The sequence below is a fragment of the Canis lupus genome, chromosome 1, assembly GCF_003254725.2.
Source record: "Canis lupus dingo isolate Sandy chromosome 1, ASM325472v2, whole genome shotgun sequence".
In the NCBI taxonomy this organism is placed as follows: domain Eukaryota; kingdom Metazoa; phylum Chordata; class Mammalia; order Carnivora; family Canidae; genus Canis; species Canis lupus.
In genome coordinates this window covers 70,190,760-70,262,848 of record NC_064243.1, presented here as the reverse complement: position 1 = coordinate 70,262,848, position 72,089 = coordinate 70,190,760, and the positions used below count along the sequence as shown (strand labels likewise).

Genomic DNA, 72,089 nt, shown 5'->3' with positions numbered 1-72,089 from the left:
TTAGTTCCTTAATCTTCAAGTAGGACTATTCTCAGATTGATTCTGAGATTTCTGCTTATTCAGAGAGAAACTTTTAAGAGATTATTTTTTAAAAGATTTTATTTATTTATTCATGATAGACACACTTAGAGAGAGGCAGAGACACGGCAGAGGGAGAAGCAGGCTCCATGCAAGGGGACTGATGCGGGACTCAATCCTGGGCCAAAGGCAGGCACCAAACTGCTAAGCCACCCAGGGATCCCTAAAAGATGATTTTATGAGAGAATACTATTTCCTGGTTGGAAATATAGCACTTTAACACAGGTCACAGGACTTTAAAAGATGTGAATATAACTTCTCTAATAATTATAAGCATATATTTTGTTCAGAATCCATTTTTACAATTCTGTATTTTTATTGTGTCAATGAACAGTGAGGTGTTACTAAGGTGAAACTCACAGTTTAGATCTGGAGTGCTAAATGATAACTTACGCTGGGACTGTTAGAACACAGAAAACAGTCTGCCAGTAAGTAAGGCTCTCAATCTATACATTGCCATTTCCTATACTGAGGAGAAACACTCTTGGTACACTCTACGTGTATGCTAGTTCATCATTAGTTTTAATAAAGTTTAGGTTGCTTTTCTCAAAAACAGCAGTAAAGGCATCATGTCAACTCTATGACTTGACAGTTCCCAACCCATCCCCTCCTCTCCATCTCTACTTCCTGCCGTTATTTCTTTCCAGCCTATTACTACCCCCCACTACTCGCTCTGATCTGGCAAGTTCCAACTACTCATCCACAGTGGACACATAACTATAACTTCTCCACCTCAAATGCCTGATGGTGCCCCCACTGCCTCCAGAACAAATCCAAGCTCCTTGACAGGTCACCCCAGACTCGGCCTGAATTAGCCACAACCTGTCCCTTGGCTCACACCAATTCCCAAACTGGCTCCTAAATTCTGGCCTGACGTAGGGACCCCCACTTCTCCAAGAGTCACAGTTTTTCATCCCTATCTGCCTTTGCATGTGCTACTTTCCGCCAGCAACACCCTTCCCCAGTCTCACTTCACCCAGCTAACTCCTTTAAGAGAGGGCTTAGATGACACCTCCTCTGAGAAGTCTTCCCAGATTCTTCTCTCCCCTCATATTTCTGGCATCGGTATTCCCAGTACATGTTCTCTATTACAAGCCCTTAAATTGTAATCAGCTGTTTGCCTCTGTCTCCCAGAAGAGAGTATGAGTTTCAGGATGGTAGGGTCTGTTTATCACTGTCCTCCTGGGAGCATCCACAAGGTGGAGATTAAGGACAAAAGCTCAACAATATTTGCTGAGGAAGAATTTGAGTCTGAGTTCTCTCAACTGGCATTTCAGAAGCCATTCTTTCTACCTAATACACACAGAAATAGTTCACCTAAGACTGATGAAGCTCTCTTAATTACAAAGAACTGCGTTAAAGGCAGGGATGTGGACCTTGTGAAGACAAAATCTCATACTTCGACTAACTCTACTATCTGGCCACCTTAAGTGCATTAATAGGGCATATGACACAGTACAAGTTGCTATTCAAGTTCAACGAGGGAAACAGCTTCGGCTTGGAGGTGGGCTTCAAATGAAAACTAAGATTTCATCAGTTACAAAACATGCAGCTTTAAAAGCCATGGTGTTAAGAAAATATAACAACTCAAGCAACATTACTTTTCATTTAATGGCAGAAGTAAAATGTAGTCGTTGTTAAAAATACAAAAGCCAGTTTTCTAACTTCCATATTTTGGGGTAAGCATGGCAGTATCTTTTAAAACCTTTCTCATGACACATACACACATATGTACTCTCCATCTTTATGAAAATGTTTTTTATTTCCACAAAAATTGAATCATACTGAAAACACTGTTCTCTAACTTGCTTTCCTCACTCATTTAGTACTTCACAAACAGCTGTCTATGTCATTATACCCAGGAAACGAATCTTTGAGACTCCGGTGTATCGGGCCCACTTACTAGAATCATAAAAAGCAGCCTGATTTGTGAATTTACCATTTGTTTTCCTATGCACAAGTGTGAAAATGCACCATCAATGTTTTCTGATGAGATGTTTCATGTCTTACCTGAAGAGGCAATTCCTTCACCTCTTTTCATTCCCAATTTTTTATAGATTTCTCTCTCAGGATCAACATAGATTTCATGAGAATACCCAGTCAGTTTGCAGAAAGGCTAAAAAAAGATGTTTGGAATTTGTATAAATAAAAGTGAGAGAAAAGTAATGATAACCTATCTTTATTTTAGCAATGCAATCTACAGTTAGCGGTTCAAATAAAATAATTTTTATGTCTGAAACAGATTTGTTAGTTTCTCAATTTCTGATATATTTACCTCAATATGATGGTAGGATGACTGTCCAATTACTATAAGGGTGATATCTGCTTCCTTTAGGAGAAAAAAGGGGCAGGTACATATTACCAGAAATTATATATATTTTATAAAACCTCCCCTTATCCAACTCTTCTGTTCCATTCGAATGCCACCTATAGGCTTCTAGAAGAATGGAATAAACAGCAAAATTGTGTGAGTCAAAGCAAAGCAATGTCTGCCAAAATGTTCATTCAGTCGATCTCTTAAGAACTTCAAGATATTATAGTCAACATCTCCAAAAAAAAATCTCAATGCTCCACCCAAAGGCATACACTAAAAAAGAATAAAAATTATTGAAGTAGGCTTAATCAGACAGGTTTTATTTTTTCACATCCCAATTAGTAAGGCCTGATGACAACAGATCTTAGTTTTACCAAGGTTGTCCAATTCTTTCACTCAAAAGCTCATCTGGGGCTCATCTGTGCCTGAGAAATAACATATATATGTGGTTGTCACAGGAATGTGGAAGGCACATCCTAACAAATACAAATGTTAACCTTTAAGATATTTTAGTATTTTCCTAAACAACTATTCCGAGTGGGTTTTTTTTTTTTTTTAAGGTTTTATTTATTTGAGAGAGTGAGCTAGAGAGAGAGAGAGAGACCCAGAGCGAACTAGCTGGGAAACAGGCTTCCCCACTGAGCAAGGAGCCCGATTTGCCTGGACCCCAGGACCCTGGGATCATGACCTGGGCGGAGGGTGGACTCAACCCACTGAGCCACCCAGGCGCCCCTATTTGGAGTGCTCTTATTTAAAAATAAATAAAGGGAATAAAATATCAATAATTTCTAGCATTTGCGCTTTTGGTTATCATTCAACATTGCAAATAGGTTACTAACATCAAAATTATTATGGTTGGTATGTTAAGAAGCAGGTAGTAGCGAATAAAGGAGGAGAGAAAAGACCTCGACGGTCTCCCTCTCTTTCCTGAAGGTGTTGGAGAGATGTGTGGGAAGGCTGAGGGCCCGCGGCGGGGAGGGGTCGTACCCTGCACCTCACCCCACCGCGCTTCTTGTAAGATGACTTTGAAGCAGGGCGCGCTGCGGCTCTCAGGAAACTTACCTGTAAGACACTCTTGGGGATTTTGGCCAGATCTTCTACGTATTCCTTGCAAATGTAACACAGGAAATGCTGAAATCCCAACACGGCACAAAGGACAAGTTAGCGACCGATGCCCTCGGGCTCCAGAAAAGCCCGAGCCCTCGATTCGGCGTGACGCTAACGAACGCCCCTCCCGGCTGGCAGAAACGGTGTGGAGGGCGCCCGGAGGGCCTTAGACCCGGGGCGCACCCCCCCCCCGCCCCCGGGCTCCTCTGCGGCGCGAGGCCTCGGCTGCGCTCGGCTTGCAGGCCTCCGGGAGCCCGCGAGCGCAGCCGCAGATCGCCTGGGAGCCCCAGGACTCCGCAGGGGTGGCCCGGCCCCGGCTCCCGCAGGCCCCGACGGCCCCCGCCCCCGCCCCCCGCCCCCCGCCCCGGCTGGAGGCAGCCTCGGCCCGGCCCTGCGCTCACCCGCACGAACACCACCACGGCCCGACGCTCCCGGAACAGCGCGCCGAACGGCACCCGCCTCCCGGAGGCGTCCAGCACCGGTAGCTCGGCCACCGCGGCGGACAGGGGCTGCCCGCGCTCGGGGCCGCTCGGGGCCGCGGCTGGGACGGCGCGGCCGCTGACCTGCTGCGTGACCGGGCCGGGGGCGGGGGCGGGGGCGGGGGCGGGCTCGGCCATGGCGCCCTGCACCTGACCCGCCGGGTTCGCGCCACCGGGCCCGGGCGGATACGGCCGCGAGGAGAGTCGGGCGGCGGCCGAGCTGGGCGCACCGGGCGTGGCGGGAGGACCGGGAAGGCGCACGGCCAGGGGCGGGGCGGGGCGGGACGCCGAGGGCGGAGCTGGGGTCCAGGCAGGCGCGGGGCAAACTTCGGGGCGGTGCCGGCCGTGCAGGCGGTGCGGGGGCTGCGCGGGGGCCCCCGCCGCCCGAAGGTTAGGCTCCGGGGGTCGAGATGCGCAGGCAAGAGCGGTTTTTTTTTTTTTTTTTTGAGATTTTATTTATTTATTCATAGGGACACAGAGAGAGGCAGAGACACAGGCAGAGGGAGAAGCAGGCTCCATGCAGGGAGCCCGACGTGGGACTCGATCCAGGGTCTCCAGGATCACGCCCCGGGCTGCAGGCGGCGCTAAACCGCTGCGCCACCGAGCTGCCCGGCAAGTGAGGTTTAAACCTCCTGCGCGTTTTCTGACTCCGTCTCCGGTCTCCGAGGCGAGAAAATGTTGTTGAGGAAGGAAGCAGGCTCCTCCTTCCGTAACTGCCTGGCTGGAGTGTTCTTAGCTCTCCTGCAGAAGCACTTACCAACTTAAAGAATTTTCTACTCAGAACAGCCAAATCAATGAACCAACAGATTTGTTCTATTTTACTTCTATTCCGTTTTTAACCCATCCCCTACTTAGTTCTTCTAGTGTTTTGTTTTTGTTTTAAGGTATCATTAATATATCATGTAGTGAACACATCTTAGGTGTAGAATTAAATTTTATTTCTTTTTATTTTATTTTTAAAGGATTTTTGCGGGAGAGCTTCTGGGTGGCATAATGGGTTAAACACAGTGGGACTCTTCGTTTTCGCTCATGTCTTGATCTCAGGGTCCTGAGATTGAGCCCCACCTCAGCTCCCCCTGAGCCCAGCGTCTGCTTAGGCCTGTCTCTCTGCCCCTGCCCCCCGGGAGCGTGTGCGCTTTCTCGCTCTTTCAAATAAATAAAAATTTAAGTAAAGAAACACTTATTTAGGGCAGCCCTGATGGCTCAGCGGTTGAGCGCCTGCCTTCGGCCCAGGGCGTGATCCTGGAGATCCGGGATCGAGTCCCACGTCGGGCTCCCTGCATGGAGCTTGCTTCTCCCTCTACCTGTGTCTCTGCCTCTGTGTGTGTGTGTGTGTGTGTGTGTCTCATGAATAAATAAATAAAATCTTTTTAAAACAAGAAACACTTATTTGGGGGCACCTGGATGGCTCAGAGGGTTAAGTGTGTGCCTTCTGTTAAGGTCATGATCTCAGGGTCCTGGGACGGAGCCCCATTTAGGGCTCTCTGCTCACTGGAGACTGCTTCTTCCTCTCACTCTCCCTCAGTGCTCTCCCTCTCTCTCTCTCTCAAATAAATAAAATCTTAAAAAAAAAAAAAAAAAAACACTTTTTGTTTAGAAGTAGACTTCACTCCCAAGCAGGGCTTGAACTCACCAACCACAGAGGAAGACCTGAGATGAGATCAAGAGTCAGAGGCTCTGGCAGCCCTGGTGGCTCAGTGGTTTAGTGCCGCCTTTGGCCCAGGGCCTGACGTCCGGCTCCCTGCATGGACCCTGCATGTGTCTCTGCCTCTCTCTCTGTAGCTCTCATGAATAAATAAATAAAATTAAAAAAAAAAAGTCAGAGGCTTAATTGGTTGAACCACCCAGGTGCTCCAAGTTAAATTTATTTTTAAAATAAATCTTTAGAGACGCCTGAGTGGTTCAGTGGTTGAGTGTCTGCCTTCGCTTCAGGGCATGATCTCGGAGTCCCACATCAGGCTTGCTGCGTTGTGCCTGCTTCTCCCTCTGCCTGTGTCTCTGCCTCTCTCTCCCTGTGTCTCTCATGAATAAATAAGTAAAATCTTTTTTTAATGATAAATTTATTATTTTCTTTATTGGTGTTCAATTTGCCAACATACAGAATAACACCCAGTGCTCATCCCATCAAGTGCCCCCCTCATGCCCGTCACCCAGTCACCCCCACGCCCCCGCCCTCCTCCCTTTCAGCCACCCCTAGTTCGATTCCCAGAGTTAGGAGTCTTCATCTTCTGTCTCCCTTTCTGATATTTCCTACCCATTTCTCCTCCCTTTCCTTCTATTCCCTTTCACTATTATTTATATTCCCCAAATGAATGAGACCATATAATGTTTGTCCTTCTCCGACTGACTTACTTCACTCAGCATAATACCCTCCAGTTCCATCCACGTTGAAGCAAATGGTGGGTATTTGTCATTTCTAATGGCTGAGTAATATTCCATTGTATACATAGACCACATCTTCTTTATCCATTCATCTTTCGATGGACACCGAGGCTCCTTCCACAGTTTGGCTATTGTGGACATTGCTGCTAGAAACATCGGGGTGCAGGCGTCCCAGCATTTCATTGCATCTGCATCTTTGGGGTAAATCCCCACCAGTGCAATTGCTGGGTCGTAGGGCAGGTCTATTTTTAACTCTTTGAGGAACCTCCACACAGTTTTCCAGAGTGGCTGCGCCATTTCACATTCCCACCAACAGTGCAGGAGGGTTCCCCTTTCTCCACATCCTCTCCAACATTTGTGGTTTCCTGCCTTGTTAATTTTCCCCATTCTCACTGGTGTGAGGTGGTATCTCATTGTGGTTTTGATTTGTATTTCCCTGATGGCAAGTGATGCAGAGCATTTTCTCATGTGCATGTTGGCCATGTCTATGTCTTCCTCTGTGAGATTTCTGTTCATGTCTTTTGCCCATTTCATGATTGAATAGTTTGTTTCTTTGCTGTTGAGTTTCATAAGTTCTTTATAGATCTTGGAAACTAGCCCTTTATCTGATACGTCATTTGCAAATATCTTCTCCCATTCTGTAGGTTGTCTTTTCGTTTTGTTGACTGTATCCTTTGCTGTGCAAAAGCTTCTTATCTTGATGAAATCCCAATAGTTCATTTTTGCTTTTTTGCTTTCGCCTTCGTGGATGTATCTTGCAAGAAGTTACTGTGACCGAGTTCAAAAAGGGTGTTGCCTGTGTTCTCCTCTAGGATTTTGATAGAATCTTGTCTCACATTTAGATCTTTCATCCATTTTGAGTTTATCTTTGTGTATGGTGCAAGAGAGTGGTCTAGTTTCATTCTTCTGCATGTGGATGTCCAATTTTCCCAGCACCATTTATTGAAGAGACTGTCTTTCTTCCAGTGGATAGTCTTTCCTCCTTTGTCAAATATTAGTTGACCATAAAGTTGAGGGTCCACTTCTGGATTCTCTATTCTGTTCCATTGATCTATGTGTCTGTTTTTGTGCCAGTACCACACTGTCTTGATGACCACAGCTTTGTAGCACAACCTGAAATCTGGCATTGTGATGCCCCCAGCTATGGTTTTCTTTTTTAAAATTCCCCTGGCTATTCGGGGTCTTTTCTGATTCCACACAAATCTTAAAATAATTTGTTGTAACTCTCTGAAGAAAGTCCATGGTATTTTGATAGGGATTGCATAAACGTGTAAATTGCCCTGGGTAACATTGACATTTCACAATATTAATTCTTCCAATCCATGAGCAGGGAATATTTTTCCATCTATTTGTGTCTTCCTCAATTTCTTTCAGAAGTGTTCTGTAGTTTTTAGGGTATAGATCCTTGACCTCTTTGGTTAGGTTTATGCCTAGGTATCTTATGCTTTTGGGTGCAATTATAAATGGGATTGACTCCTTAATTTCTTTCTTCAGTCTCATTGTTAGTGTATAGAAATGCCATTGATTTCTGGGCATTGATTTTGTATCCTGCCACACTACCAAATTGCTGTATGAGTTCTGGCAATCTTGGGGTGGAGTCTTTTGGGTTTTCTATGTAGAGTATTATGTCATCGGCAAAGAGGGAGAGTTTGACTTCTTCTTTGCCAATTTGAATGCCTTTTATGTCTTTTTGTTGTCTGACTGCTGAGGCTAGGACTTCGAGTATTATGTTGAATAGCAGTGGTGAGAGTGGACATCCCTGTCTTGTTCCTGATCTTAGGGGAAAGGCTCCCAGTGCTTCCCCATTGAGAATGATACTTGCTGTGGGCTTTTCGTAGATGGCTTTTAAGATGTTGAGGAATGTTCCCTATATCCCTACACTCTGAAGAGTTTTGATCAGGAATGGATGCTGTATTTTGTCAAATGCTTTCTCTGCATCTATTGAGAGGATCATATGGTTCTTGGTTTTTCTCTTGCTGATGTGATGAATCACATTGATTGTTTTATGAGTGTTGAACCAGCCTTTTGTCTCAGGAATAAATCCCACTTGGTCATGGTGAATAATCTTCTTAATATACTGTTGTATACTATTGGCTAGTATCTTGTTGAGAATTTTTGCATCCATGTTCATCAGGGATATTGGTCTATAATTCTCCTTTTTGGTGGGATCTTTGTCTGGTTTTAGAATTAAGGTGATGCTGGCCTCATAGAACGAGTTTGGAAGTACTCCATCTCTTTCTATCTTTCCAAACAGCTTTAGTAGAATAGGTATGGTTTCTTCGTTAAACGTTTGATAGAATTCCCCCAGGGAAGCCATCGGCCCTGGACTTTTGTGTCTTGGGAGGTTTTTGATGACGGCTTCAATTTCCTCCCTGGTTATTGGCCTGTTCAGGTTTTCTATTTCTTCCTGTTCCAGTTTTGGTAGTTTGTGGTTTTCCAGAAATGTGTCCATTTCTTCTAGATTGCCTAATTTATTGGCATATAGCTGCTCATAATCAGTTTTTAAAATCGTTTGTATTTCCTTGGTGTTGGTAGTGATCTCTCCTTTCTCATTCATGATTTTAGTAATTTGAGTCTTTTCTCTCTTCTTTTTAATAAGGCTGGCTAATGGCTTATCTATCTTACTAATTCTTTCAAAGAACCAACTTCTGGTTTTGTTGATCTGTTCCACAGTTCTTCTGGTCTCGATTTTGTTGAGTTCTGCTCGAATCTTTATTAACTCTCTTCTTCTGCTGGGTATAGGGTCTATCTGCTGTTTTTTTCTCTAGCTCCTTTAGGAGTAAGGTTAGCTTTTGTATTTGAGTTCTCTCCAGTTTTTGGATGGATGCTTGTACTGTGATGCATTTCCCCCTCAGGACTGCTTTTGCTGTATCCCAAAGATTTTGAATGGTTGTATCTTCATTCTCATTAGTTTCTATGAATCTTTTTAATTCTTCTCTAATTTCCTGGTTGACCCTTTCATCTTTTAGCAAGATGGTCCTTAACCTCCTTGTGTTTGAAGTCCTTCCAAACTTCTTGTGATTTAGTCCTAATTTCAAAACATTATGGTTTGAAAATATGCAGGGGATGATCCCAATCTTTTGGTATCAGTTCAGACCTGATTTGTGACCCAGAATGAGGTCTATTCTGGAGAAAGTTCCACCATGTGCACTTGAGAAGAATGTGCACTCAGTTGCGTTTGGATGTAAAGTTCTGTGAATATCTATGAAATCCATTTGGTCCAGTGTATCATTTAAAGCTCTTGTTTCAGGCAACCCTGGTGGCACAGCGGTTTGGCGTCGCCTGCAGCCTGGGGTGTGATCCTGGGGTCCTGGGATCGAGTCCCATGTCAGGCTCCCTGCATGGAGCCTGCTTCTCCCTCTGCCTGTGTCTCTGCCTCTCAGTTTCTCTCTCTCTGCATAAAATAAATAAATCTTTAAAAAATAATTAAAAAAAAATAAAGCTCTTGTTTCTTTGGAGATGTTGTGCTTAGAATACCTGTCGATTGTAGAAAGCGCTACATTCAAGTCACCAAGTAGAAGTGTATTATTATCTAAGTATGTCTTAACTTTGGTTATTAATTGATTGGTATACTTGGCAGCTCCCACATTCGGGGCATATATATTGAGGATTGTTAAGTGCTGTTGTTGGATAGATCCTTTAAGTATCATATAGTGTCCCTCTTCATCTCTCACTATAGTCTTCGCGATAAACTTTAGTTTTACTGATATAAGGATGGCTACCCCTGCTTTCTTTTGAGGACCATTTGAATGGTAAATGGTTCTCCAACCTTTTATTTTCAGGCTGTAGGTGTCCTTATATCTAAAGTGAGTCTCTTGTAGACAGAAAATAGATTAGTCCTGCTTTTTTATCCAGTCTGAAACCCTGCGCCTTTTGATGGGGTCATTAAGCACATTCACGTTCAGAGTTACTATTGAAAGATAGGAGTTTAGTGTCATCAGGATACCTATTCAGTCCCTGTTTTTGTGGATTGTTCCCTTGGACTTCCTCTTTGTATTACAGAATCCCCCTGAGTATTTCTTGCAGAGCTGGATTCATGGTCACATATTCTTTCAGTTTCTGCCTATCTTGGAAGCTCTTTATTCGTCCTTCTATTCTGAATGAGATCCTTGCTGGATAAAGTATTCTTGGTTGCATGTTCTTCTCATTTAGGACCCTGAATATATCCTGCCAGCCCTTTCTGGCTTGCCAGGTCTCTGTGGACAGGTCTGCTGTTAATCTTTCTCCCCATATAAGTTAGAGATTTCTTGTCTCTTGTTGCTTTAAGGATCTTCTCTTTATCTTTGGAATTTGCAAGCTTCACTATTAAATGTTGAGGTGTTGAGCGGTTTTTCTTGATTTTATGGGGGGATCTCTCTATCTCCTGGATCTGAGTGCCTGTTTCCCTTCCCAGATTAGGAAAGTTTTCAGCTATGATTTGTTCAAATACATATTCTGGACCTCTGTCCCTTTTGGCGCCCTCAGGAACCCCAATCAAACGTAGATTTTTCCTTCTGAGGCTGTCATTTATTTCCCTTAATCTATCCTCATGATCTTTTGTTTGTCTCTTTTTTCCTCAGTTTCCCCTCTTTGCCATCAATTTATCTTCTATGTCACTCACTCGTTCTTTTTTTTTTTTTTTTTCACTCACTCGTTCTTCTACCTTTTTAACCCTTTTCGTTAGGACCTCTAGTTTGGATTGCATCTCATTTAATTGAGTTTTAATTTCTGCCTGATTAGATCTAAATTCTGCAGTCATGAAGTCTCTTGAGTCCTTTATGCTTTTTTCTAGAGCCACTAGTAGCTTTATAATTGTGCTACTGAATTGGCTTTCTAACATTGAATTGTATTCCAAATTTTGTAACTCTGTGGGAGAGGACTGTTTCTGATTCTTTCTTTTGAGGTGAGTTTTTCCTTCTAGTCATTTTGCTCAGTGCAGAGTGGCCAAAAACAAGTTGTATCAGGAAAAGGAGAAAAAGAGAGTAGAGAAAGAAGAAAAGAGAAAAAAAAAGAAGGAAAAAAAAAGAAGAAAAGGAAAAAAATGGGGCGGGAAGCAAACAGAAAACAAAAAACAAGGGGGTATCCTCTGATTCTGTATACTGTAAATCCCTCCACTTTCCCTGGAACTTTTCAGTGCTGCTTGGTCAATAATTTGTTTTTCCCCTGTCCATCTAGCTGGTCTTCTGGGAGAGGGGCCCGCTGTGCTGATTCTCAGGTGTCAGCAGTTGGGGTCGCTGCTCAGCCTCCTGCCTGGTGCAGTGCTCAGTGAAAGTTGTTTATCCTGTTTATCCGGTGAGGCCACTGTGAGGCTCGGTGGGGGTTGTTTACCCCGTGAGGCCCCAGGAGGAACAACTACAGTGCCGGCGGCCAGCTCTGGAGCCCTGGACTCAGCTCCCGCAGTAACCACGGATCTCTCCGTCTGCAGGGCCTGGAGGCTCCGGGGCGGGGCCGCTGATCTGCTCAGCTCGGGGCTGGAGCGTCCTTGCTGTCCTGGGCCCTCCCGGCCTCTGCCTGTCCCGGGGGGAGGCCGGATCCTGGGCTGTGTCCCCGGCGCCCAGTGCCACACAGCCCCCTCCGCACGGAGACTCTTCCTCTTCCTCTGCAGGAGCCGCTGCCGCCGAGCTGCTCCCGTCCCGCAGCCCCCTCTGCGGAGCCGCCGCCCGAGCCCCTCCGAGCTGCTCCAGGTCCCGCCGTGCGCGCTGCAGCCCTCAGGGAGCTCGGCGCACTCTCCCGGGGCGCAGGTGTCTGTTAGTGTCCCCGGGAGCCCGAGGGCATCCCCGCCCTCCTGGGTCCTGCTCCAACTCCCTGCGAGCCCCTTTCCGCCCGGGAAGGTTGGTGCAGCTCCTGCTTCTCCGGGACGGGGCTCTCCTGTCCTGGGGACACTCGCCCCGGCCTCAGCCCGGCTCCTCGCGGGGCCCCTCCCCCTTGGAGGCCTTTTGTTTCTTTCTTTCTTTTTCCCCGTCTTCCTACCTTGATAGAAGCGGGAACTCTTCTCACTGTAGCATTCCAGCCGTTCTCTCTTTAAATCTCAGGCTGAATTCGTAGATTTTCAGGATGATTTGAAGGTTATCTAGGTAATTTGGTGGGGACAGGTGACTTGGGGACCCTACTCTTCTGCCATCTTGCCCCGCCTCAGATTCTATACTTTAGCTGAATCTTGAACATCGAGTAATAGGAGCTATAGACAAAGAACAAAGTGAGTCTCGCTGTTCCTTTTGTGGCCGGTATTCCATCTTCTAGAACTTATTTCCGTGTCTTTCCTGGAGCGTCTCCGTGTGCCTCTCTTGGCCCTTCCCCCAGCCCTCTATCATGTTAATAAACCTGTGCTCCCAGTGGAACCTCCCTGCTAGCACTTCAATTGTGCAGATGCCTATACCCGGTGGAAGTTTTGAGACCCGGTGCCCATAGCTGCAAATACCTTTCTACTTGGTGTCAAATTTTGTATTTTGAAATGTAATCCATTTTTTAAAGCTTAATGCAAAACAAGCCAGCAGACTATTGAACTTAAACCAGTCTGCCTTGTTGGCTCCTTAGTGAACAGTGGCTTTGTGTAAATATGTTTGACCTAAAGTCCTACTTTTCCTAAAATTATATTGTGTTCATACCTATGGCATCTTTCCCGGGCCCAGAATTTCACAGGAAGTCGTGTGTAGACAATTCATTGATATGAGAGTTACCTTGATAGTTCTTTACCAACAATTTGACACCCATGCCTATTCTAGGTTTGGGTTGCCATTGTCACATTTAAAATGGGGATTGCTCAGTTTGCTTTTTAAGGAAGGGACCTTGTCAGATTCTTGTCTCTCATGCTGCTGACACTCAGCTGGGATCCCACCATGCCCATGCAGACCTGAGGCCGCCTGCCTTGCCCTGAACACGCCTGAGCTGTGGCAGCCTGCAGAGCATGTCTTTGGGAACTGCAGCATGCTGCTTGATCTCCCACCTGTCCTCAGGTTGCTGGCTTGACTGGCAGCACTTGTTATCAACTGGAAGTGCTGGCTCTGGTTTTTTCCTCCTTATTTACAACTCTGGTATAGCGTTAGTTGGTATGGATATGATCCAAATGCAGCAGCCTGCTCAAATTGGAAGGCTGCCTCCACACCACCTGGGTCTTGAGCATTTGCTTTTGGTCTCGTAGTAAAGACATTTACAGTTGAAAAAATAAATAAAAATAAGTTATTCCAGTGACCTTTCCAGTTTAGAATATGGAGGTAAAGTTTCCTTAACAGTATGTCAAGTACCAATATCTTCAAATGTTGATATGCTATTGCATTGTTGAGTTCTATTGATTCACATTTTAATATCTTATACAGTACATACTCAAATTTTCAATCTTGCACAGCACATTAACAAAGTTACTAGGAAAACTGGATTACCACAACCAAGATGTTACGAAGTGCACAAAACTCTGACAGGGAGAGCCAAGATCAAGGAATGCTTTTCTCTAGGAAACAATTCTACCAACAACAATATGGGAATAAGAGTAACTTAAAATATGGAAGACATATTAAATGCATGACTGACTCCAAATTGCCATGTACTGTGCTTTGTATTATAGTATATAAAAACTACCCCATCTATGGAATGTTAAGCTAACACCCAAGACAATGAAAGCTTCCCCAAATCAATTTCCCACTATTTTCTAGTTTTACGAAAAAATAAACAACCAGAAATGATTTCACCTCTTTAAAAAAAGCATTTACACTTTAAAAAATGGGATGAGGGGATCCCTGGGTTGCTCAGCGGTTTAGCGCCTGCCTTTGGCCCAGGGTGCGATCCTGGAGTCCCGGAATCGAGTCCTACGTCGGGCTCCCGGCATGGAGCCTGCTTCTCCCTCCTCCTGTGTCTCTGCCTCTCTCTCTATGTCTATCATAAATAAATAAATAAATCTTAAAAAAATGGGATGAAGTCAGATTCCCTTCTTCTAAACACACTTCTACTAAAAAACTTGCATTTACAAGATAGTTGATAAAAATATTCCTCTGGATTATACAAGAAAAGAGACAGGGACTGCTGAAAGACCAGGTATAGGATATTAATCAGACCAGGCTTCTTTCTGTTCACCAGGAGCTGGACTCCTTGTTTTTAGTTTCTCCATTTTCTGCCAGGTAAATCTTCTTTGTACTTTTTGTTGTCTGAAGTTTTATCTTTTCCTGCTACCTTTTTGGCATCATTTCCACTCTTATATAGGAGCAGGTTTGGCCAACAAGCACGCTGATCTCTTGGGCTGTTCCTTAGCTGCCCCTCTGCCAGGCTGCCCTTCCTCTTGAGGATGGTGGCAAATATGTGCCCACTGGTGCAGACCAGGTGCATGAGGATACCCAGAGACTCTGTGATGTGGGGTGCATAGCTGCTGCTCCTCCTACCCCTGGAGCTCCCCTCAGAATAATTCTTAGTAATCTTGTCTTGGGCTATTACTTTGCAGTGTTTTGTCAAATCATATTCTAATATTTTAAATAAAATTGTATTAAATCTATATTTACCTAATGAGTACTGTTACATTTCCTAGTTGAACTAAACAAATCAGCTACATAAAACCTAAAGTGTCTGTATGAGGCTCTTAACCTCAGTCTTTTTTTTTCCCTTTTTTTTCATATTTTCTTTTTTATTTGAGAGAGAGCGAAAGCACAAGCAGGGAGAGGAGCAGGTTCCCCACTGAGCAGGGAGCCTGATGTGGGGCTTGATCTTAGGGTCCTAGGATCCAGTTCTAAGCCTAAGGCAGACTTTGACCTACTGATCCAGTGAGGCACCCCAGTCTTTTTTTTTTTTTTTTTTTTTTAAAGATTGTGTCTTGAACCTAGTTATGGGTTTCAAACTCACAACCTGGGGATCAAGAGTTGCAGGCTGTCCTGACTGAGCCAGTCAGGTGCCTCAACCTCAGTCTCAACTATCAATTATCACTGCTTTAAACAGCTTTCCTGTCTCTAACAAAACAAAGCAAAACAATTAAAAAAGAAAAAAAGTTAATCACAATTCAACTACCTCATATAAGATTTTTTTAAAAACCCCAAACTAAACTAAATTAAATTGAGTTTGAGCCAAGCTGCTCCACTCCTCCAAGATATTCAGTGATTTTTTTTGTGGTATCTTATAAGGCTTACAAAGAAGTCTCATTTTGTACCTACAGTTTTGTTAGAATCATTCACATTGAAAACTAAACTCTATTGCCTGCAACTCACTAGCAACCAAACATTCTTCTCTAGTGTAATTTCACTGTACATAATACAGGCTCCAGAAAGGAGAAATATTCTCAAAGATATTGTATAGACAAATGCCGTCAAAGAAAATGTTCCAACGTTTCTTTCAAAACACAGAATTAGTGGGGAGTGCCTGCTGTAGTGCTGAGAGCTAGCCTCAGCTATCAAGAGTCATGCTGGGGAAGCAAAAGTCCAATTCAGATAAAGAAGAGAGAGAGAAAAAAAAAAAAGAAGAAGAAGGGCAGCCCCAGTGGCTCAGCGGTTTAGCGCCGCCTTCAGCCCAGGGTGTGATCCTGGAGACCCGGGATCGAATCTCATGTGGGGCTCCCTGCATGGAGCCTGCTTCTTCCTCTGCCTGTCTCTCTGCCTCTCTCTCTCTCTCTCTCATGAATAAATAAATAAAATCTTTAAAAAAATAAAAAAGAAGAGAGACCTCTCTGAGGACCCAAGGCATTTAGTTGATGTCCAGAAATGTCACACCTTAGCAATATGGACCACACTGAGAAAAGGCCATGCTGTCGGGATGAAAACACATAAGCCTGTCTTAATCAAGAATAAAACCAAACCTGAAGAGATCAAAAGGATTTATCAGTCATTTAACAGGAGGCCAGAACAACATATTTTAAAGGATGACAACATAATCCAGACTCCTTGTGATATATCACACAAAATGTCCAGCATAGGATAAAAAATTATGTGGTATGTAAAAGAGGAACAGTATAACCCATAATTAAGAAAAAAAAACAGCCAAAAGAATCAAGATGTTGGAATTAGCAGATAAGGGGCAGTGAAAGTATTTATAAACATGTCCAAGGATATATGGAAAAGCCTATAATGAGTAAAAAGATGCAAGCTGTACACAGAGAAGTGGAAAGAATTAAAGAACAAAGTGGAAATCCAAGAAATGAAAAGTACAATACCTGAAATGAAAACTTCACAGGATGGTCTTTTTAAAAAATATTTATTTATTTATTCATGAGAGACACAGAGAGAGAGAGAGAGAGAGAGAGAGTGAGGGAGGGAGGCAGAGACACAGGCAGAGGGAGAAGCAGGCTCCATGCAGGGAGCCTGATGTGGGACTCGATCCCGGGACTCCAGGACCACTCCCTGAGCCAAAGGCAGGTGCTAAACCACTGAGCCATCCAGGGATCCCCTGGGATGGTCTTTTTCTTCTTTTTCTTTTTTGTTTTTTGTTTTTAAACACAACATATACTGCATTATTAGTTTCATGGGTACAATTTAGTTATTTGTCAGTTACATATAACACCCAGTGCTCATCATATCACATGCCCTCCTTAATGCCATATCCCCCAGGTACCCCATACCCCCTTCTCACCTCCCCTCCAGCCACCCTCAGTTTGCTCCCTATAGTTAAGAGTCTCTGGTTTACCTCCCTCTCTGATTTTGTCTTATTTTATTTTTCCCTCCCTTCTCCTATGATCCTCTATTTTGTTTCTTAAATTCCACTTATGAGTGAGATCATATGATAATTGTCTTTCTCTGACTTACTACACTTAGCATAATACCCTCCAGTTCCATCCATGTTGTTGCAAATGATAAAATTTCCTTATTTTTGAAAGCTGGATAATATTCTATTGTATATAAATATGCCACTACTTTGTTATCTATTCATCTGTCAATGGACATCTGAGCTCTTTCCATATTTTGCCTATTGTGCTATAAACATTAGAGTGCAGGTGTCCCTTCAAATCACTATGTTTGTATCCTTTGCGGTAAATGCCCAGTAGTGCAATTGCTGGGTTATAGGGTAGCTCTATTTTTAACTCTTCAAGGAAACTCCACATTGTTTTCCAGAATGGCTGTACCAGAGTGGCTTTTCCAGAGATTGAATTCCCATCAATAGTGCAAAAGGGTTCCCCTTTTTCTGAATTCTCACTAACATTTGTTGTTTCCAGAGTTGTTAATGTTTGCCATTCTCACTGGTGTGAGGTGGTATCTCACTGTGGTTTTGATTTGTATTTCCCTGATGGCAAGTGATGTGGAGCATTTTCTCATGTGCTTGTTGGCCATATGCAGGTCTCCTTTGGAGAAATGTTTGTTCATGTCTTCTGCCCATTTCTTGACTGGATTATTTGTTTTCTGGGTGTTGAGTTTGAGAAGTTCTTTATAGATTTATCGATTTTGGCTACAGATACTAGTCCCTTATCTGATGTGTCATTTGCAAATATCTTCTCCCACTCTGTAGGTTGTCTTTTAGTTTTGCTGATAGTTTCCTTTGCTGTGCAGAAGCTTTTTATCTTGATGAAATCCCAGTGGCTCTTTTTTGCTCTTGTTTTCCTTGCCTCTGGAGACATGTCTAGCAACAAGTTGCTGTGGCCAAGGTCACAGAGGTTGTTGCCTGTATTCTCCTCCAGGATTTTGATGGATTCCTGTCTCACATTTAGGTCTCCAATCCATTTTGAGTGTATCTTTGTGTCTGGTGTAAGAGAATGGTTTAGTTTCATTCTTTTGCACGTGACTGTCCAATTTGCCCAACATCATTTGTTGAATAGACTGTCCTTTTCCCAGTGCATATTTTTTCCTGCTCTGTCGAATATTAGTTGACCATAGAGTTGAGGGCCCATTTCTGGGTTCTCTACTCTGCTCCATTGACCTATGTGTCTGTTTTTGTGCCAGTACCACACTGTCTGATGATTATAGCTCTGTGATACTGCTTGAAATCTGGCATTGTGATGCCCTCAGCTTTGGTTTTCCTTTTCAACATTCCTTTGGCTATTCAGGGTCTTCTCTGGTTCCATATAAATTTTAGGATTATTTGTAATAGCTCTGTGAAAAATGTTGATGGTATTTTATAAAGTAGTTTTTTAAATTTTTATTTATTTATGATAGTCACACAAAGAGAGAGAGAGAGAGGCAGAGACACAGGCAGAGAGAGAAACAGGCTCCATGCACCGGGAGCCCAATGTGGGATTCAATCCCAGGTCTCCAGGATTGCGCCCTGGGCCAAAGGCAGGCGCCAAACTGCTGCACCACCCAGGAATCCCTGTTGATGGTATTTTAAAAAAGATCTTATTTATTTGAGAGAGAGTGTGTGAGAGAGAGCATGAGCCAGGGGGAGGGGCAGAGGGAGAAGGAGAAGCAGACTCTCTGGGGCTGGATTCCAGGAACATGGGATCATGACCTGAGGTGAAGACAGTTGTTTGAGCCACTCAGATGAACCTGTTGATGGTATTTTGCTGGAAGTACATTGAATGTTAAGATTGCTCTAGGTAGCACAGACATTTTAACAATAATTGTTCTTCCAATCCATGAACATAGAGTATTTTCCCGTTTCTTTGAATCTTCCTCATTTTCTTTCATAAATGTTCTACAGTTTTCAGAGTATAGATCCTTTACCTGTTTGGTTAACTTTACTCCTAGGTATCGTATGGTTTTTGATGCAATTGTAAATGAGATCATTCCTTAATTTCTCTTTCTTCTGTCTCAGTGTATAGAAATGCCACTGATTTCTGCATTTATTTTATATCCTGCCACTTTGCTGACTTGCTTTATGAGTTCTAGCAATTTTTGGGTAATCTCTTGGGTTTTCAACATAGAGTATCATGTTATCTGTGATGAGTGAGAGTTTCACTTCTTCTGTGCAGATTTGGATGTCTTTTATTTCCTTTTCTTGTCTGATGGCTGAGGCTAGGGCTTCCAGTACTATGTTGAATAACAGTGGTGATAATGGACATCCCTGCTTTGTTCCTGACCTTCAGGGAAAATTTCTTGGTTTTCTCCTGTTGAGGATATTTGCTGTGGGTTTTTCATATATGGCTTTTATGATACTGAGGTATGATCCTTATGTCCCGACACTGTGGAGAGTTTTAATCAAAAAAGGATGCTGTGTTTTTTCAAATGCTTTTTCTGTATCTATTGAGAAGATAATATGGTTCTTGTCTTTTCTTTTATTAATGTGGTGTATCACATTGATTGAATACAGATGTTGAACCACCATTGCAGCCCAGGAATAAATCCCACTTGATCATGGTAAATAATCCTCTTAATGTGTTGTTCGATCTTACTGACTAGTATCTTGGTGAGAATTTTTGCATCTGTGTTCACCAGGTACATTAGTCTATAATTCTTTTTGATTGGGTCTTTGTCTGGCTTTGTTTTTTATTTTTCGTTTTGGAATTTTATTTTATTATTTTTTCTTTTTTTTAAATAATAAATTTATTTTTTATTGGTATTCAATTTGCCAACATACAGAATTCAATTTGCCAACATACAGAATTGTCTGGCTTTGAAATCAAGGTAATGCTGGTCTCATAGTGAGTTTGGAAGTTTTCCTCCCATTTCTATTTCTTGAAACAGATTCAGAAGGTAGGTATTAATTCTTAAATGTTTAGTAGAATTCCATTGGGAGGCCAGCTGTTCCTGGACTCTTGTTTTTGGGAGATTTTTTATTGCTGCAATTTCTTTGCTGGTTATGGGTCTTTTCAAGGCTTCTATTTCTTCAATTTATGTCTCTGGGAATGCATCCATTTCTTCCAGATTGCCTAATTTGTTGGCATATAGTTGCCTATAATATATGTTCTGATAATTGTTTATATTTCCTTGGTGGTGGTTATGATTTCTCCTCTTTCATTCATGATTTATTTATTTAGGTCCTCTCTGCTTTTAGAGAAGTCCAACTAGGGTTTTATTGATCTTATTAATTCTTTCAAAGAACCAGGTCCTAGTTTCATAGATCTGTTCTACTGTTCTTTTGGTTTCTATTATTTCTCTTCTCCTGCTGGGTTTAGGCTTTATTTGCTGTTCTTTTTCCAGCTCCTTTACATGTGAAATTAGCTTGTGCATTTGAGACTTTTCTTGTTTCTTGAGAAAGGCCTGTATTACTATATACTTTGCTCTGAGGACCACCTTGGCTGCATCCCAAAAGGTGCTGAAGTACCTGTTTTCATTTTCATTTGTTTTCATGTATTTTTAAATTCTTCTTTAATTTCCTGGCTGATCCATTCATTCTTTAGTAGGATGCTCTTAACCTCTACATATTTGTATTCCTTTCAAATTTTCTCTTCTGAGTGATAACAAGTTTTAAAGCACTGTGGTCTGAAGATATGCAAGGAATAATCCCAATTTTTTGGTACTAGTTGAGACCTGATTTGTGACCCAATAAGTGATCTACTCTGGAGAATATTCCATGTGCACTTGAGAAGAATGTATATTCTGTTGCTTTGGGATGAAATGCTCTAAATATATCTAAGTCCTTCTGGCCCAGTGTGTCATACAAAGCCCTAGTTTCCTTGATCTTCTGCTTACACAATCTATCCATTGCTGTGAGTGGGGTGTTAAACTACCCTGATATTATTGTATTACTATCAATGTGTTTCTTTAATTTTGATATTAATTGGTTTATATATTTGGCTGCACCCAATTTAGGGGCATAAGTATTTATAATTGTTCGATCTTCTTTTGGATAGACCCTTTTATTATGATGCAACATTTTTCTTCATCTCTTACTTCAGTCTTGGGTTTAAAATCTAGTTTGATATAAGGATGGTTACTACTTCAGCTTTGTTTTAATGTTTATTAGTATGATAAATGGTTCTCCACTCCCTCACTTTCAATCTGGAGGTGTCTTTAGGTCTAAAATGAGTCTTTTGTACACAGCATATTAATGGATCTTATTCTTTTTATCCAATCTCTTGCCCTACATCTTTTGATTGGAGCATTTTGTCCATTTATCTTCAGAGTAATTATTGAAAGATATGAATTTAGTGCATTGTATTACCTGTAAAGTCACCCTTCTTGGAAATTGCCTCTGTTCCTCTCTGGTCTTTGTTACTTTTCACCTCTCTCTTCACTTGAAGCATCTTCTTTAGTATTTGCCGGGCTGGTTTAGTGTTCATGAATTCCTTTAGTTTTTGTTTGTTTTGGAAACTCTTTTGTTTCCTTCTCCTTCTCTCCTTCTATTCTGAATGGCAGCCTTGCTGGATAAAATATTCTTGGCTACAAATTTTTCCCATTTAGCACATTGACTATATTGTGCCAGTCATTTCTGGCCTGCCAGGTCTCTGTGGTCAGGTCTGTTGCCAGTCTTGTTTCTACTCTTCTAGCTGCTTTTAGAATTTTCTCTTTCTCAAAAAAAAAAAAAAAAAAGAAGAAGAAGAATTTTCTCTTTCTCCCTGAAATTTGCACACTTCACTATTATATGTTGAAATGTTGATCTATTTTTACTCATTTTTAGGGAGGTTCTCTATACCACCTAGACTTGAATAGCCTGCTTCCTTCTCCAGGTTAGGGAAGTTCTCAGCTATAATTTGTTCAAATAAACCTTCTACCCTCCCCTTTCATCTTCTGAAACCTCCATAATCCATATTTTATTTTGCTTTTGTAATCACTGATTTCTCAAAGTCTCCCTTTATGACCTGGTAGTCTTTCTCTCTTCTTTTTAGCTTCCTTATTTTCCAACATTTTGTCTTCTGTATTACTGAATCTCTCTTCTGCCTCATTTATCCATGTTGTTAGAGCCTCTATTTTCACTACATCTCAATAATAGCATTTTAAATTTCAGCCGGATTAGATTTTAGTTCTTTAATTTCTCCAGTAAAGGATTCTCTAGTGTTTCAAGCCCAGCTAGTTTATAATCATTGTTTTAAAATCTAGTTCAGGGACCCCCGGTGGCTCAGCGGTTTAGTGCCTGCCTTCCACCCGGGGTGATCCTGGGGTCCCAGGATCAAGTCCCACATGGGGTCCCTGCACGGAGCCTGCTTCTCCCTCTGCCTGTGTCTCTGCCTCTCTCTCTCTCTCTCTCTCTGTGTCTCTCATGAATGAATAAATAAAATCTTTTAAAAAATAAAATCAAATCTAGTTCAGACATCTTGGAGATAGGAAAGATGGCGGAAGAGTAGAGTCCCCAAGTCACCTGTCCCCACCAAATTACCTAGATAACTTTCAAATCATCCTGAAAACCTATGAATTCAGCTTGAGATTTAAAGAGAGAACAGCTGGAATGCTACAGTGAGAAGAGTTTGCACTTCTATCAAGGTCGAAGATGGGAAAAATAAATAAATAAAAGAAATCCAAGGGGGAGGGGCCGCGTGAGGAGCCAGGCTAAGGCCACCTGGGGAGTGCCCCCAGGACAGGAAAGCCCCAGCCAGGAGAAGCAGGAGCTTCACCAATCTTCCCGGAGGGAAAGGCACTCGCAGGGAGTTGGAGCAGGATCCCAGGAGGGGAGGGGATGCCCTTAGGCTCCCAGGGACAGTAACAGAGCACCTGTGCCCCGGGGAGAGCGAGCCACACCTCGCGGCCAAGCTCCCTAAAGGGCTGCAGCCCGTACCTGGCTCCCCGCGGAAGCTGCAACACCCTGGAGCACGATTCAAGCAGCATAGGCCCCAGAGCCCAGGGCGCCGGGGGACACAGCCCAGGATCTGGCGCTCCCCCCGGGACAGGCAGAGGTCAGGAGGGCACAGAACAGCGAGGATGCTCCTGCCGCCTGGCGGCCCCGCCCCAGAGCATCCAGGCCCCTGGGACTGAGAGCTTTGGCGGTTACTGTGAGAGATGACTCCAGGGCTAAGAGCTGGTCTCCACACTGTTGTTATTCCTCCTGGGGCCTCACAGGATAAACAACCCCCACTGAGCCTCACAGTGGCCTCACAGGATAAACAACTCCCAGTGAGCCATGCACCAGGCAGGGGGCTGAGCAGCTCCCCCAGGTGCTCACACCTGAGAATCAGCACAGCAGGCCCCTCCCCCAGAAGACCAGCTAGACGGACAGGGGAAAAGCAAGTTATTGACCAAGCAGCACTGGAAAGTTCCAGGGGAAGTCGAGGGATTTACAGTATATAGAATCAGAGGATATTGCCCCTGGTTTTTTGTTTTCTGTTTGCTTCCCCCACCTTTTTTTTTTTCTTCTTTTCTTTTTTCTCCTTTTCCCAATACAACTTGTTTTTGGCCACTCTGCACTGAGCAAAATGACTAGAAGGAAAAACTCACCTCAAAAGAAAGAATCAGAAACAGAGTTACAAAATTTGATTACAATTCAATGTCAGAAAGCCAATTCAGAAGCACAATTATAAAGCTACTAGTGGCTCTAGAAAAAAGCATAAAGGATTCAAGAGACTTCATGACTGCAGAATTTAGATCTAATCAGGCAGAAATTAAAAATCAATTGAATGAGATGCAATCCAAATTAGAGGTTCTAACGACGAGGGTTAATGAGGTGGAAGAACGAGCGAGTGACATAGAAGACAAGTTGATGGCAAAGAGGGAAACTGAGGAAAAAATAGACAAACAATTAAAAGATCATGAGGATAGATTAAGGGAAATAAATGACAGCCTCAGAAGGAAAAATATACGTTTAATTGGGGTTCCTGAGGGCGCCAAAAGGGACAGAGGTCCAGAATATGTATTTGAACAAATCATAGCTGAAAACTTTCCTAATCTGGGAAGGGAAACAGGCATTCAGATCCAGGAGATAGAGAGATCCCCCTCCAAAAAATCAAGAAAATAAATTTCAAAAAAAAAAAAATAAATTTTATTTTGGGTGACAAATATTTGAAGAACAATACTGTATAATTCTGAATATTAAGAACATTTAGGCAACTTTTGAAAATATCCTAAACACAAGAGTCTTTAAGTAGAGGTCACAGCAATAATTGTCAACTATTAATAATATATGATGAACAATCCTAAAAGATCATTTGCAGTATCAAGGGAAAATATGTTCAGATTTCATTTTGACAGTTCCACCTTCACCAAGTATTTCTGAGTGCCCAATATTTAGAGGGTATGTTTCAGTTGCTTGGGATATACTATAAACAAAACATTAAAATTCTTGCCTTAAATGAAGGCTTTTAAAAATTAGCAGAAAGACCCTCACTAGGCAAGGATAGAAAATGGACTCTTCCAGGGTCTCTAGATGTGGCATCCACCTGTTGGAATAAAAGCTGGAAAGGTGATCAGCCAGGCAGGGAGAAGGAAGCCTTTGTGGCTGTAGCATAGACTATGGTCTCCAGTTGATAATGTATTACACAGAGAGGTGTTCTTGGGCCTAACCCAGCAACGGGACAGCAGATAAAGCCTAAGTGCCCAATAATGGGACTGTCACCTGGACTTCCAATGAATGACTCAGACTACTTATGTGAATTCATTTCATCCTATTGGGTAGATGATTTTGAACTTAATAGCAAATCCAATCATAATTCTAAAAGTATATATATATAAAGGAGTATGAAGGGGATGATTTGAAATATTTTGAGAAACTGAGAAAAAGTTCTAAGATGAATGACTTTCTTTATATTCCACCTAATTATAAAAACAGAGCAAACAGTAATCTCTTGATTATTTTCAGGGAACACAGCACTAATTAGTTATTATCCTCTGTTTTTGCAGATGCATCTTGGCAAAGGTGTTGGCAGCTCTAGTGTGTGATGTTCTATTTCCAAAGTTCTAGGTGTTCTTCGTTTCCTGATTGAAACACTTCAGTGAAAAATTCAGTATCAGGCTAGAAAGTTGTAATATTTCAGTTCATATGAGGTATATGCCAGCCCTGATCCCAAAAGGATATGTTGCTAACAGAATGTAGGGATTGGGTCATGAGCAGTCTTGTGCAATGTCTTTAAGAATGACAATTTAGTATGTGATCATATTTAAAATCAGTAGGAAAGGCGTGAATTATCAAATGGTATGTGGAATTGGGTATTAATACACAAGAAAAAGACTGTAGATTCTTAGGGCAATTGACATCAAAGGGAGCACTGGATACAGAGGATTTTACTTTGTATGCAGTTAGGATGGTGAATATTTTGCACTGTCAGTATGATGATGGATCCAGGTAGCAATGCTGGCCATTAGTGTAGTGAAGTCTTGCTCAGTAGCTTGATTCCAGTGTTATCACAGAATAGTCACTCACCAAGGGCATCTAGTTTGACAACTCAGATGTGCTCAGCAGCTGACTTTCCTCCCACAGTTGACAGCACCAAAGAGGGGTGCTTTTGTCAGCAGTTTTACTACTGGTGTGTCAAAAACCTAGGCAGTATAAGGACCAGAGTCAGTAAAAATGCCCAAAGTTTCAAATGGAGTATTTGCCAGTGTTGAGAACATCCTTAAGTCCTGCACAAGGAGAGCAGCCACATCAATTTCTAGGTCTGCATCATGGCACTGAAGTTGAGTAGTCAGTGTCCAGTGATGCCCACTAGCCTGTCAGTTAACCAGGCCCAGTTCAAGTAACTTCCATGAATGAAGGGCCCTACCAAGCCAGCAGCTTTGCTTCAGGCAGCAGAATGGATGGTAAGTTTCCTTTGCTACAATTCGACATACAGCTGAGATACTGTTGGGACCAGTACAGCTGTATTCTTAAATATACCATGTGCATTTTACACAAGGCTTGTATCCTCTGTATCTTTTTAGCCAGTTAAGATAACACACTCTAAAATTGGAATATCAAGTCAGAAGCTCCTCTGAGTCAGGTGTCTAGTGTATAGAGTCCAAGAGTAAGCTAACAGTTGCTTTACAAAAGAAATATACTTGTTAGGGTATCAAGTCAAACTACCCTTTCCCCCACCTCCAGGCCATCTCCTTTTGCCAGAAATTCCAATCAACAGAATGACCAGTCACAGAGACTGAAGCCCAAAGTGGTCATTAAGGGCTGTGGGAACTCAAAGGTATTTTCTTTACACACAACTCTTCCTGGCTGGGAGAATCCCTTCTGACTTACGGGAAGGGTAAATATGACATATACCACACTCCTACTACACTTTCATATTTAGATGTAACCACAGTACACAGCACTGGCCTAAAGGCCTCATTTATTCACAGGGCCACATTAATTTCACCCCCTCCTACTGTAACCCTTGCCCTAACAGCATTTTCTAAATCTAGATACTTCTTACTTCCACGTAAAGTGGTAAAATTTTGACTTGGGCACTTGTATCCCATAAAACCATAAAAGTTTGAGCCTCTCTTCTCCCTTAAAGTTCCCCCAAATATTTGGGTGGGTGCCAATGAATATATGTCCCCTTTGGAGTCAGGAAAATTTATTTCCCTTGAAACAGCTGATATTGGGGCATAGAGAGGTACAACAAAGCGTGAAGGGAGAGCAGCTTCAAAGCATTAAACAAGTATTTACTTTAGTTGCATAAGCTGTGCTCACATTTCAACCAAAAATTTTTTCAACTTTTTAGGTTCACTGAAAGCCTTTTAACAGGTGGCATCTATTTCATTACACTGAAGGGAGCTTTTTTTTTAAATGAATTCTCTGATGATCTTAGAGAGACTCCTCACAACACCAACCCTTTAATAAGTGTTGTACCCATTGACTGATGTAAGCTTGGCTTACACAGTAACTTTCTACCTCCCCAACAGAGGGATGGCTAAATTATGTTCAAAAGGAAACAGACATGAATATGTGAGAGCTCAACAGAATACAAGCTTACTGCTTGATCACAAAATGTTCAAAAAGTAAAGATATGAACGAGAATTTTGTTGTACATTTCAGGCACCCTGGCTTTTACCTTGTAAAAGCTGTGCCATGTTACAACATGATACTTCAGGTTGTCCTGGGTCATCTCCACTCTATTCTGACAGCATCCTAGTAGTTCATCAGCGAGGTCTTTTGTCATGACTGGATGTGGCATAAAACATGAAAATCCACAGTCCCAAAGCCCTACTTGGAGCAAAAGGAGACCTGGAAATTTTGTGTGAGTTATTTAAAGGACATGGCTTCATTCAAAAGGGCTTTCCATAGTATCCTAAAAGAATTATCAGTCTATGTGTATTCTCTGATATCCTTTCAGGATTGCTTTTTGGATAAAATTCTTCCTACGTTCATATTTATATAGTTTCTCTCCTGTGTGGGTTTCCTGGAGTCAAATGGCTTGGTCCTTCAACCATACGGATTTTCCATAGTTATTCTATCAATGGGGTTTTCCACCCCCCTGAATTCTCTGGCAAACATTTAGAGTTGACTTCTTATATAATTTTCCAAATTCATTACCTTCATAAGATTTCTCCCCATTGTGAATTCTCTGATGTATTCTGAGGTTTGATTTCTGGCCAAAAGTTTTTGCACATTTATTACACTGAAAAGGTTTCTCCCCTGTATGAATTCTCTGATGATCACTAAGGATCGCCTTCCGGACGAATTTTTTGCCACATTCATTACACTTAAATGGTTTCTCCCCAGTATGAATCCTTTGATGCACTCTAAGGGTTGATGTCCGGGCAAAAGTCTTCCCACATTCATTACATTTAAATGGTTTCTCTCCTGTGTGTGTTTTCTGATGTTGAATAAGATGGTCTTTTCGCCAGAAGGATTTTTCACATTCGTTACATTGATATGTTTTCTCACCGCTGTGAGTTCTCTGATGTATTCTAAGGTTTGACTTCTGACCAAAAGTTTTCCCACATTCTTTACACTGAAAAGATTTCTCTCCTGTGTGAATTCTATGATGATCTCTGAGGGTTGACTTTTGAACAAAAGTTTTCCCACATTCGCTACATTTATAGGGTTTCTCTCCTGTATGAATTCTCTGATGTCCCCTGAGGGTTGACTTCTGGACAAATGTTTTCCCACATTCATTACATTTATAGGGTTTCTCTGCTGTGTGAATTCTCCGATGTGTACTGAGGTGTGACTTCTGGGAGAAAGTTTTTCCACATTCATTACATTCAAATGGTTTCTCTCCTGTGTGAGTTCTCTGATGTTGAATGAGATGTCCTTTTTGAAAGAAGGATTTACCACATTCTTTACATTTATAGGGTTTTATCTCAGAGTGAGTTCTCTGGTGTACTTTGTGAGCTGATATCTGGTAGGATTTCCTGCTTTTATGATACTCAGAGGATTTATCCTCAGTTTGTGTTCTGTCATTACACACCAATGGGTTCTCTTCCGTGATAATTCTCTGAAATTGAGTGAGGTGTGACTTCCTGTTGAAATTATTTCCACTTGCATTACATTCATTTTGTTTCACAGCCATGTTAAACTTACTATATTCCTTAAGAGCTGACTTCTCACAGATGGATTTCCCATATTGGTTAAAAGGAGAGTATTTCTCCTCTATCCCAGTTCTTTTACAGTCAAAGATAGTTGTTTTTTTGTTTTCCCTACATTCATCATCTTTATAGGATTTTTCTCTTGTATGAATACTCTTATGTGTAACACAAGTAGCCTCATCATAGAAGGCTTTTCCAATTGCATTATATTTAAAAGCTTGCTCCAACGTTTGACACTTTTGATTCTCAGGAAGATTTTCCTTATAACTAAGAGCTTTCCCATTTTTATTATATTCATGAAATTCCTCTCCAGTATGAGTTCTCTCAAACTTAATTTTGAAAGACAAATTTTCACATACACTATAGCAATTTGTTTTTTTGGTTAGGTAAGTTCTACTATTAATGACAAATTGGGAAATTTTTTGCAAATTTACTCCCCATGAGTCATATTTATGGGACATTTTTGTTGAAACAGGAGCTATGTGCAGATTAAATTGTTTTCCCCAAACTTCCTCTTCCTCTCCAGTCAATGGTTTATTATTGATGAATATTATTTCCTGCAAGTGTTTATCTTTGATTTTCTTGTTCCTCTTCATCAGGTCATCATCTCTGTAATCTTCTAAAACAGAGATAAATTGAAAACATCTTAAGAATCTTACATTTATTATGGGTGGGACCTATAGACAAATAACCTATATTGTATTTTGTTTTTTCGTTTTCCAAGATGAAATAATTTATGTGTGTGTGTGTCCTCACCCTTCTTTAAAAAACGTATTGGTATAGTGAAAATGAGAGCGGAAGCTGGTAATAAATACCTATCTGTTTTGGATTGTGATAAGTTGCCCTTCCAACTGAGGTGGAGAAAGAATAGAAATTAGACTTTATAGGAGTGGTTATTTTGAGCAACAGGAAAACCAGATAATGGGATGAACACAACAAAACTATATAAACTTAAGTTCAGCAACAAAATAATTAGGAGATAATGAACACTGATAGATTAGGACCAACAGGGGAAGAGTTTGCTTTGAGGAAATATATTATAGTCCTATGCTACCTAGGATATACTGATAGACTACTCAAGAGTCTACTACTTCCAATTTGATATCTCTTATTTCTATTCAATCCTTCAACATCAAATCAAAATTGATTTCAACTTTCCTCATGATTAAATGAAGCAGCTCAGGATCTAATCCATCTCATAGTAATAAGTCATGGAAGTACAAACAAATATAAAACTGACAAAAGGAAAATCCTTCTTGCAACTAAATTAGATTTGCTGCTCAATTCTGCTTTGGTACCTTTATTTTATCAAAATTCAATGATAAGTGAACCTGATCATCTCATCCTAAATTTCCACACTTTAATTTGATATGAGGAGTTCATGTATTTTATGTATGCATGTATATATGTAGGCTCTATGCCCAGTGTGGGGTTTGAACTCAAGACCTTGAAATCAAGAGTTGCATGCTCTACCAATTGAGCCATTGAAGTGCTCCAAGGGATATGATTTTAAATGGGATATCATGGAAGGCTTTACTGCAAAAACGGCACTTAAGAAAGTCAAAATAATTTATGCATTATAGATGGCTGTCCTTTGAGAGTTTTAGGAGTTGTAAATACCATCTATTATTTTTGGTTCATCTCTTCACTTTCTTAAGTATGAAACATAATTTATATCTGCATAAAACTTATATGTGCAACTTAACAGTACAGAGTTAACACTAGTGTAATATGAAACAATGTCAAACTGAAACCAATACTACACTGTATGTTAACTTGAGTTTAAAAAAAACATGCCCAGAAACACAACACAAAAATGGCTCTGCAAAAATCCCTATTTATCTCTGCCTAGTTACAATTCTTCATGCTTAAGAGTTGACTATGCTTCTAATATTTATGTAATTGTTTCTTTGATTTTTTTTGAGGTTTTACCATCAATGTATGAATTCCCAAAAACGTAATTGAGTTTTGCATTTCTGACATCTACACAAATATAACCATACATGCATATTTACATTGTTTGGTTTCTTTTAAGATTATGTACCTAATTTTCCCTGAAGGAATATAACTCTTCATCTACTGCTGATGAACTCAATTTTTAACAAAAACAATCAATATTTCCATAAATATTGTTTTATTCATCCTAGGGAATACAATCATGCCTTTTGGGAGGGCATATAGTTAGGAAAAGAATTCTTTGCTCACAGGTTATATAAAACTTTAACCTGACTTGGTAACACAGGGGTTTTACCAGTTTACATTTTCCATCAGAAAGATTCTTTAATATTTCATATCCCCATCAGGATTTGGCTTTGCCATAATGTTAATCTCATCTCATACTGTGTTTATCCTTTTGCTTTGTATTTTATTTTGAACTCCATGAAAGCTAATGAGAGCTTGAACATATTTTCCAAGATTTAATGGCCATTTAAAAGTTCCTGTTCAGTCTTCTGCCTATTTTTCAATTGGGTTGCCACCTTTTCCTGTATTGACTTGTGGAAGTTTTAACATTTTCAGGATACTAATCCTTTCAAGGATACTTGTACTATATACATATTCTGGTACTCTGTGCTTGTCTTCTCATCCTTTTTTTTTTTCTTCTCATTTTTTTAATAGTATCTCTTATAAACAAAGTTCTCAATTTTTATGTAGTCAGGTTTATTAATCATTTTCTTTTGATTGGTGCTTTTTTGGTCTTTGAGCCTAAAAGAAAAAGTCTTGAAATACAAAGGTGTTTATTGCTAAACTGACCTTCTGGAGTTTTAAATACCCCAAGAGAATTCTGTCTGCTAGTGCTTAGTAACTCACCTAGGTGGCTCTGGTTTGAGAATTCTTCCTCCAACAACCAAGGCTCCTCTCCTTGCTCCAACTTGAAGATTACTGCTGGTTTAAAAATGCAGTTCCCTGTAGACAGAGAACAATGGAGTACTTAGGACAGATGATGAGCTTTTGGTTTCTTTTTTTTTCTTTTTTTTTTTCTTTTTTTTTTTTTTTTTGAGCTTTTGGTTTCTTAATTGTAAAAAGATACAGCTTCAGAAGTAGCACCCTGAAGATCCTGATTTAAAATCATCATGTGGAGTTGACAACTCCTCTTATTTCTCAAGAGGCTTAGTTAATTTTATACTCCTGAATGAAATGCCTCAATGACATTAAAATCTAAATAAAGTATTCATATATATTAGTGCATAAAAAGGAAATGCCTTCAATATGGTGTGATGAGGGTAAGTTATATTTATATGCTCACCCACTGAGACTAGGTTGTTGTAGTTCTCCAGCATCACATCTCTATATAGGGTCCTTTGAATAGGACCCATTTGCTGCCACTCCTCTTGGGTGAATTCCACAGTCACATCCTTGAATGATATTGATGCCTGTAACAGTACACTTCTGTTCAATCTGAAGGGTTCAAAATTAGGTGACATACTCATAAAAACAATTCTTAACTTTACTGTAAAGAATTTAAAACAAATGAATAGGGCACCTGGGTGGCTCATTGATTGAGCATTTGCCTTTGGCTCAGTTCATGATCCTGGGGACCTGGGATCAAGTTCCACATTGGGCTCCCCACAGGGAGTCTGCTTCTCCCTCTGCCTATGTCTCTGCTTCTGTGTGTCTCTCATGAATAAATAAATAAAATCTTTAAAAAAATGAATATAAAGAATGCTTATTTTGAATCTAACTTTAACTTACATTTTGGAGGTATTCAATGAGTAAAAATGTTTATAACTTAATTTCTATATATTTATGAGTTCTCTGCACATACTATAAGTATATTGAACTTTGTTTTAAAAAAACTTTTTAAGCAAAAAATGATAAATTTCCTACTATTTTTATCCAACACCCTAATATCTACCCTGGGCATATTCTAGGGTAAGAGTCAACAGATTATGACCTGTGGCCAAATCTAGCTTGCCACCTCTTTAATAAATAAAGTTTTCTTGCAACATAGCCACCCACCCACCCCAATCATTCTGTACTGTTCATGGTAGTTTTTGTGCTGTAACCACAGAGTCTAGTAATTCTATTGGAGATCTTATGACTATCAAAACTATCTGACCCATTACAGACAAGATTTGCCAACTTTTGGACTATCCAATCAATTAAAGGAAAGACTAAAAACAACAGAGAAAACACAATTAACAGAGAGGGATACATGTAGATCAAAAAAATATACATAATTATCAGCCAAAAGAAAGTTGGTGTGGTTATGTTACTATGAAAACAATAAGAGTAAGAAATTATCATTAAACATGGTAACTGGGCAGCCTGGGTGGCTCAGCGGTTTAGTGCCGCCTTCAGCCCAGGGTGTGATCCTGGAGACCCGGGATTGAGTCCCACGTCAGGCTCCTTGCATGAAGCCTGCTTCTCCCTCTGCCTGTGTCTCTGCCTCTCTCTCTCTCTCTGTGTCTCTCATGAATAAAATCTTTTAAAAAAATAAAATGGTAACTATTTATGATCCTTTTAACAGAAGATGTAAGAAACATAAATTGTTATGCATTTGAAAATTTAGCTTCTAAATACAGTCAATTCTCATTATTTGCAGGTGCTGTATCTGTAAATTCACTTCACTAAAATATACTACTAACCTCAATACTCATGACTTTGTAATATTTATGGACACTTGGAGAAAGGTAAAAAATTTGAGTGTCTAACACATTTTCCCAGCTGGAGCTGAACAGGATAATGCTTTGTCAAATGTCTGTTTTGCAATCTATTTATCATATTCTTTGCATTTTTGTGCTTTTGCTTGGTGTTTTCATTTTTAAAATGCTCCTCCACCCATGTAATGCAGATATGCTGTCTAGTATTCCTGAGTGCAAGAAGGTTGTGATATGCCTTAGAGAGATCAAGGGTGTTAGATAAATTTTGAGAATTAATTATGCTGCTCTTAGACTATAGCTAAGCTAAACATACAACCTTGTTTGTATGTTGAATGGTTGACCAAAATGTGACTAGAAACACAGGAACTTAACCTTGTCTTTACTCTAGAAGCAATGATTCAGTATTTGCTAATTTAGTGATCACAGCAATTTTATAGAAAACCCCTGAGAATAGTGAGAATCAACTATATATAAACAAAGTTGATAGAAATGAGAGATGGATCCATAATTAATTATAAATAATTTTAACACAACTCACAGGGCAAGCTGACTGAAAACACCAATAGAGATTTAGAAAGGGGTCAGCAGCAGCCAAGAGGGAAAATCTGGTCTGCTCATTTTTGTTTTGTTTTGTTTTGTTTTGTAAGTAAGATTTTATTGGAACACAGTCACATTCATTTGTTTATATATTATCTATGACTGCTACAGCACTACAACCATAGAGTTCAATATTTCCAAAAAGACTGTATCTCCCATAAAGCTTACTATCTGACATTTACAGATGAAGTTTGCTGATCACTGGTACAGAAGGTTTAAATGATATAAATAACAATTTGAGTAACTGAAACATATAGGATAACCTAATTATAACAAATCATTTTCTGGTGCATTTTGCGTATTGGAAATAAAAACAGTAAGTCTCATCAAATTAGAAAAGACTACAATCATACAGTGTAGCTTTGGGTTTTAGCTCAGATGTAGAGAGCTGAAAAGAGCAATACTATCATCCTTACAATAAAAGCAAAGATAGGCAGATTGAAAAATGAAGGTTTTTTTTTTTTTTTTTTTAATTCATCAGAGAAATGAAATGGCTTAACAATTTGAATCAGGAGAGAGACAGGTATCTGCAGGGAGAATCAGGACCTGCTTGTTTGTTTACTGGACCATATGCTACCAAACTTCATATAAGATGAAAGGAAGATAAAGCTAGAAAAATGTTAACAACCTGCTAAAGGCCACATGTGCACAAATGTTAGAGTATGAAGTCCCTGAGGGGGTGGTGTGTGTCACAGACATAGTGTGATTTCTAGCTTTTAGTGAAAATTTCTCCAGGAACCTAGTCTGTTCACAGAGATGACTGGGGGAGAAATTCAAGGAAGTCCTTTCCTGCCCCATGTGCTACGTGCTAGTGTAGGGAAATAATAGTCACTGCTTAAATCCACTCATATATATATAGATATATTGCTTATTTAGGGAAAGGCCAATAAAACAAGTAACTGTGGAAGGAGTCTCGGTGTCCATCGAAAGATGAATGGATAAAGAAGATCTGGTCTATGTATACAATGGAATATTACTCAGCCATTAGAAATGACAAATACCCACTATTTGCTTCAATGTGGATGGAACTGGAGGGTATTATGCTGAGTGAAATGAGTCAATCGGAGAAGGACAAACATTATATGTTCTCATTCATTTGGGGAATATAAATAATAGTGAAAGGGAATAGAAGGGAAGGGAGATGAAATGGGTAGGAAATATCAGAAAGGGAGACAGAACATGAGAGACTCCTAACTCTGGGAAACGAACTAGGGGTGGTAGAAGGGGAGGAGGGCGGGGGGTGGGGGTGAATGGGTGATGGGCACTGAGGGGGGCACTTGGCGGGATGTTATTCTGTATGTTGTTATTCTGTATGTTGGCAATTGTTATTCTGTATGTTGGCAAATTGAACACCAATAAAAAATAAATTTATTATTAAAAAACAACAACAACAAATAACTTAATGTATTGATTGTGTCCCGTTGCACATAGTTTTCAAATGTTGCCCAGACCCATCTACTTTATCTCTCCTAAGTAATAAAGTATCTAAATGGTGAGATGTAAATTCTTAGTGCCTAAAACTGAGGTTAAATTAGAAGATAAGCCTCAGAGAACTGTCATTATTTGACTTGTCTTGTAGCTCCCTGGAACATCCCACTCATATAGCTGTCTTCATTTCACATAACTCAAAGCTTGCCCACTGCAAACAGCATTTTCTCTGGGGAGCATGACATTAGTTAAGAATGAAAAAAACTCATGAGATATTGTTTACCATCATAGCTATCTCAGGCAGTTTGTAACAATTAAAGGAAACAACAGTCTAATTAAAAAGCTTAAAAGGAAAAGCTGAAGCATGATATATACAGAAGGGGCTTTGAAAAGCTCAGATATCTCTCTGGGAATCTACAGGGTGGCACATATGCCCTGGGCTATGAGAAAGTACTAAACTTGCTTCTCATTAACCTTGAGGCTCTGTGAAAAGTGAAGGTGAATACAAAATAGTTAAATGCCAGGCTAACTGTTGAAGGGATGCCCCAACATATACATCTTGGCAAAGATTAGAGCCTTACCGGTTACATGTCCTTAAGGAAATCATTGTCCAATTATCAGCTGACTATTTAGCTAATAGAGTGGAGACTTCAGTGGCCAGACATGACAAAGAATATAGGTTGTACAGAATCCATTCAACAGAGTCACTAAACAAATGACAGCTGTGGTGGAGTGATATTATGATGATAAATCAACACAATATATTTTAAATGTCAAGTTTTCAACAAAAATTTAAGACAAACAAATGAAAAAGTATGGTACATACATAGGAAAAACAAACCCAAAACTATGTATAAAACAGTGTAGAAACTGTCTCTGAGGAAGTCCAGACACTGGACTTACTAGACAAAGACTTTCAATAAACTTAAATATATACCAATAACTAAAGAAAACCGTACCTAAAAAAACAAAAAAAGGTATAAGAACACATTTTCACAGAATAAAGGATACACATAGACAGAAAATAATATATATATGATGAAAAAGCAAGCTGAAATTCTGAAATAACAGAATTTGAATATTTGAAATCCAAAGTATGAAAATGCAGTAATAGAAGTGAAAAATTCACTAGAAGTCTTTTTTTTTTTTTTTTTTTTTTTTTTAGAAGTCTTAACAGTAGATCTGAACATGAAGAACCAATTTTGAATATAAACCTAGTGAGATGATACAATCTGAGGGCAGAAAGTTAAAAGCAGGGAAAATGAACAAAAAGCCTCAGTGAACCTGTGGGAAAAAATCAAATATCCAAATACAGCAATATCCACATGAAAGGAGGAGGAGGAGAGAGGAAAAGGGGCAGAAAAACAGAGTGAATCTTGAAAGCAGCAAAAGGGAACTGACTTATCACTTTTAAATGCTCCTGAATAAAGTTAACAGTTGATTTGTCATCAGAAACTGAGGAGACCAGAAGACAGTGGTATAACAAATTTTAAAGGATGAAAGGAAAGTCTATCAATCAGGACTTCAACATTTGGCAACAGTGAAGAAGAAATCATGGAAGTCCCAAATAAACAAGGACTGGGAAAATCTGTCACTAGTACACCTGCCATATAAGAAACATTAACAGAGAAGCCATTCACTTTGTAATGAGAATGCATTAGATAATAGCTCAAATCAATATGAATAAAGAAAACTATGTAGGTAAAAGTTACTACACAGCTGAAAATATAAAGGGCTCTATAAGCATATTTTTTTGGTATTTATTTTTCTCCTATATGATTTCAAGAAAACTGCATAAAACAGTAATTAAAAATCTCACACAATGCATAAAAATGTAATTTAGATAATAACAGCACAAAGAAGAAGGGGATGGAACTATAGAGGAGGAAGGTTTTAGAATATTCTTGAAATTAGGGATCCCTGGGTGGTGCAGCGGTTTAGTGCCTGCCTTTGGCCCAGGGCGCGATCCTGGAGACCCAGGATCGAATCCCACGTCGGGCTCCCGGTGCATGGAGCCTGCTTCTCCCTCTGCCTATGTCTCTGCCTCTCTCTCTCTGTGTGTGACTATCATAAATTAAAAAAAAAAAAAAAAAAGACTTAAAAAAAAAGACTTAGAATATTCTTGAAATTATAAGTTGGTATTCATCTGAATAAGACTGTCATGGTTAAGATGTTAGCATTAAGATAACAACTAATGGAAAAAATGTAGTAAAGTCACAAGGTAATTAAAATGGTACACTAGGAAAATAATAAAATGGTACACTAGGAAATATTAGTTCAATAAAAAAGCAAAAAATGCTGAAATATAAAAACAAAAAGGACTTGTCATATACTGAAAAGAAATGTCTAAATGGAAGACATACATGCTACTTATTGGTAATCACATTAAATGTTAGTGGCTAAATACTTAAATTAAAAAGTGGAGACTGGCAGAATAGATTTAAAAAAAAAAAAAAGACCATTATCCAATTATATACTGTCTGTTAGAGACACTTTACATTTAAAGACACAATAGCTTGAAATTAAGACTGGTGAAAGATATACTATGTAAGCAGTAACCAACAGAACCCTGGACTGCCTATATTAGGAACAGACAAAATAGACCTTAAGGCAAAAATAGGAGAGAATAAGGACATTTTATAATGGAAAAAGCATCAATACATGAAGACAATATAATTATAAACATACCTAAAATACAAACACATGAAGCAAAAACTAATAATTAAAAAGACAAACACTTCAACAATAACAGCTGTAAATTTTAATGCCCCACTTTCATAATGGATAGAACTACTAAATAGAAAACTAATATGGGAAAAGCACACTTAATACTGTATCAACTAGACCAAGACAAGATACAAAGGTAAATATCTACAAGACTACCCAGGCCAACACCTGTGGCATACACATTCTTCTCAAGTACACATGAACACTCTCCAATATAGATTACACATTAGGTCACAAAACAAGTCTTAATACATATTAAAGGTTAAAATTATATATCTCCTATGATGAAAATAAAATAAAACAAGGAATCAATGCGAAGGAAAATTGGAAAGTTCAAAAATATGTGAAATGAAACAGCACATTCTAAAGAAACCCCCAAAAGATTGAAGAATACTAACAAGGGAATTACAAAATACTTTGAGACAAATGAAAATGAAAACACAACATACATCAAAAGTCATGGGATACAGCTAATACAGTACTTATTGGGGAAATTTATAGCTGTAACACCTATATTTTAAAAGATCTTAAATTAGAGGCACCTGGGTGGCTTGTGGTTAAGTGTCTGCCTTTGGCTCAGGGTGTGATCCCGGGGTTTTGGGATTGAGTCTCACATCAGGCTCCTCGCAGGAAGCCTGCTTCTCCCTTTGCCGTGTCTCTGCCTCTCTCTCTGTCTCTCATGAATAAATAGGCAAATTTTTAAATAAATAAATAGATCTCAAATCAATAACCTAATTGTACACCTTAAGCAACTGGAAAAAATAAGTGTGAACTAAACAAACCAGCAGAAAGAAATAATAAAGATTAGGGCAAACAAACAAAAAGAACAGAGTAACAATAGAATCAACAGAACAAAGCTGGTTCTTTGAAAAAATCAAATGAATTGATGAACTTTTAACAACACTCAAATTTGCTAAAATAAGAAATGAAAGTGGGGGATGTTACTACCAACTTTTCAGAAACAAAAAGGACTATCAGAAAGTACTATAAACAATTGTATACCAACAAATGAGATAGCCTAGAGGAAAAGGACAAATTCTTGGAAACATACAAAGTACTTAAGCTGACTCAAAAAGAAATGGAAAATATGAACAGATCCATAGGAGACCGAATTAGTAATTAAAAACCTCCCAATAAAGAAAAGCTTAGTACCAGATGGCTTCACTGATGAATTCTACCAAATGTCTAAGAAGAATTAACATAAATCCTTCTCTAACTCTTCCAAAAAATAGAAGAGGGAATCTTCTTAGCTTATTCTATGAGTTACTTTGAACTAAAGCCAGACAAATCATAAGAGGGCATTAAGGATCAATATCCTTTATGAATAAGATGCAAAATTCCTCAATAAAATACAAGCAGATAGAATAGCAGTAAAATGATTATACACCATGACTAAGTAGGATTTATCCCAGGAATATGAAGGTGGCTCACTGAATGAAAATCAATCTATGTAACATAATACAGTAATAGAATGAAGAAATACACCACATGATCATCTCAGTTGATTACAGAAAAAGCATTTAACAAAATCTAATACCCTTTCATGATAAAAAAAAAGAAAAACACTCAACAAACTAGGAATAAAAGAGAACTTCCTCAACACAATGAAAAAAGCATTTATGGGGAACCGGGCTGGCTCACTCAGTAGAGCATGTGACTCTTGGTCTCAGGGCTGTGAGTTCATTGTGGACATTGGGGGTAGAATTTACTGGAAAAAAAAAAAAAGCAGTTATGATAAACTCAGAGCTAGCATCATGCATAATGCTAAAAGACAGGATGCTTTCTTCCAAAGATAAAAAATAAGACAAGTATGCCTACTGTAACCAATTCCATTTATTACACTGGAAGTTCTAGCCCGAGCATATAGGGAAGAAAAAAAATCAAAACTGGAAAGGAAAAACATATCTTGTATACATGTACACAAGTCTTGAATGTTAATAGCAGTACTATTCACAACAGCCAAAAGACAGAAACAACCCAAATGTCCATTAGTTGATGAATGGATAAATAAAATGTAGTATATCCTTACAATGAAACCTTAAAAAAATTATGTTAAGTGAAAGAAAGTCACACAGTCCAAATATTATATACAATTTAACTTATTTGAAATGTGCATACTAGGCAAATCTATAGTGACAAAATTAGTGGTTACTTTTGGCTGGAGTGGGGAATGTTGGGATGGAGGGGTGATAGCTAATGGTGCAGCTTTTTTTGGTTTTGTTTGTTTTCTTAGGTGATAAAAATATTCTAAAATTGATTGTGATGATGACTGTACAACAGCTAATAAACTAAAAATCCACTGAACTGTATACTTTAAACATATGAATTGTATGATACATGAATTATACCTCCATAAAGCTAAAAAAAAAACACAAAAATAAGATTATTCAGATTTTCTTATGCTTATTAAAGAAATTGAATTTATAATTAAAAACCAACTACAAAGAAACCTCAAGGCCAGGTTGCTTTATTGGCATATTTTCCCAAACATCTAAGGAAGAATAACAGCAATCTTAAACTCTTCCAGAGAAAAGAAAATGAGGACCTGCTTCCCAACTCATTTTATGAGAGCATAATATTGATGCCAAAACTCAACCAAGACATTACATGAAAGGAAAAGTTTGGGCCAATTATCTCTCCACTAATGCACATTCAAAAATACAAACTGAAATATAAAAAAATTGAATTTAGAAACATATTAAAGGACAGTATTTTATGACCATATGGGAATTATCTCAGGAATCCAAGATTAGTTAAACATTGTTCACCTAGTTAACAAAGAATAAAGGAAGAAAATGATATGATCTCACTAGATGTAGAAAAAGCATTCCACAAAGTTTAATATCTATGTATGATTAAAAACTCCCAGGAAACCAAAAACAGAACTTTTTTAAAAAAAAGATTTTATTTATTTATTCATGAGAGACACAGAGAGGCAGAGACACAGGCAGAAGGAGAAGCAGGCTCTCTGCAGGGAGCCCGATGTGGGACTCGATCCTGGGACCCCCGGATCAGGCCCTGAGCTGAAGGCAGATGCCCAACTGCTGAGCCACCACCCAGGTGTCCCAGAACTTCTTTATTCTAACAAATGGTGTATAATAAAATCCTATAGTTAAATCCTGACTCAATGGTGAAATATTGAGCTCCTCCCTCGGGTTGAAGTATAAGAAAAGGATTTCTATTATCATCACTTGTATTCAACCTTGCAGTGGAAAGACAAGAATAAGGCTAAAAAGAAATTAAAGATATAAAGATTGGAAAGGAACTAGTAAAAATGTCTTTATTTGCAAAAGATATGATTGCACATACTTAAAATCCAAAAGGATCTACAAATAAGTTACCAGAATAAGAGAATTTAACAAATAGCTTGATATAAGAATATTAAAAATCCATTATATTTTAATAAACCAACAATTAGAAAATGAATTTAAAAAACAGTATTTGGGCAGCCCCAGTGGCCCAGTGGTTTAGCGCCACCTTCGGTCCGGGGTGTGATCCTGGAGACCCGGGATCAGGTCCCACATAGTGCTCCCTGCGCGGAGCCTGCTTGTCCCTCTGCCTGTGTCTCTGCCTCTCTCTCTGTGTGTGTGTGTCTGTCATGGATAAATAAAAATATTTTAAAAAATAAATAAAAATAAAAAACAGTATTTATAATAGTATCAAAATGGGGGGCCTGGGTGGCTCTGTTGGTTGAGCATCTGACTCTTATCTTTATTTAGGGTCAGGTCATGATCTCAGGGTCATGAAATTGAGCCTTGCATCAGGCTCCGTGCTCAGTGTATAGTTGGCTTATGATTCTCTCTATGCCCCTCCCCACACTTGCACGCTCACTCTAAATAAATCTTAAAAAAAAAAAAAAAAGACTAAAACAAATTAGATCAAATACATAGGAATAAATCTAATGAAAAATGTCAAGAGACTTCACCTCTACTTTGAAAAATTACCTAGCCAGAGTTTTTATGGAAACTGATGAAATTTCTATGAAAATACAAAGGACTTAAATTAGCCACTAAAGTTTTTGAAGAAGTAAAATTTTAAGGCCTTCGACTACTATACTTTATGACTTAATGCAATGCAATAGTAATTATGGCAGTGAAGTACCAGGAAAAAGATAAATAATTGGATCAAAGAAGTAGAATACATAGTCTAGATATAGACATTATATATATATATATATATATATATATATAAATAGTCACTTAATTGACAACAAAGGCCTTGCTGTAATTCAGTGACAGAGGATGGTCTTTTCTACAAACGGTGCTAGTACAACTGGATATCCACATGGAAATATGAATCTTGACACTACCTTATACCATACACAAAAACAACTGCAGGTGGATCAAGCTCAAATAATCAAGCATCTGCTAAGAACATAGGAGAATATTTGTGTGATCTTGGAGAAGGGAAAAAGCTTTCAAACAGATGCAAAAAGAGCTATCATTAAAGAAAACCTGATACTGATCTTTATTAAATTTAAGAACTTGGTTTATCAAAAGACATTACCAAAAAACCCCAAAAAGTCAAGCCACAGAATCCAAAAAAGTTGCAACATACACATCTAGCAAATGACTTGTATTGATAATACAGAAAAAACTCTGATCAATATAAAAGCAAATAATCTAATTAAGATAAAGATCTGAACAAGTATTTTACATAAAAGAATATCTATACAGCCAAAACACAAATATGGTACTTGCAATTAGTATTTATTACAGAGAAGCAAACTATTAATTTCAATGAGAGACCATGATATAGCCTCAGGATGACTAAAATAAAAAACACTGATTGTAGCAAGTGTTGGTGAGAATTTGGTATAGCCAGAACACTGGTAGTATTAATTGGTTCAAGCACTTTAGAAAGCTAATTGTTGTATATGTTAAAGCTGAACATATGTTCATTCTATGAATCAGCCATTCTATTTCTAGGTAGAACCAAAAGAAATGAAGATATACCAAGAGACAGAAAAGAAAGTTCACAGTGGCTTTATTCATAATAGTCCTCAAATGAAAAAATACAAGTGAAAAACTCACCAACAAAAGAATAAGCAAATAAATCATCATACAGTCATATAATGAAATACTGCCCAGCAATAAAAAGGAAGTAGTGAAACACAGCAAGACTGATGATCTCAACAGTGTTATGTACAGAGAAGCAACTCAGGCCTCCCCTATCTCTGAAAAAGAGTACAGATTATATATGATTCCATGGTTAAAAATGAAGTTATTCTTTTTTTCCTGACATATGATGTTAGAATAGTAGTTGTCTTTGCAGAGCAGAGCAGTAGTTATCATCTGGAAACTTCAGGGGTATGAAAATGTTCTTCATCTTAATCTGAGCAGTAAATTACATCTGTACATATGAATACAGATGTAAAAATCCACCCAGTTCATACATAAACATGCACTTCACTAGTTTTAAAATTGTACCTCAGTTAAAGAGATAAATAAAAGGAAAAAAAATAAAGAGTGCATGGAGAAAAATTAACAAAATTTTAGTTAATATTTTGGGAAAGTAGGAACATGTCTATTACATTATCCCTTTGTATCTTTCCATAAGTCAAAAATTTCCCAAGACGTCACTGGTAAAAATAAAAGAACCTGGTCTAGCAAACTATGTTGAGACAAATGATGAAACAGGGAAATATATGTCACACATGTCAGAAAAAGGATTAATTCATTAGTAATTAAAAAGCTTTTTTTTTTTTTTAAAGATTTTATTTATTTATGCATGAGAGACTGAGAGAGAGGCACAGGCAGAGGGAGAAGCAGGCTCCATGTAGGGAGCCCGACATGGGACCCAATCCTGGGTCTCCAGGATCTCACCCCGGGCCGAAGGTGGCGCTAAACCGCTGAGCCACTGGGGCTGCCCTAAAAAGCTTTTAAAATTAGCAAAAAGAAGGCCAATTAACAACTGCACGTGCATGCCCATGTGCGCACACATGCAGACACACACAACTTAGAAATATACTAAACTGTGCATGATCTCTGCTCTCATTCACTTCTGGAACAGGGATCATCATCATTCTGCCCCTGTGTCAAGAAAAACTTAAGTCATCTTGACTCTTATCCCTTTCACATTGTTCACATTCTGCTTGTACTTCCAGATTAAAAACAAATTAAAACAGATTAAAAACAAATAAAAACATTATAAACAAAACTGCATTTATTGTATGAATTTCTTTCCCATGTTCTGTTAGAACTCAGATGAAAGGATGGTATCCAAGGACTTCTAGTGTTATATGCTTTTTGTCTGATGCAAAATGCATATATTGAGGTTGTTAGGGTGGGCCCTAACCCAATTTCATTAGTGACCTTTTAAGAAGAAATCAGGACGCAGATGTGTATGGAGGGGAAATTGTGTGAAGACACAGGGAAAAGCCCTCCATAAGAGTCTTCTCTCACATCCCTTAGAAGGAACCAACCCTGCCCATTCCCTGATTTTGGACTTTCAGCCTTCAGACTGAGAAAGTAAATCTGTTGTATTAATCACACAGTCTGAGATACTTTATTATGGCAGCCCTAGCAAACTAATAGACCTAGTCTGGTCCCAACTTTTATCTCGATCTCTATCTCTTATTATTCCCTAAGAGGAATTCCAGAGCATAAGATTCTCACTGGACCTTGGATGCTGTTTAGGCCTTCACATTGTTCCCTCAAAATGCAATAACCTCCCTCTTCTCTACGCCAATTAAAATCCCACCTGTTCTTTAGGACTGACGATCCTTTCCAACTATCTGCCTTTGATCAACTAAGCCTACCACATCAATCTTTGACAATTATAAATTCTTTTTTTTTTTTTTTTTTGACAATTATAAATTCTGATGCTGATTCAATTCAAATGCTCAATTAATCAACTAGTTCCTTTAATTATAACTTGTTTTCTATTTAGGAGGAAGAAATGTTCACATTATTCCTATTACCTCCTATGTATCATCTCCTACAAGGGGATTGTGCTTGCCCACAAGAAGTTCAGTACTTCTTTAAAAGCATGCAAGCAGTCTGGAGATGATCTGGTTTTAAAGATGAAGAGGCTAATTGACATTTTGGAGAATGCAAAAGACAGGGACAGTCAGGAAAACTTTCTTTTGGAGAGTCCTTCATTCAAAAGAATAGGTCTTTTTGTCATGCACAGAATAGGTATGCACAGATTTCTAGAACAAAATATAGTAACTGCTTGGGATCTGTCCATCTTGTAAGAAATGAGGTATTTTTCCGAGAAGAATAGAAACCCAATTTGTTCAGTGGCCCATTCCCTACAGAGAGGGAATAATCTTTTATTCAAAACAGTTTAATGAGCAATCTCAACTAGAGAAACTCAGGGTTTAGAATGGAGCCTATGAAAATGAACCCATGGTAGTTCCCAAACTTGGAAGATAATGGTCTAACTGGACAAATACACTATCAGGTGACTTTTGCCAATGTTATGAGATAAAGTTGGGGCTGTGCAGATTCAGTAAAGGGGAAACTAGCCTAGAAGGAGACAAGGGGGAAAAAAGAACACTGTTTCCTGGACTTGGGAACCCAAGCTGACTTGGGATAGATCAAAAGTAAAGAGCCAGACCTCACATCCATTAGAATGGTCATTATCAGTAAACATCAAGTGTTGGCGAGGATGTGGAGCAACCAGAATCCCTGTGCAATGCTGGTGGGAATTTAAAATGGTGTAGCTCCTGTGGAATAGAATGGTGGCTCCTCAAAAAACTAAACAGAGGCCATGTGCAAAGATGGCAGAAGAGTAGGGTCCCCAAGTCATCTGTCCCCACCAAGTTACCGAGATAACTTTCAAATCATCCTGAAAATCTACGAATTCGGCCTGAGATTTAAAGAGAGAACAGCTGGAATGATACAGTGAGAAGAGTTCACGCTTCTATCAAGGTAGGAAGATGGGGGGGGGGGGGTGGAAGAAATAAAGAAACAAAAGGCATCCAAGGAGGAGGGGCCCCGAGAGGAGCCAGGCTAAGGCCCCGGCGAGTGTCCCCAGGACAGGAAAGCCCCATCCCGGAGAAGCAGGAGCTTCACCAATCTTCACGGACAGAAAGGGACTCCCAGGGAGTTAGAGCAAGACCCCAGGAGGGCAGGGATGCCCTCAGGCTGCCTGGGACACTAACAGTCACTTGCGCCCCGGGGAGAGTGCGCCGAGCTCCCTAAAGGGCTGCAGCGCACACGGCTTGACCCGGGAGCAGCTCGGAGGGGCTCAGTGGCGGCTCCGGAGAAGGGGCTGCCTGGCCGGGAGCACAGGGCACTGGGGACACAGCCCAGGATCCGACCTCCCCCGGGACAGGCAGAGGCCAGGAAGGCCCAGGACAGCCAGGACGCTCTTGCCCCAAGCTGAGCAGATCAGCAGCCCTGCCCCCGGAGCTTCCAGGCCCCTGCAGACGGTGAGCTCTGTAGTTACTGCAGGAGCTGAATCCAGGGCTCCAGAGCTGGCCACCACCACTGTGGTTGTTCCTCCTGGGGCCTCACAGGGTAAACAACCCCCACTGAGCCCTGCACCAGGCAGGGCAGGCAAGGGGCAGTGCAGCTCCCCCAAGTGCTAACACTTGAAAATCAGCACAACAGGACCCTCCCCCAGAAGACCAGCTAGCCAGAAAAGTTCCAGAGGAAGTCAAGGGACTTAAAGTATACAGAAATAGAAGATACTCCCGAGTGTTTTTTGGGGTTTTTTTTCTTTTTGATTTCTGATTGCTTCCCCCATCCTTTTTTTCCCTTTCTTTTTCTTTCTCTTTTTCTTCTCTTTTTTCCTTTTTTTTCTTCCTTTTTTCTTTTTTCTTTTCCTCTTTTCTTTCCTTCTTTGTCTCCTCTTTTTCTCCTTTTCCCAATACAACTCGTTTTTGGCCACTCTGCACTGAGCAAAATGAGGAAAACCTCACCTCAAAAGAAAGAATCAGAAACAGTCCTCTCTCCCACAGAGTTACAATATTTGGATTACAATTCAATGTCAGAAAGCCAATTCAGAAGCACTATTATAAAGCTTCTGGTGGCTCTAGAAAAAAAGCATAAAGGACGCAAGAGACTTCATGACTGCAGAATTTAGATCCAATCAGGCAGAAATTAAAAATCAATTGAATGAGATGCAATCCAAACTAGAAGTCCTAACGACGAGGGTTAATGAGGTGGAAGAACCAGTGAGTGACAAAGAAGACAAATTGATGGCAAAGAGGGAAACTAAGGAAAAAAGAGACAAACAATTAAAAGACCATGAGATTAGGATAAGGGAAATAAGTGACAGCCTGAGGAAGAAAAACCTACGTTTAATTGGGGTTCCCGAGGGCGCCGAAAGGGACAGAGGTCCAGAATATGTATTTGAACAAATCATAGCTGAAAACTTTCCTATCTGGGAAGGGAAACAAGCATTCAGATCCAGGAAATAGAGAGATCCACCCCTAAAATCAATAAAAACCATTCAACACCTCGACATTTAATAGTTAAGCTTGCAAATTCCAAAGATAAAGAGAAGATCCTTAAAGAGGCAAGAGACAAGAAATCCCTGACTTTTATGGGGAGGAGTATTAGTATAACAGCATACCTCTCCACAGAGACCTGGCAGGCCAGAAAGGGCTGGCAGGATATATTCAGGGTCCTAAATGAGAAAAACATGCAACCAAGAATACTTTATCCAGCAAAACTCTAATTCAGAATGGAAGGAGAGATAAAGAGCTTCCAAGACAGGCAGGAACTGAAAGAATATGTGACCTCCAAACTAACTCTGCAAGAAATTTTAAGGGGGACTCTTAAAATTCCCCTTTAAGAAGTCCAATGGAACAATCCACAAAAACAAGGACTGAATAGATATCATGATGAAACTAAACTCATATCTTTCAATAGTACCTCTGAACGTGAATGGGCTTAATGACCCCATCAAAAGGCGCAGGGTGCCAAACTGGATAAAAAAGCAGGACCCATCTATTTGCTATCTACAAGAGACTCATCTTAGAAGGACACCTACAGCCTGAAAATAAAAGTTTGGAAAACCATTTACCATTCAAATGGTCCTCAAAAGAAAGCAGGGGTAGCCATCCTTATATCAGATAAACTAAAATTTACCCCGAAGACTGTAGTGAGAGTTGAAGAGGGACACTATATCATACTTAAAGGATCTATCCAACAAGAGGACCTAACAATCCTCAATATATATGCCCCGAATGTGGGAGCTGCCAAATATATCAATTAATAACCAAAGTTAAGACATCCTTAGATAATAATACACTTATACTTGGTGACTTCAATCTAGCTCTTTCTACACTCGATAGCTCTTCTAAGCACAACATCTCCGAAGAAACGAGAGCTTTAAATGATACACTGGACCAACTGGATTTCACAGATATCTACAGAACTTTACATCCAAACTCAACTGAATACACATTCTTCTCAAGTGCACATGGAACTTTCTCCAGAATAGACCACATACTGGGTCACAAATCGGGTCTGAACCGATACCAAAAGATTGGGATCGTCCCCTGCATATTCTCAGACCATAATGCCTTATAATTAGAACTAAATCACAACAAGAAGTTTGGAAGGACTTCAAACACGTGGAGGTTAAGAAACATCCTTCTAAAAAATGAAAGGGTCAACCAGGAAATTAAGGAAGAATTAAAACGATTCATGGAAACTAATGAGAATGAAGATACAACCGTTTAAAATCTTTGGGATACAGCAAAAGCAGTCCTGAGGGGGAAATACATCTCAATACAAGCATCCATCCAAAAACTGGAAAGAACTCAAATACAAAAGCTAACCTTACACCTGAAGGAGCTAGAGAAAAAACAGCAAATAGATCCTACACCCAGCAGAAGAAGAGAGTTAATAAAGATTCGAGCAGAACTCAACAAAATCGAGACCAGAAGAACTGTGGAACAGATCAACAAAACCAGGAGTTGGCTCTTTGAAAGAATTAATAAGATAAATAAACCATTAGCCAGCCTTATTAAAAAGAAGAGAGAGAAGACTCAAATTAATAAAATCATGAATGAGAAAGGAGACATCACTACCAACACCAAGGAAATACAAACGATTCTAAAAACATATTATGAGCAGCTATACGCCAATAAATTGGGCAATCTAGAAGAAATGGATGCATTTCTGGAAAGCCACAAACTACCAAAACTGGAACAGGAAGAAATAGAAAACCTGAACAGGCCAATAACCAGGGAGGAAATTGAAGCCGTCATCAAAAACCTCCCAAGACACAAAAGTCCAGGGCCAGATGGCTTCCCTGGGGGAATTCTATCAAACGTTTAAAGAAGAAACCATACCTATTCTACTAAAGCTGTTTGGAAAGATAGAAAGAGATGGAGTACTTCCAAACTCGTTCTATGAGGCCAGCATCACCTTAATTCCAAAACCAGACAAAGATCCCACCAAAGAGAAGAATTATAGACCAATATCCCTGATGAACATGGATGCAAAATTTCTCAACAAGATACTACCCAATAGTATACAACAGTACATTAGAAGATTATTCACCATGACCAAGTGGGATTTATTCCCGGGACAGAAGGCTGGTTCAAACACTCATAAAACAATCAATGTGATTCATCATATCAGCAAGAGAAAAACCAAGAACCATATGATCCTCTCATATATGCAGAGAAAGCATTTGACAAAATACAGCATCCATTCCTGATCAAAACTCCTCAGAGTATAGGAATAGAGGGAACATTCCTCAACATCTTAAAAGCCATCTACTAAAAGACCACAGCAAATATAATTCTCAATGGGGAAGCACTGGGAGCCTTTCCCCTAAGATCAGGAACAAGACAGGGATGTCCACTCTCACCACTGCTATTCAACATAGTACTGGAAGTCCTAGCCTCAGCAATCAGACAACAAAAAGATATTAAAGGCATTCAAATTGGCAAAGAAGAAGTCAAACTCTCCCTCTTTGCCAATGACATAATACTCTACATAGAAAACCCAGAAGACTCCACCCCAAGATTGCTAGAACTCATACAGCAATTTGCCAGCATGGCAGGATTCAAAATCAATGCCCAGAAGTCAGTGGCATTTCTATACACTAACAATGAGACTGAAGAAAGAGAAATTAAGGAGTCGATCCCATTTACAATTGCACCCAAAAGCATAAGATACCTAGGAATAAACCTAACCAAAGAGGTAAAGGATCTATACCCTAAAAACTATAGAACACTTCTGAAAGAAATTGAGGAATACACAAAGAGATGGAAAAATATTCCATGCTCATGGATTGGAAGAATTAATATTGTGAAAATGTTAATGTTACCCAGGGCAATTTACAGGTTTAATGCAATCCTTATCATAATACCATGGACTTTCTTCAGAGAGTTAGAACAAATTATTTTAAGATTTGTGTGGAATCAGAAAAGACCCCGAATAGCCAGGGGAATATTAAAAAAGAAAACCATAGCTGGGGGCATCACAATGCCAGATTTCAGGTTGTGCTACAAAGCTGTGGTCATCAAGACAGTGTGGTACTGGCACAAAAACAGACACATAGATCAATGGAACAGAATAGAGAATCCAGAAGCGGACCCTCAACTTCATTGTCTACTAATATTCGACAAAGGAGGAAAGACTATCCACTGGAAGAAAGATAGTCTCTTCAATAAATGGTGCTGGGAAAATTGGACATTCACTTGCAGAAGAATGAAACTAGACCACTCTCTTGCAACATACACAAAGATAAACTCAAAATGGATGAAAGATCTAAATGTGAGACAAGATTCTATCAAAATCCTAGAGGAGAACACAGGCAACACCGTTTTTGAACTCGGCCACTGTAACTTCTTGCAAGATACATCCACGAAGGCAAAAGAAACAAAAGCAAAAATGAACTATTGGGACTTCCTCAAGATAAGAAGCTTTTGCACAGCAAAGGATACAGTCAACAAAACTCAAAGACAACCTACAGAATGGGAGAAGATATTTGCAAATGACATATCAGATAAAGGGCTAGTTTCCAAGATCTATAAAGAACTTATGAAACTCAACAGCAAAGAAACAAACAATTCAATCATGAAATGGGCAAAAGACATGAACAGAAATCTCACAGAGGAAGACATAGACATGGCCAACATGCATATGAGAAAATGCTCTGCATCACTTGCCATCAGGGAAATACAAATCAAAACCACAATGAGATACCACCTCACACCAGTGAGAATGGGGCAAATTGACAAGGCAGGAAACAACAAATGTTGGAGAGGATGCGGAGAAAAGGGAACCCTCTTACACTGTTGTTGGGAATGTGAACTGGTGCAGCCACTCTGGAAAACTGTGTGGAGGTTCCTCAAAGAGTTAAAAGTAGATCTTCCCTACAACCCAGCAATTGTACTGTTGGGCCCAAAGATACAGATGCGATGTAACGCCGGGACACCTGCACCCCGATGTTTCTAGCAGCAATGTCCACAATAGCCAAACTGTGGAAGGAGCCTCAGTGTCCATAGAAAGATGAATGGATAAAGAAGATGTGGTCTATGTATACAATGGAATATTACTCAGCCATTAGAAATGACAAATACCCACCATTGGCTTCAATGTGGATGGAACTGGAGGGTATTATGCTGAGTGAAATGAGGCAATCGGAGAAGGACAAACATTATATGTTCTCATTCATTTGGGGAATATAAATAATAGTGAAAGGGAATAGAAGGGAAGGGAGAAGAAATGGGTAGGAAATATCAGAAAGGGAGACAGAACATAAAGACTCCTAACTCTAGGAAATGAACTAGGGGTGGTGGAAGGGGAGGAGTTCCGGAGGTGGGGGTGAATGGGTGACGGGTACTGAGGGGGGCACTTGACGGGATGAGCACTGGGTGTTATTCTGTATGTTAGGAAATTGAACCCCATAAAAAGTAAATTTATTATTAAAAAAAATTAAACAGAGAATTACCACATGATATAGCAATGCCACTTCTAGGTATATATATCCATTAGACTGACAGTGTTTCAAAGAAGTATCTGTACACTTGTGTTCATAGCAGCATTATTTGCAATAACCAAAATGTGGAAGTAACCTAAGTGTCTATCACCTGATGAAGAGATAAATAAAATGTAGTATATACACACAATGCTGTATTACTCAGCCTTAAAAAAGAAGGAAATTCTGATACATGCTATAACATGCATGAACTTTGAGGATTTTAAGTGAAGTAAGCCAGTCACAAAAAGACAAATACTCTATGATTCCACATATATGAGTAGGGAAATAGAAAGCAGAATGATGTTTGCCAGAGGTGAATGGTGGGAGGAATGAGAGCTGTTGTTTCACAGGTATACAGCTCCAGTTCTGCAAGATGAAGAGTTCTAGAGTTTGGGTGCACAGCAATATGAATGTACTTAACATTACTGAACTGTACAGCTTAAAAAATGGCTAAGATGATAAATTTTATGTTATCTGGACTTTACCATAATTAAAAATAAAATGAAAACAAAGAGAAAGTAAAGAGCCAGGGATCTTAGTTGCACAGGCTATCATAATGAAATACCAGTGACTGGCTTATTTGGTAGACATTTCTTTCCTCACAGTTCTGGAGGCCAGAAGTCCAAGATAAGAGTATTAGGATGCATGGGTTCTGGTGACATTCTTTTCCAGACTTACAGATGGCTTCTTGCTGTGTCCTCACATGGCCTTTGCCTGGTGCCTATGTATTGAGAGAGAGAGAGACAGAGAAAGACCTCTTCCTTTTCTTGTAAGACCATTAATCCTATTGGATTAGTATCCTACCTTTATGACATCACTTAATCTTCATTCCCTTCTAAAAGCTCTATTTCTACATACAGCCACGCTGGAGGTTAGGGATTCAACATATGGATTTGTGGGGGGACACGACTCAATCCATAGCATCAGGTGAACAGAATGAGGATGTGGTTCTAAAGTCAATCCAGAGAAGACAATGAGAAGATGATATGAAGCAGTTAGGAATAGGAGGATATGTTTAAAAAACCAAATGAGGCTTTGCTGTACAATAAAGTCACATAGTAAAATTTTAAATATTGCACCCCCTACTAGATTGTGAACACTGTTTGGAAAGAAAAACATCTGTATAGTTTAAGCTTTAACTATAGCACATATCACTTCCTTGGAACATCTTGGCTGCTCAGTAAAAGGCTGTCAAAAAAGTCAGAGCACCAATAATGTAAAAAACAGAACTAGGAGCTGGTAAGGCCTCTAAAGCCTAAACGTTATTCTGAGAAACTGGGAATTTTATTGTGTGGGGTGAGGAGCCAGTGAGGTGATTTAAATAGAGATGAGACATTACCTCACTAGCATTTAGATGAACTACCCATGTGGAAGATGTGCTTGAGTAGGTAAAGAAAGAAGCAGGCAGGTTAGTAAAGAAGCTATTCCAACAGTTCAGGTGTGAGACCATGAGACAGCAGTTTGAGGAATAAAGTAGAGGAATGCATTTAAAATACATTAGGTTTGGGGGATCCCTGGGTGGCGCAGCGGTTTGTCGCCTGCCTTTGGCCCAGGGCGCGATCCTGGAGACCTGGGATCTAATCCCACATCGGGCTCCCGGTGCATGGAGCCTGCTTCTCCCTCTGCCTGTGTCTCTGTCTCTCTCTATCTATCTCTGTGTGACTATCATAAATTAAAAAAAATAAATAAATAAAATAAAATAAAATACATTAGGTTTGACAATGTAAAATTGGTGTTATCTTTGACAAATAGGAAAAGTAGCAAGACACAATTACACACCAGATCATGGCAGGAGTTGAGACAGTGAGAACAAGAGAAGCCAGGGATGTACTGCACTTCCATGGCTTGGGTGTCTGGTTGACCAGGGATATTCTATTTCCCAACGAATAAGGAAAGATGAGGGGAATTAGTTTGGGAAGGACTGTAAATATTAACTTTTACTTTGAATCAGTTGAGCTGGAGATGCCTTTTAGATACTTGCACAGAGATGTTGAGTCACCTATGTTCAATAGGGCAATCCCTAGCCATGTGAGACTATTTAAAACTTAAATTAAAAATTTGGTTCCTTAGTCACACTAGCTGCATTTCAAGTATCTAACAGGTATATATGGCTAGTGGCCATCATTTGGGACAATGCAAATATAGACCATTTCCATCATCATAAAAAGTGCTATTGGTGGGGCACGTGGGTGGCTCAGTTGGCTAAGCATCCAACTCTTGATTTTGGCTCAGGTTGTGAGATCAAGGCCCACGTAGGGCTCCACACTCAGCCGGGAGTCTGCTTGGATTCTCTCTCCCTCTCTGATTGTCCCTCTCCCTATTCATGCTCTCTCTCAAAAAATAAATAAAATTAACAATAAAAAAAATGCTATTGGTCACAGTGGGCCACAGAGTTCTATCTGTGAGAACTAGGAAATACATCATTGTTGAAACCAGAGTGGGGATGAAATGAGTCAAGAAGACCAGTTTGAAAAATAGTGAGAAGGCACGGAAATTGTGATGAGACACATGAAAGGGCAAAAAAAAAAAAAAAAAAAGATGATTCCATGAAAGAAACAAGAGGCAGGACAGTAGCAGAGGCTGTCACAGACACTAACATGGGAGACCTTCCAGAAGGACAGAGTAGGGGTAGAGTCAGGCACTGCAGACAGGTCTGTGAGGTAAGCACAAGGTGAGACTCACTGGATTTGACTGTAGTTAGGTCACGGATTTGTGCAGGTCACAGGCAGAGGAGAAGAGACTGAAACGTGAAGAGACTGAAACGTGAATGGCCATGTGATAGCATTTGCTAGAGAACAGAACTTTTAAGATCTCTGCTAAACAACTTGTTTGAGTCAGGGACTTGAGAGAAATATTTAAAAAGAGCTATTTTTAGGACATGAACATATGACTTATTCGTGCTGACCTCCAATTAGTTTCAGTATTACCTCTGGATCTAGCAGGATGATCAGAAAAAGGTCTACTTCTAATTTATTTACATTGACAGCTGTATTAACAAAAACCCTGCTTTGGCAACGTGCCCCTTACTTCCACTGAGGAAAAAGTGGAAACAATATTCTACAATTATTTCTGGGTTGTTATTGGAAAGATCTGGACTATCCTCTATCTGAAGACCAACAAAGACACTGTGCCTGACTTTAGGATCATGAGGAAGGTCTGATTTAAGATTCTTATCGATGCAAATCTTGAAACAAATACTGTCCGACTCTCTTCCATGGCTATCTGAAAGGTCAGGAAGAGATCTGCACCTGCACTGGGGACAATGTGTAACTTCAGAGAGCAGCATCTATCTATAGGCCAACTCTGCTGAACTACTCATCTGCTTTTTTGTACCTTCCCTGAATAGTTTGGATCCATTTCTATTGCTACTTTTCTGTGTTAACTACCTTTAAATTCATTATAAAATAGGTATATATAGGGGATCCCTGGGTGGCGCAGCGGTTTGGCGCCTGCCTTTGGCCCAGGGCGCAATCCTGGAGACCCGGGATCGAATCCCACATCGGGCTCCCGGTGCATGGAGCCTGCTTCTCCCTCTGCCTGTGTCTCTGCCTCTCTCCCTCTCTGTGTGACTATCATGAATAAATAAAAAAAATAAAAATAAAAAATAGGTATATATAAATTAACTCACCTGAGATGTGTTCATTTTCTGCTGTTGTTGGGGGAGTACAGAGAACTGTGAAGGATAAGCTGGGGATAAGGAAAGAGGAATGGAATTATAAGAGGTCTGGTGAGCTTCCAGATTCAGTTGCCTAAAAATCTCATCACATCAGCTGGGGAAAGGGCCTCCCTATGGAATAATGTTCTGTTGACATTTGAGAAGGGGCAAGAAGCACCACATAGAGACAGCACTCCCTGAATATGTAATACAGTCTGATGTGATCCTATGGATGTAACCTTGCTGTTTTTCACTGGGTCACTGTAAATTATTTTCCTATTAATTTTATGTCCCCCTCTAATTAACAGAAAATTAAAAGAGGGTAATATTAATATCCTATTATTATTTATACCTTGAGTTATAAAATCAACAGAAAACTCTGGGGGAAAAAAGATGCTTAGTGCCAAAATATTTTAAAATCATTTTGTCGGGATCCCTGGGTGGCGCAGCGGTTTAACGCCTGCCTTTGGCCCAGGGTGCGATCCTGGAGACCCGGGATCGAGTCCCACGTCGGGCTCCCAGTGTATGGAGCCTGCTTCTCCCTCTGCCTATGTCTCTGCCTCTCTCTCTCTGTGTGTGTGACTATCATAAATAAATAAAAATTTTAAAAAAATTTAAAATCATTTTGTCCTTTTGGTAAGATTTTTGATAAGGCACTTCTAGTGACTTATGTGTGACAAAATGAACCACACTTTGCTTTGCTCCTAGCTCTGTCCTGAGTGACTGGGGATATACATCTCAGGCTCCACTTTTTTTTGTTTTTTAAATTTCAAGTCAGAGATAGAAATCCCCTCTGATACTGTCATTTTATAATTCTATGTGTTCAAGATAAAGGAAGCCTCAGCCTATATTTAGATGCCACTTGTGACAGACACAATGTGAAAGTGGCTCAGAATCTGGCAAGAGGGAAAATGAAGAAAATGGGGGGCTGTTTAAGAAGGACTGGACTAAATTTCCTCAGCCCTGGCTGTGGCTTCTCCCATATGGCCTGATAGTCACCCATCTCTTTCAACCCCAGCTCACTACTTTCTGCAACCTGGTCCAGTTTCCACTGTCACACAGTCTGTAATGGCTTTTGGATGTGGTGACATCATCAAGTCTGGCTCTTTCTGGACAAGGTAATTTAAGAACTGCTTCTGTGGAGCAAATTAGGAACAACTCCTTTCTGGGTTCTTCTGCATCTGTTCTGAAGTTCTGGTGAGGGTGGTTCCTGCCAGATGAGCTCTTCCTCCAGGACAACTCTTGTCCCCAGGGCTCCTCTCCTCCCTGCTACACAAGAGCTACTTTGTTCCAGAGGCATGGAGACTTAGGCCTAGGAAACAAATTCCTTTTAAATGAAACTTTAATTGAGAGGAGTTTCTCAACTTCAGCAATGCTGACATTTTGGGCTGTTTAATTCTTTGTCATGTGGGGGCTGTATAAGGTCTACCAGAATTTCTGGTTTCTACTCACCAGATGCTCTTAGCACTTCTCCTCTGTTGTGACAGCCCAAATCATCTCCAGCCATTTCCAAAAGTCCTCTAGAGAGCAAAATCATCCTGGTTTGGACCCACTGGTAGGGCTTTAAACTTGATTGTCTTCAAATTCATTAGAACTCCTTACCCATTATTGTAGCCATTTGCCACATCCCATTGTTGAGCATTTGAAATGTGGCTAGTGCCACATGTTGAATAATGTTTTGTATATATTGAGATAAAGAGTACGCTCTTAAAACTAACTTCATGTTTTAGTTTTTAATGTGGCTACATTTAAAATTATATATATGGCTCACTTTATCTATTGGACAGCATTGCAGTACAGTATCAGACTGAGCCTTCAAGACAGAGACAGCCTGAACAGTACAGGAGGTGCCAGGAGGCTGTCTTATCCAGCTCTGGAGACATGACAGAAACCCCGGAATATATATACCTGTCACAGAGTGACATTTAGTTAATGTTGACTTTATAGTCATAGTCCTGGGAATATGGGGACAAGTCACTTTACTAGTGCTGTGAAGGCTGCAGTACTGGGTTTCTGGTAGGCAGGATATTAGGAATAGCTAAATTTGGGAGTAAAGCATATCTGTATTTATATCCTGGCTTCCTTATCTTTTTGACCTTCAGTCTATAATTTCCCTCTTCTCAGTCCATTTTGTCTTTTTATAATTATATGGTTAAAACTATGGAATGAGCCCAGATGTCCATCGACAATAAGCGGATAAAGAGGAAGTGTATATATATACACAACGGAGTATTACTTAGCTATCAGAAAGGATGAAATCTTGCCATTTGCGATGATGTGGCTGGAACTAGAGGGTATTATGCTAAGAGAGATAACTCAATCAGAGAAAGACAATTATATGATTTCAGTCATATGTGGAATTTAAGAAACAAAACAGGATCATAGTGGAAGGGAGGAAAAATAAGAGGAAATCAGAGAGGGAAACAAACCATAAGAGACTCTAACTATAGGAAACAAAAGGGTTGCTGGGGGAGGGGGTAACTGGGTGACAGGCATTAAGGAGGGTATGTAATGTAATGAGCACTGGGTTGACATGCAACTAATGAATCACTGAACTCTGCCTCTGAAACTAATAATACACTGTGTTAACTAATTGAATTTAAATAAAATAAAATTTAGAAAAATTCTGTGGTTATACCTATAAAGAGTGGCTGTGAAGGTTAAGTTAAATATTAAATAAAAAAAGAGCAAAGTGTCTTCTAAATATGATGGGAGACAACACTACCAGTCGGCTTATACCTTGAACTTATTACTGTTTAGTAACTCACACTGACAACATGCTTCATAGATGATGACTTCTCTCTTTCCAAACAACGCCAGGAAGCAGTTTTTACTAATATCTTTATTTTCAGAGGAGAACCTGACTTATACCTGAGTGACAAAGGCGGAATTCACTCGGTCTTTCTGGCTTTGAGGCTCAAGTCCGTGCTTCATGCTAGCTAGGTTCACGGCCAACATCCAGTATCCTAAAGGCACACTGCGCACCGCCGCCAGCAAGGCATCTTCCCCTGCCCGCGCAGTCAGCGCCCGTGCTCGGGCGACGGGGAACGTCGTCTCACAGCACTCGCCCCATCCAGGCCCCAGAGCCCGCGGGGAGAGCCCGCGGGGAGGGCCCCCCCGCCCGCCCCGCAACCGCCTCCGCCAGGGCGACGCTCGTATCTGGCTCGGGTACAGGCGGGGTGCTCCCGCCTTGCGGTCAGCTGGGATGCCCCTAGTCGTCCGGGTCCCTTCCTCTGGGAACAAGCCCACCCCACCAGGCGCGCGGAGGACCAGGCACCGGCTCCCCTCTCACCTGAAAGTAATGAGGCCGCGCCCGCAGGGCCAGAGAGGGCGGAAGCCGGGAAGTGAGGAGAACTTCTCACGCGCAGGGAGAAATCCGGGATATCCGTTCCCACAATGCCGCGCGCTGAGCCAGGACCTTCAGGACTACATTTCCCAGGGAGACACCGTGGCTCCTTGCGGATTTCCGGTGTGTTGGGTGGGCTTGGGGCCAGTAGGCAGAGGGTTAGCACCGGGTATGAATATCTTGCGCCCTGGTCCTACCAAAGCCCCAGAGGTTATGGCTTAGACTTTGACAAAATGTCAAATATAGGATGTGTTCATGGATCAGATCCTGGTTGGAGAAAACCAGAAGACAGTTGGGAACAACTGGGGAAATTTGTGTATAGATCTGATATTAGAAATATTAAGGGAAGTTATTGTTATTTTTGTTAATTCTGATAACATTGGGATTATGCAGGGAAGGTTAATTTTTAAAAAAATTTTTTATTGAAGTTTGATTTACCGACATATAGTATAACACCCAGTGCTCATCCCATCAAGCGCCCTCCTCAATGCCCATTACCCAGTAACCCCATCACCCCACCCACCTCCCCTTCCACTACCCTTTGTTCATTTCCCAGAGTTAGGAGTCTCTCATCGTTTGTCTCCCTCTCTAATTTTTCCCACTCAGTTCCTTTCCTTTCCCCTGTAATCCCTTTCACTATTCCTTATATTCCCCGTATGTGAGACCCTATAATGATTGTCCTTCTCTGATTGACTTACTTGACTCAGCATAATACCCTCCAGTTCCATCCCCTCAAAGCAAAGGGTGGGTGCTCGTCCTTTCTGATGGCTGAGGAGTATTCCATGGTATATATAGACCCCATCTTTATCCATTCATCTACTGAAGTACATTGAGGGTCCTTCCACAGTTTGGCTATTTTGGACATTGCTGCTGTGAATATTGGGGAGCAGGTGTCCTGCTGTTTCACTACATCTACATGTTTGGGATAAATCCCCAGTAGTGTACTTGCTGAGTCACAGAGTAGCTTTATTTTTAACTCTTGGAGGCCCTCAACACTGTTTTCCAGAGTGGTTGCACCAGTTCACAAACCCATCAAGAGTGCAAGAGTGTTCACCTTTCTCACATATTCTCCAACATTTGTTTCCTGTCTTGTTAATTTTCCCCATTCTCACTAGTGTGAGGTGGTATCTCATTGTGGTTTTGATTTGTATTTCCCTGATAGGAAGTGATGCAGAGCATTTTCTCATGTGCTTCTTGGCTGTATGTATGTCTTCCTCTGTGAAATTTCTGTTCATGACTTTAGCCCATTTCATGATTGGATTGTTTGTTTCTTGGCTGTTGAGTTTAATAAGTTCTTCATAGATCTTGGATACTAGCCCTTTATCTGATAGGTCATTTGCAAATATCTTCTCCCATTCTGTAGGTTGTCTTTGAGTTTTGTTGACTGTTTTTGTTTGTTTGCTGTGCACAAGCTTTTTATCTTGATTAACTCCCAATAATTCATCTTTGCTTTTGTTTCCCTTGCCTTCATACATGTATCTTCATACTTGTGGCCAAGTTCAAAAGGGTGTTGCCTGTGTTCTCTAGGATTTTGATAGCTTCTTGTCCCGCATTTAGATCGTTCATCCATTTTGAGTATCTTTGTGTCTGGTGTAAGAGAATGGTCTAGTTTCATTCTTCTGCATGTGGATGTCCAATTTTCCTAGCACCATTGATTGAAGAGACTGTTGTTTTTCCAGTGGTAATCTTTCCTGCTTTGTTGAAAATTAGTTGACCATAGACTTGAGGGCCCATTTCTGGGTTCTCTGTTCTGTTCCATTGATCTATGTGTCTGTTTTTGTGCCAGTACCACACTGCCTTGATGACCACAGCTTTGTAGTACAACTTGAAATCAGGCATCGTGATGGCCACGCATTGGTTTTCTTTTTTAATATTCCTCTGGCTATTCAGGGTCTTTTCTGATTCCACACAAATATCAAGATCATTTGCTCCAAGTCTCTGAAGAAAGTCCATGGTATTTTGATAGGTATTGCATTAAACGTGTAAATTGCCCTGGGTAGCATAGACATGTTCACAATATTAATTCTTCCAATCCATGAGCATGGAATATTTTTCCATCTCTTTGTGTCTTCCTCAATTTCTTTCAGAAGTGTTCTGTAGTTTTTAGGGTATAGATCTTTGACCTCTTTGGTTAGGTTTATTCCTAACCTTTCCTTTGGTTAGGTTTATTCCAAAAATCTTATGATTTTTGGTGCAATTGTCAATGGCATTGACTCCTTAATTTCTCTCTCTTCAGTCTCATTGTTAGTGTATAGAAATGCCACTGACTTCTGGGCATTGGTTTTGTATCCTGCCACACTGCCGAATTGCTGTATGAGTTCTAGCAATCTTGGGGTGGAGTCTTCTGGGTTTTCTATGTACAGTATCATGTCATAGGCGAAGAGGGAGAGTTTGACTTCTTCTTTGCCAATTTGAATGCCTTTGATTTCTTTTTGTTGTCTGACTGGTGAGCCTAGGACTTCTAGTACTATGTTGAGTAATATTGGTGAGAGTGGACATCCCTGTCTTGTTCCTGATCTTAGGGGAAAGCCTCCCAGTGTTTCTCCATTGAGAATGATATTTGCGGGATCCCTGGGTGGCTCAGTGGTTTGGCGCCTGCCTTTGGCCCAGGGCACGATCCTGAAGTCCCAGGATCGAGTCCCGCGTCGGGCTCCTGGCATGGAGCCTGGTTTTCCCTCCTTCTGTGTTTCTGCCTCTGTGTGTGTGTGTGTTTCTATCATGAATAATAAATAAATCTTTAAAAAAAGAGAATGATATTTGCTGTGGGCTTTTCGTAGATGGCTTTTAAGATGCTGAGGAATGTTCCCTCTATCCCTACACTCTCAAGAGTTTTGATCAGGAATGGATGCTGTATTTTGTTAAATGCTTTCTCTGCATCTATTGAGAGGATCACATGGTTCTTGTTTTTCTCTTGATGTGATCTATCACGTTGATTGTTTTATGAGTGTTGAACCAGCCTTGCATCCCGGGGATAAATCCCACTTGGTCAAGGTGAATAGTCTTCTTAATGTACTGTTGGATCCTATTAGCTAGTATCTTGTTGAGAATTTTTGCATCTGTGTTCATCAGGGATATTGGTCTATAATTCTCCTTTTTGGTGGGGTCTTTGGTTTCAGAAACAAGTGGATGGTGGCCTCATAAAATGAGTTTGGAAGTATTCCATCCCTTTCTATCTTTTGGAACAGCTTTAGTAGAATAGGTATGATTTCTTCTTTAAATGTTTGATAGAATTCCCCTGGGACGCCATCTGGCCCTGGACTTTTGTGTCTTGGGAGGTTTTTGATTACTGCTTAAATTTCCTCCCTGGTTATCAGCCTGTTCAGGTTTTCTATTTCTTCCTGCTCCAGTTTGGTAGTTTGTGGTTTTCCAGAAATGCATCCATTTCTTCTAGATTGCCTAATTTGTTGGCATATAGCTGCCTATAACCCGTTTTTAAAATCATTTGGATTTCCTTGGTATTGGTTGTGATTTGTCCTGTTTCATTCATGATTTTATTAATTTGAGTCTTTTCTCTTTTCTTTTTAATAAGGCTGGCTAATGGTTTACTATTGTATTAATTCTTACAAAAAAACCAACTCCTGGTGTTGTTGATCTGGTCTACAGTTCTTCTGGTCTCTATTTCATTGAGTTCTGCTGGGATCTTTATTATTTCTCTTCTTCTGCTTGGTGTAGGTTTTACTTGCTGTTCTTCCTGCAGTTCCTTTAGGTGCAAGGTTAGTTTGTGCATTTGATTTTTTTTCAGTTTTTGAGGGAGACTTCCATTGTGATGTATTTCCCTCTTAGGATCACTTTTGGTGTATCCCAAAGATTTTGAACAGTTGTGCTTTCATTTTCATTAGTTTCCATGAGTCTTTTTAATTATTCTCTAATTGCCTGGCTGACCCATTCATCTTTTAGTAAAATGCTCTTTAACCTCCATGTGTTTGAGTTTCTTCCAAACTTCTTCTTGGGATTGAGTTCTAGTTTCAAAGCATCGTGGTCTGAAAATATGCCGGGGACAATCCCAATCTTTTGGTATTTGTTGAGACCTGATTTGTGACCCATTATGTGGTCTATTCTGGAGAAAGTTCCATGTGCACTTGAGAAGAATGTGTATTCGGTTGCTTTCGGATGGAAAGTTCTGTATATATCTGTGAAATCCCTCTGGTCCAGTGTATCATTCAAGGCCCTTGTTTCTTTGGTGATGTTGTGTTTAGAAAATCTGTCATTTGCAGAAAGTGCCATGTTGAAGTCTCCTACTGTTAGTGTATTATTTTTTTTATTTTTTTATTTTTTTAAATTTTTATTTATTCATGATAGTCACAGAGAGAGAGAGAGAGGCAGAGACATAGGCAGAGGGAGAAGCAGGCTCCATGCACCGGGAGCCTGACGTGGGATTCGATCCCGGATCTCCAGGATCGCGCCCTGGGCCAAAGGCAGGTGCCAAACCGCTGCGCCACCCAGGGATCCCCTGTAGTGTATTATTATCTAAGTATCTCTTTGGTTATGAATTGATTGATATACTTGGCAGCTCCCATATTAGGGGCATAAATATTCATGATTGTTAGGATTTCTTGTTGGATAGACCCTTTAAATATGATATAGTGTCCCTCTTCATCTATTACTACAGTTTTGGGGATAAACTTTTATTTATCTAATATGAAGATTGCTACCCCAGCTTTCTTTTTTTTTTCCCCAGCTTTCTTTTGAATAAAGAAAGACCCATTCTTTCTTTTTCAGGCCAGAGGTGTCCTTATGTCTAAAATAAGTCTCTTGTAGACAGCTAATAGATGGGTCTTGTTTTTTTATCCTGTTGAAACCCTGTGTCTTTGGTGGGATCATTTAACCCATGCATGTTCAGAGTAACTATTGAAAGATATGAATTTATTGTCATTGTAATACCTATTCAGTCCCTGTTTTTGTGGATTATTTGTTTGGGCTTCCTCTTTCTTTTACAGGATCCCCCTTAATATTTCTTGCAGAGTTGGTTTGGTGGTCACATATTCTTTGGTTTCAGTTTCTGCTTATCTTGGAAGCTGTTTATCTCTCGGAAAGATGTATATTAAAATACCTCACATACATATTGCATATATGTAATTGAAAAATAACAATTAGAGAAGGCCAATGTAGCAATATGTTAAGGGTTTCTACCTCTAGTATATGGGTATGTGCCTTTTACTATTTTCTCCTTTTCTGCATGCTTGGGAGTTTTGTATTATGCAACTTATAAAGGGAAGATTTTGAACTGTTTTTTCAAAAGTGTGCCTTTTAACTCAGAGCTGCCAAGAGAAGAAAAAATACATATCAAATAACAAAACTAAAACAGTAACAAGTTTGATGTATTTTATTTAAGGAAAAACAAACCATAGAGCACTGTTCTTAGGGATTTTGGGCAAGAGCGAATTTTATTAATTGAGATTTCCTTATAAGACAAAGGTAAGTTTCCTTATGAAGGTAAAGTCAGCTAGCTAAAGCTGAGTGTTATAAGCATACATTAGGTGTCTTTGACAATGGGATGAGTACCATGAGATCAGGCAGACTTAGGTTTAGATCTGTGACTTGGGCTCCCATTTTGTGGGTACCAGTATACAATTGACTTCATCACATGTAAACAGCTTTTGTGAAGAAAACAGTAAAATGTAACAAATACCAGGAAACGGAGCCTATCATTAACATAAAAGAATAGTATTTGTGTTCCTCAGAGTTTATCTTTGGGGAAAAAAAGAAAAAGTAAATTTTTCAATCTTCCATAAGTAATACCTGAAAGTACACACAATTCAATAAAAAACAATTATCATGCAAATTATGCATCTCTTAGGAATAAACTTGTATTTTCACACTTCTGAAATTAGGAACCTCAACATATTTAGACTGTCTTTGTGTATGGGTGTGTATACATACAAAATGTACCTATAACTATATATAAGCAAACACACTTTTCTTGGTTGTTATTTTGTAATATAGATTATTTTATATGGCAATGATAAAAATAATTTTGATTAGCAAGAAAAAAAGATTAATGTTGCCAGTTAAGTTATTGCAACTTATGTGAATCAAGGTTTAAAACTTTATTCTGTTAACACTTAAAAAACTTCAAAAAAACTTCAATAAATACCGGTTTTCTAGATGGAAACAATATAAAGTTCCAATCAGAATTCTAAAAAAATTTTTCTATGTGTTTTTTTTCTCTTTGACATTTATATATTTTATTTGTTAAACATAAAGGAACAATTCCAACCTTTATTCCAATAAAAATTTTTAGTAATGTTCAAAAGAGAATAGAAAATGTATAGCAATATTAACAAGTACATTGCTAAATATATTGCTGAAATATTTAAAAACTGATCCTGCAAAATAACTTCAAGAAAAAAAGAAAGTAATTAGGTAGTATGTGTTAAAGCCGGGGCTTAAAGCAGTGGAAGGAGGACATTCAGTAATTTTGTTAGAACAATGAGGAAGGTGCTGGAACATAGCAAGGCCGTATCCAATGGAATTCATATTACAATAAATAAATTTCATAGCAATTCAAGTATAAGCAATTAAAATAATTTCTAGAGTTTTAAAGTTTAAGTGTCTGAAGTTCTTTAAGAATACAAATGTTTTAAAAATATAAGGCCTCTCAGTTCCTTTCCTAGGAAACCGTATCTCTTCATTCCTATCCCATGCCTGAGACCCTGCTTCATACCTGAGAAAAACTGGCCTGAGTGTGCTGAGATGGACCACTGATGCCCCACCCCCTGCCCCAAATCCATTGTTGTCAATGTAGATGCAACACCATGACAGTTACTAATAAATATTTGCAGAGGGATACTTTGAGGTTATAAAACATACTGTTTCTCCTTAAAGTATCATTCACCAATTTAGCATTCATCCTTGGGTTTTGCCTGATTCAGTTATTACTCTGGTGTTCTTTTTTTTTTTAAGATTTTATTTATTCATTCACGAGAGACACAGAGAGAGGCAGAATATAGGCAAATTGAGAAGCAGACTCCCTGTGGAGAGCCCAACGTGGGACTTGATCCCAGGACCCTGGGATCACGACCTGAGCCCAAGGCAGATACTCAACTGCTGAGCCACCCAGGTGCCCCTACTCGGTGATTTTTAATTTCACTCATTGTTTGAGAAAGTATACAGCAGCCTGTGTTGTCCAGGAACTGGCCTGACACTTAGAGAGAGCCTGGCTGTGAATAAATGCTGTCCTGGTTCTCATAGCTGAACAGTGGTGTTTTCCTGTAGGTTGTAAACAATATCACTGAACACAAGCAGATAAGGTCATTTTGTGACTGTTATGATTTAATATAAAGAAGACTATTGTTTTGCATGAATAAAGACAAAAACACAGTTGCTCTACCACTCTGAAAATACCAAACATCTTCTTCTCGACTGATACAAGGGACTGTTGCTTTTTTTTTTTTTTAAACAACACCCAATCCTGAACAAATTCAGCTACTTTGGAACTACTGCAAAAGAAACTAACTAAAGCTCAAGTCTTATAATTCCTTTCTAACACCCTCTTACTGAAACACTTTATAATTCCCATGTAATGTGTGCTCTATCTCATTGTGATGACTATTAAAATCTAAATCGTTTAATTCACATGTGTTCTGGTGGTATTTGGCTGAATTACATTGACATATTCTATAGTTATTGATTGGAATTCTGCAAGAAGGATGTGTCCCTTCTCCCCTATGTACTTATTTATTCAATCATTTGTTTTTATCTGTATGAACATGGAGATTTATTTCACTCTTTGGGCTACAATCCATTGCTATACTTATGATTTTGCTGAATACGTGACATCTTTGGCCATTGGGAGCTCTTTCAGGCTGGTTCTGTCTTTTTTTTTTAATAGACCTTATTTTGTAGAACTTTAGGTTCACAGCAAAATACTGCAGAAAATATAGAGTTCCTATATACTTCCTGCTTCCACACATATACAACCCTCTCTGCTATAAACACCCTGCACCAGAGTGTGCCAAACCCAAGATCATCTAGATTTTCTTCTGTGTTATCTTTGCACTTTACATCTAGGCTTAAGATCCATTACAAGTTAATAGTTGTAAAAGATGTATAAAAGCCTGATATCTCTTTTTTTCATGTGGACATCTAGTTGCATCAACACCATTTATTAAAAAATCTGTCATTTCTCCAATGCATTACTTTTGTTCCTTTTCAAAGGTCAGTTGACTATATTTGTGTGGGTCTATTTCTGGGTTGTCTATTCTGTTCCATTGATCTATTAGTCTCTTCTTTCATCTTTCTTTCTACGACATTATCTCAATTGCTGCAACTTTATAGTAAGTCTTGCAGTTGAGTAGTGTCAATCCTCTGATTTTGTTTTTCTTTTTTTATTACATTGGCCAGTGTCTCTGGATCTTTTGCCTCTCTATATTACCTTTAGAATCAGTTTGTTTGTATCCATAAAATATTTATAGTATTTTGATTGAGATTACATTTAGTCTATACATCAAATTGGGATTGACTGACATCCTGGCAATATCGAGTCTTCCTATTCATAAACTTGGAGTATCTCTCCATTTGTCTAGTTGTTCTTTTATTTCTTTCATCAGAGTTTTGTAGTTTTCCTCATATAGATCTCATACATTTTTTGTTAGATTTATATTAAAAATTTTACTTATTCATGAGACACACAGAGAGAGAGAGAGAGAGAGAGAGAGAGAGAATGGCAGAGACACAGGAAGAGGGAAAAGCAGGCTCCATGTAGGGCGCCTGACATGGGACTCGATCCCGGGTCTCCAGGATCACATCCTGGGCTGAAGGCAGCGCTAAACCACTGAGCCACCCGGGCTGCCCTGGTATTATGTTTTTAATTTCAAATTCTACTTGCTTATTGCTGGCATATAGGAAAATGATTGGTACTTGCATATATTCTTGTAGCCTACAACCTTGTTATAATTGCTTATTAGTTCCAGGAGTTTTGTTGTTCATTCTTTAAGATTTTCTACATAGACAGTTATGTCATCTGTGAACAAGGAAGCTTTATTTATTTCTTTCCAATCAGTAAGTTTTATTTCCTTTTCTTGTCTTATTGTATTAGTAGGACTTCTAGTATTATGTTGAAAAGGAATAACAAGAGGTGATATCCTTGCCTTGTTCCTGACCTTAGTGGGAAAGCTTCTAGTTATTTGCCATTAGGCATGATGTTAGCTGTAGGTTTTTTGTGGATATTGTTTATTAAGTTTTTTTGTGGATATTGTTTATTAAATTCCCCTCTATTCCTAGTTTGCTGAGAGTTTTTTTTTTTTTATCATGAATAGGTACTAGATTCTGTCAAATGCCATCTCTGCATCTACTGATATGACCGTGTGATTCTTCTTTAGCTTGTTGGTGTGATGGATTATATTACATCACATTGATTTTTAAATATGGAACCAGCCTTCCATATTTGGGATAAATTAGCTAGTTGGTTATATAATTTTTTATACATTATTTGATTCAATCTGATAGTATTTTGAGAATTTTGGCATCTATGGTATTGAGAGATATTGGTCAGCACTTTTCTTGTAATGCTTGTCTGATTTTGGTATTAGGGCAATGCTGTCCTCATAGAATAAGTCAGCACACATTCCCTCTGCTTCTGTCTTCTGGAAGAGATTATAAATGCTTGGTATAATTTCTTCCTTAAATGTTTGGTGGAATTCTTCAGGGAACTCATCTGGGCCTTGGTGCTCTATATTTTGGAAGTTAATAATCACTGATTTAATTTCTTTAGTAGATATAGGCCTATTCAGACTTTTTTTCTTTTGTGAGTACATTCTGTCTTTTGAGGAATTGGTTCATTTCATCTAGCTTATCATATTTGCATCCTTAGAGTTGTCCATAGTTTTCCTTTATTATCTTTTTAATGACCACAGGATCTGTAGTGATGTCCTAACTTTTCATTTCTGATATTAGTAACTAGCATCTTTTTTCTTTGGATTGGGTAGAGGTTAACTAGTTTATCTTTTAAAAGAATCAGCTTTTGGTTTCATTGTTTTTCTCTGTTGGCTTCCTGTTTACAATTTCATTGATTTCCGCCCAGGTTATTGCTTTTCTTTTGCTTACTTTGGATTTTTTCTTCCTTTTCTAGTTTTCTAAGGTGGAGTCTTAGATGATTGATTTTAGAGCTTTCATCTACAAGGCTACAAAATTCCCTCCTAACAGTGTTTTCACTGCATCCTCAATTTTTGAGAAGTTGTATTTTCATTCAGTTAAAAAGAGTGAGAAGAGTTCACGCTTCTATCAAGGTAGGAAGACGGGGGGAAAAAGAAAGAAAGAAACAAAAAGCATCCAAGGGGGAGGAGCCCCGCGAGGAGCCGGGCTAAGGCTGGGGCGAGTGCCCCCAGGACAGGAAAGCCCCGCCTGGAAAAGCAGGAGTTTCACTAATCTTCCTGGACGAAAGGTGCTCGCAGGGAGTTAGAGCAGGATCCCAGGAGGGGCGGGGATCCCCTCAGGCTCCCAGGGGCACTAACAGAGCACCTGCGCCTTGGGAGAGCACACAACACCCCACTGCCGAGCTCCGTAAAGTGCTGCAGCGGGCGCGGGGCTGGACCCGGGAGCAGCTTGGAGGCTGCTCGGCGCGGAGGGGGCTGCACGGCCCTGGGAGCAGCTTGGAGGGGGCTGGGCGGCGGCTCTGCGTGGAGGGGGCTGCACTCCGGGTGAAGCTCCGAGGCGGCTCTGGCAGAGGCTCTGCGCAGAAGGGGCTGGGCAGCCGAGAGCGCGAATCCAACAGCACAGGCCCCGGAGCACATGGCGCCGGGGACACAGCCCAGGATCCGGCGCTCCCCCCAGGAAAGGCAGAAGCCAGGAGGGCACAGGACAGCAAGGACACTCCTGCCCCAAGCTGAATAGATCAGCAGCCCCGCCCCGGGAGCATCCAGACCCCTGCAGACTGAGAGCTCTGTAGTTACTGCAGGAGCTGAGTCCAGGGCTCCAGAGCTGGCCGCCGCCACTGTTGTCCTACCTCTGGGGCAACAACCCCCACCGAGCCTCACAGTGGCCTCACCGGATAAACAGCTCAAACATCTTTCACTGAGCCCAGCATCAGGCAGGGGGTTGAGCAGCTCCCCCAAGTGCTAACACCTGATAATCAGCACAGCAGGCCCCTCCCCCAGAACACCAGCTAGAGGGACAGGGAAAAACAAATTATTGACCAAGCAGCACTGGAAACTTCCAGGGGAAGTTGAGGGATTTACAGAATACAGAATCAGAGGATACTCCCCCTTATTTTTTGTTTTTTGATTTCTGTTTTCTAGGCCCCCCTTTTTTTCTCTTTCTTTACTTTTTTCTTTTTATTTCCTTCTTTCTCTTCTCTCTTTTTCTCCTTTTCCCAATACAACTTGTTTTTGGCCACTCTGCACTGAGCAAAATGACTAGAAGGAAAACCTCACCTCAAAAGAAAGAATCAGAAAAGTCCTCTCTCCCACAGAGTTACAAAATTTGGATTACAATTCAATGTCAGAAAGCCAATTCAGAAGCACTATTATAAAGCTACTGGTGGCTCTAGAAAAAAGCATAAAGGACTCAAGAGACTTCATGACTGCAGAATTTAGATCTAATCAGGCAGAAATTAAAAATCAATTGAATGAGATGCAATCCAAACTAGAAGTCCTAAAGACGAGGATTAACGAGATGGAAGAACAAGTGAGTGACATAGAAGACAAGTTGATGGCAAAGAGGGAAACTGAGGAAAAAAGAGACACACAATTAAAAGATCCTGAGGATAGATTAAGGGAAATAAGTGACAGCCTGAGGTAGAAAAATCTACATTTAATTGCGGTTCCCGAGGGCCCCGAAAGGGCCAGAGGGCCAGAATATGTATTTGAACAAATCCTAGCTGAAAACGTTCCTAATCTGGGAAGGGAAACAGGCATTTGGATCCAGGAAATAGAGAGATCCCCCCCAAAATCAATAAAAACCGTTCAATACCTCGACATTTAATAGTGAAACTTGCAAATTCCAAAGATAAAGAGAAGATCCTAAAACCAGCAAGAGACAAGAAATCCCTAACTTATATAGGGAGAAATATCAGATTAACAGCAGACCTCTCCACAGAGACCTGGCAGGCCAGAAAGGGCTGGCAGGATATATTCAGGGTCCTAAATGAGAAAAACATGCAACCAAGAATACTTTATCCAGCAAGGCTCTCATTCAGAATAGAAGGAGAGATAAAGAGCTTCCAAGACAGGCAGGAACTGAAAGAATATGTGACGTCCAAACCAGCTCTGCAAGAAATTTTAAGGGGGACTCTTAAAATTCCCCTTTAAGAAGAAGTCCAATGGAACAATCCACAAAACAGGGACTGATAGGTATCATGATGACACTAAATTCATATCTTTCAATAGTAACTCTGAACGTGAATGGGCTTACTGACCCCTATCAAAAGGCGCAGGGTGTCAGACTGGATAAAAAAGCAGGACCCATCTATTTGCTGTCTACAAGAGACACTTTTTAGACATAAGGACACCTACAGCCTGAAATTAAAAGGATGGAGAACCATTTACCATTCAAATGGTCCTCAAAAGAAAGCAGGGGTAGCCATCCTTATATCAGATAAACTAAAATTTACCCCAAAGACTGTATAGTGAGGGATGAAGAGGGACACTATCTCATACTTAAAGGATCTATCCAACAAGAGGACTTAACAATCTTCAATATATATGCGCCGAATGTGGGAGCTGTCAAATATTTAAATCAATTAATAACCAAAGTGAAGAAATACTTAGATAATAATACATTTATACTTGGTGACTTCAATCTAGCTCTTTCTATACTCAATACGTCTTCTAAGCACAACATCTCCAAAGAAACGAGAGCTTTAAATGATACACTGGACCAGATGGATTTCACAGATATATACAGAACTTTACATCCAAACTCAACTGAATACACATTCTTCTCAAGTGCACATGGAACTTTCTCCAGAATAGACCACATACTGGGTCACAAATCGGGTCTGAACTGATACCAAAAGATTGGGATCGTCCCCTGCATATTCTCAGACCATAATGCCTTGAAATTAGAACTAAATCACAACAAGAAGTTTGGAAGGACTTCATACAAGTGGAGGTTAAGGACCATCCTGCTAAAAGATGAAAGGGTCAATCAGGAAATTAAGGAAGAATTAAAAAGATTCATGGAAACTAATGAGAATGAAGATACAACTGTTCAAAATCTTTGGGATACAGCAAAAGCAGTCCTGAGGGGGAAATACATCTCAATACAAGCATCCATCCAAAAACTGGAAAGAACTAACCTTACACCTGAAGGAGCTAGAGAAAAAACAGCAAATAGATCCTACACCCAGCAGAAGAAGAGAGTTAATAAAGATTCAAGCAGAACTCAATGAAATTGAGACCAGAAGAACTGTGGAACAGATC

General features: G+C 39.8%; 2 protein-coding genes across 14 annotated transcripts in view; both read right to left on the bottom strand.

Annotated features, from left to right (window-relative positions):
* The window catches only part of PRXL2C (peroxiredoxin like 2C), an 11,652-nt gene extending 7,407 nt beyond the window's left edge, over positions 1 to 4,245 (bottom strand). Inside the window, exons 1-4 of the mRNA XM_025423090.3 lie at positions 3,901 to 4,245; positions 3,455 to 3,523; positions 2,354 to 2,407; positions 2,089 to 2,194 (exon numbers count right to left, since the gene is read on the bottom strand). Coding sequence (XP_025278875.3) covers positions 2,089 to 2,194; positions 2,354 to 2,407; positions 3,455 to 3,523; positions 3,901 to 4,116 — 445 coding nt within the window. The 5' untranslated portion in view covers positions 4,117 to 4,245. The remainder of the gene's footprint in view (positions 1 to 2,088; positions 2,195 to 2,353; positions 2,408 to 3,454; positions 3,524 to 3,900) is intronic.
* Positions 4,246 to 16,513: 12,268 nt separating this feature from the next.
* Positions 16,514 to 58,921, bottom strand: ZNF510 (zinc finger protein 510). Of its 13 annotated transcripts, none has more exons than XM_025423059.3 (7): positions 58,678 to 58,771; positions 55,359 to 55,417; positions 54,413 to 54,470; positions 52,409 to 52,451; positions 31,720 to 31,846; positions 31,284 to 31,379; positions 16,514 to 29,094 (listed from the first exon to the last, which is right to left on the bottom strand). In XM_025423059.3, the coding sequence occupies exons 5-7, from the start codon at positions 31,787 to 31,789 to the stop codon at positions 27,398 to 27,400; spliced, it is 1,863 nt and encodes a 620-aa protein (XP_025278844.1). In that variant the 5' UTR covers positions 31,790 to 31,846; positions 52,409 to 52,451; positions 54,413 to 54,470; positions 55,359 to 55,417; positions 58,678 to 58,771; the 3' UTR covers positions 16,514 to 27,397. The 13 variants fall into 13 exon arrangements, 12 of the variants coding, with proteins under 12 accessions (XP_025278844.1, XP_048971559.1, XP_025278841.1 ...); XM_049115602.1 differs by having other exon boundaries at positions 54,413 to 54,486; positions 58,678 to 58,766; XM_025423056.3 differs by lacking the exons at positions 52,409 to 52,451; positions 54,413 to 54,470 and adding an exon at positions 56,838 to 56,905 and having other exon boundaries at positions 58,678 to 58,774.
* Between the last annotated feature and the right edge of the window lie 13,168 nt (positions 58,922 to 72,089).

Coding starts and splice junctions, on each gene's coding strand:
- ZNF510 (XM_049115589.1), bottom strand. CDS start 52,509: ATGGTCTTACAAGAAAAGGAAGAGGTCTTTCTCTGTCTCTCTCTCTCT. Junction 31,380..31,719: donor CAACAACCTAGTCTCAGTGG/GTGAGCATATAA, acceptor CTCTGTCTACAG/GGAACTGCATTTTTAAACCA. Junction 29,095..31,283: donor CTCAAACCAGAGCCACCTAG/GTGAGTTACTAA, acceptor TCTCTGTTTTAG/AAGATTACAGAGATGATGAC.